General features: G+C 37.4%; 4 protein-coding genes across 4 annotated transcripts; 1 reads left to right on the forward strand and 3 right to left on the reverse strand.

Moving 5' to 3' along the window:
• Window positions 1-4935: 4935 nt before the first annotated feature.
• LOC122000557 (acidic endochitinase-like) lies at window positions 4936-6022 on the reverse strand. The gene has a single exon (XM_042554929.1). The coding sequence runs from the start codon at window positions 6003-6005 to the stop codon at window positions 5034-5036; it is 972 nt and encodes a 323-aa protein (XP_042410863.1). The 5' UTR covers window positions 6006-6022; the 3' UTR covers window positions 4936-5033.
• Window positions 6023-10057: 4035 nt separating this feature from the next.
• Window positions 10058-32489, forward strand: LOC121999772 (protein FAR1-RELATED SEQUENCE 6-like). Its single transcript, XM_042554410.1, has 3 exons — window positions 10058-11312; window positions 31137-31432; window positions 32385-32489. Exons 1-3 carry the CDS (start codon window positions 10058-10060, stop codon window positions 32487-32489), a joined length of 1656 nt encoding a protein of 551 aa, XP_042410344.1.
• Window positions 32490-50170: 17681 nt separating this feature from the next.
• On the reverse strand, window positions 50171-50614 carry LOC122000558 (bifunctional chitinase/lysozyme-like). The gene has a single exon (XM_042554930.1). It carries the CDS (start codon window positions 50599-50601, stop codon window positions 50362-50364), a length of 240 nt encoding a protein of 79 aa, XP_042410864.1. The 5' UTR covers window positions 50602-50614; the 3' UTR covers window positions 50171-50361.
• Window positions 50615-60856: 10242 nt separating this feature from the next.
• On the reverse strand, window positions 60857-61980 carry LOC122002832 (hevamine-A-like). Its single transcript, XM_042558180.1, has one exon. It carries the CDS (start codon window positions 61966-61968, stop codon window positions 61060-61062), a length of 909 nt encoding a protein of 302 aa, XP_042414114.1. The 5' UTR covers window positions 61969-61980; the 3' UTR covers window positions 60857-61059.
• Between the last annotated feature and the right edge of the window lie 3796 nt (window positions 61981-65776).

The following is a 65776-nucleotide window of genomic DNA, read 5'->3' on the forward strand; positions in this document are numbered from 1 at the left end:
ATTTTTAAAATTTAATAATAATCAAACAATTAAAATTTTGAATCTTGACTATGATTAATTAAGTATGTTTTGAAATTTAATTAAAAAAATTAATTAAGTATGGTTTTTAAAAGGTTTTTTTAAATGATTTTTAAAAGGATTTTAAAAGATTTTTAAAATGTTTTTTCAAAAGGATTTTGAAAGGTTTTTAAAATAATTTTTTAAAAGGTTTTTTAAATGATTTTAAAAGTTTTTTTTAAATGCTTTTTTAAAAAGGATTTTTAAAAGGTTTTTTAAAATTATTTTTAAAGTGGATTTTTAAAAGGTTTTTAAAATGATTTTGAAATTAATTTTTAAAAGGTTTTTTTAATAATTTTTAAAAGGATTTTAAAAGGTTTTTTTAAATGATTTGTTAAAAGGATTTTGAAAGGTTTTTAAAATGATTTTTTAAAAGGATTTTGAAAGGTTTTTAAAATGATTTTTTAAAAGGATTTTAAAATGATTTTTAAAATTATTTTTAAAGGATTTTAAAAGGTTTTTAAAATGATTTTAAAAGGTTTTTTAAAAGGAATTTAAAAGGTTTTTTTAAAAAAAAATTAAAAGGTTTTTAAAATGATTTTGAAATTAATTTTTAAAAGGTTTTTAAAATAATTTTTAAAAGGTTTTTAAAATGATTTTTAAAAGGTTTTTAAAATGATTTTAAAAGGTTTTTTTTTAAATGATTTTTAAAATGATTTTAAAAGTTTTTTTAAAATTATTTTTTAAAAGGATTTTTAAGATGTTTTTTTAAATAATTTTTTAAATGATTTTGAAATTAATTTTTAAAAAGCTTTTAAAATAATTTTTAAAAGTTTTTTTAAATAATTTTTAAAATGATTTTGAAATTAATTTTTAAAAGGTTTTAAAAATAATTTTTAAAATGATTGATTAAGTTGATTAATTAAGTTAAGATGATTAATTTGGTTAATTATTAAATTAAATATCTGATTAGTTTAATTTAAGTTTAGTAATTAAGTTTATTACTTTGATTAAGTTAATATGATTGATTTAAGTTGATTAATTTAATTATTTTAGTCTAAGTTCAACCTAGATCCATCTCACTCGATTCTAAGTTATCAATCAGGAAATCTTAAGTAGTTTTGTGAGATGGTTATATTTTAATTTAGATTATTTCTAAGTATTAATTTACATTTGAGTTAAACTTAGGTTTTCAATTAATCAATTAAATACACATTTCAAAAATTGGCTCCTAGACAATGGCGAGGCACTAGGCCTTCTTGGGTATGAGATCATCCACCACTTTCTAGACAGAGTCGCTCAAAGAAATTATATATTTAATTTTCTTTTTGAAACCCCTAGGTTTAACTGGATAAGTGTAAATTACACCTAGGTCCTTAACTAGCATAGTCTAATCATGTATAATAAAAAGTAGAAAAAATCAAGCATCAAACAATTCTATCTATTGATAAAGATGATCTTTCTATTGGCTCCCCCTGGATCATAGTCTCGATATGGTCTATCAAGGTAGTAGATCTGATCCTTGGGAACCCAATATAGTCCAAGTCCAACTTGATTAACCAAATTCGACTTGGGGACCTATGCTTGGACTATATTCCTATTATTTCTATTAACTAGGGATAAATATGATTTGTATTTTCTTTTGATTTTAAATCCAAGTCCGGATTTGTTGTAAATGGCTCGCTGTTTTCCAAGAATCAGATCAAGATTCTTGGAACCCAGGGTGAGTCGTTCCAACGTGTCCTTGAGTTCTTTAATTTGAGTTTTCAAATTAGAATTTTCTTCCTCAAGTTGTTGGACTTGAGTTGAGCTTCCAATTTGAACTGGCTCAATTAAAGAACTCGAGTCAGTCGCTTCCTTAAGGGTTATTACCTCCTTTAGGAGTGACTTGACCCGGACATTGGATTTAGCTAACTTCTTTAATAAATAAGGAACTAAGTTCTTTAAATCATCTAATTTGAGTTTGCAGAGTCATTTTTCAATTTTTCTAGTTGATTTTTTAATTTTTCATTTTCACTATCAAGTTTTTCAAATTTTTCTACAAGACATTCATATTGTTTCTTTGAATCTAAATACTTTGTCCTAGTTTTACAAAGTGATTTACTTAGCATTTTAATACATTCATATAATTGAACGGAATGAGGGTTACGTACCTCACTTACCGTGTCAAACTTGTAGATAGACGCTCTCCCTTCATTGATGTTATATTTCGAAACACTTTCATCACCTTCAGGTAGATATTTGGCTATTAGTGATGTTCCAGCAATCTTCTCGATTTTGGACTGTTCTGAAGATGAATCAATATCCATCAAAGAGGCAGATTCATCTTCTTTTGGTTCTTCGTGGATTTTCAAAACCTTATCCAAGAGAGCTTTGGTGGATTTATATGTGTCGATTCTGTCAAGTTCCTTAGCTTGTAGCACGCTGAGAATGTGAAACTCAGTCTTGCCATTTGTCATAAAGTCGTTGTGCTGTTTTTTGGTCAAGGTGTTCTTTGAGTTCTTCTCCGTTCTTATCCTTTGGTGTTTCAAAATCATATTTCATTATTAATATGATATTGAAATCTATTTTAAAGAATACCTCTATACAACGCTTCCAAAATGTGAACTTCCCATAAAACATTGATGAGTAGATGCTAGACCCGTCCATCATTCTTTTGATTTAGCAGGTGGTTAGTCCTTGTAAAGCAGTCTGACTCTGATACCAATTGTAAGTCCGCGTTAGACCAACTAGAGGGGGGTGAATATCCCTAAAAATAAATTAGATAAATTTCTCTTGCTTTTGCTTTAACAAGGATACAATATTTAAACAGAAATAATAGCATAAAAATAGAAAGTAAGAATACTAGAGTTTACTTCTTACAACTTAGATAGTTGTTAATCCAAGGTAATTTAAAACTCACTAAAAACTCCTTCATTGAAAATGGAGAAGTCTCTTACACACTTTGAAAACTCAGGAATTAATTATATAAAAATGACTATAATGATTGACGAATAATTCCTACCTCCCGGGGGTATTTTATAATTTTCTGAAAAAAGTCATCGTTGCTTGGAAGCGTCTCCAAAGCCATCCACGGGTCTCTAAAGTGGATAAAATTTTATCCACGTTCCAATGGTCAGCCAACGACTCTAACTGATTGGAGGCGCCTTCAATGTCATTGGAGGTGCCTCTGCTCAAGGCGCCTTCAAGCTTGCTCAAGGCACCTTCGTAGCCTTTGCTCCAAGGCGCCTCAGGTCTTCGAGATCAACCTTTAAGTTAAAATTATTCGATCCCGCTAGCTTGGGTGATGCTCCGGTCGTCCGAAATTGAGCTCACCCGATACAACTCCCGTCTTCTCCTCGAGTAGGATTCCTCCACGGCTTCTCGTCCTTCAGATGCGTCGCGCGCTTCCTTCTCATCCGCCTATGTACTCTTCCGCAGCACCTCGTCCCTCGGATGCACCGAACCCATCGACTCACTTCATGTGTCATCCTTCCCCCTAGCTGCGTCTTCCGCTCGACTTCTTGTGTTTCTATGTTCCTACACACTTAGACATAAGACATCGAACCCTCAGAACCTAACTTAACCCTGTTGACCACATCAAAACTAACATGAGATACTTACAGACCCATGATATCGCCGCGAGGTCGTAGGAGGTCGAGTCGCGACCTCACTGCGAGGCTGTAGGCGAACGGGGCATGACCTCGCAGCAAGACTTAGAAGGTCGAGGGCACGACCTCGCCTGCGTGTCGGACGACCCCTTTCTACGAAGAAAGGGGAGAGGAAAGATGGGACTTGGGAGAGGAGGCCGGAGAGGAGATAGTAAGCGGAAGAAATTTGAAAAAGTAAGAGAGGGAATTAATGGTCGAATATTAATTCGGTATCTAATTTAGCGATCGAATTAAAATTTGGTCGCTAATTTAGCGACCAAATAAATTAAAATGCAGTCACAATTTTAGCGATGGAAAAAATATTTCATTATTATTTTAGTTATGGAAAAAAATATTACATCGCTAAATTAGTGACAGAATTAATATTTGGTTGCTAAATTAGCAACGAAAATTAATTTTGATAGTTAATTTGGTTGCTATTTACTAGCTTTCTTGTAGTAATCATAAAGTTTTGTCAAGCTAATTGAATGATCCATATCTTATCCTTGATATTATCTTCATAGTAAACTATTATTGCTAGTTCATCTATGGCAAAAATGTGATAACGTTCACCTTAGCCGACCTAGTTTTGCAGACAGGTAAATCATCGGACGCTTTACCCAGTAATAGCAGCACATGCAGGGGGTGAGGTAACCCGTGGAGCTTCCGCACACGCTGGGAATTGACCCTCGGCTTATTTATGGCAACACCTTTACATGAACCATCTGCGCTAGCCTGGAGTAACATTTTAAAAAGTATTAAGATAATTATTCATTAACTTAATGATATCATTTTACTTTACATTGTCTTTTTTTGGAATACAAGTAGGACGATTAAAATGAATAAGAGCTAACGTTGGATGTTCTATATGATATTATTGTATCTTTAAAACTTAAAAGAAAGTTATACAGAACGGCGGTTAGCTCAACTATGTTATATGAAATTGAACATTGGTCATGACTCAAGCAATTGGACAGAAGATGAGCATTGTAAAGATGAAGATATTAAAATAGATGTATACGTATATGAAGATGGATTAGATAATAAATTAAAATATTAGAGAGATCGATCGGAGTTCGATCGGCGATATGAACTATAACAAATTAATATACACATCAAACTAAAAAAATACTTAGTCAAAAAAAAAAATATATATATATATATATATATATATATATAATTATTTAAATATAGAAATAGAGTAGACCAGCATAAAACCCAATAATATTATAGAAGGATTCATATAATCCATCTTATACAGGGGATAAAACTTAATCGTTGTTGTTGTAGCTAGGGTTTTCTCTTACGCTATCGATCACCCATTGAAAACTATTTAAACATATATATTTTAATACCAGTCACTAGCTTTATTTATTCTTCTCTCACATTCAGTGAGTTTGGTTTGGTTTATCCATCTGTGGCAAAAGGCGAAACCGCTCGCATTGGTTTATCCATATGTGGCAATGAGTTTGGTTTATCGATCTGATAGACGCTGCCCTTGACGGCGATGCTGTATCCACTGAAACTGTCAAAGTACCTACTCCACAACATGATGCCGCCGTAGTTGGACGACAGCGGCTTGATCGCCGGCAGCACCTTCGATATGAGGTCTTCTGGAGGGATGTAGCCGCTCGCGGCAGCATCCGGCCACGCGGGCAGCCCCAGGAACACCGTCGATGACGGCAAGTTGGAAGTCCACGTGCTCCACGCCTGGACGATGGCGCTGACCCCCGAGCTGTAGTCGCAGCCCCGGTTGTTGTAGAATTGCACCCACACGTAGTCGAACGTCACGGCCCGCAGCGCCGGCCCCAGATGCTGGTCCGGGAACGGGCACTGCGGCGCCGCCGACAGGTACACTTTGGTGCCCGCCTGCTTGCCCAGGTCGAGGAGCGACTGCGCCAGCTCCCCGTAGTGGTCCGGCGAGCCATGTTCGATGGCGAAGTCGATGCCGTCGAGCACCGCGTCGCCCAGCGGCCGGGAGCTCGACGACCCGCCGAGGTAGTTGTCCCACAGGTACCTCGACACGTTCGTCGCGTCGTCTGAGGAGGAGAGCGAGTAGCTTCCGATGGCTCCGCCGAGCGACAGCAGCACCGTGATGTTTTTGGACTGGCACTGGCGGATCTCGGCGCTGAGATATCTGCAGGTGCCTGAAGGAGGGTCGCAGTGGCCGGCGAGGTTGAGGACAGGGATTTGGTCGTTGCCGAAGGTGATCAGGAAGGCGAGAATGACGTATTCGTAGAGATTGGTGTTGCACGCCTCCGCCAAGCTGCCCTCGTTGCCATTCTGTCCCCAGTAGACGGCGATCTTGCCGGCGTTGGAGATGGCGGCGAGAGCAGAAAGAAGGAGGGCAATGAGAAGGAGACGAGAGGAAGAAGCCATGGAGGATTTGGACGGTGATGATGATGATGATGGAGGATGGGAGTAAGGGTCCTCTATATATAAGGGAGGGAAAGGAAAAGGGAAAGGGCAAGGCGAGGGAGTTGTTCAAAACTTTTATTTAATTTTATCTCTTTGGCCAACTCCACTACCATACTTGTTTTTTTTTTTTCCTATTATCATACGCACGTTTAAGATGATTTACTTGTAAGATTAGTTTCTTTCGATAGTTTTTTTTCCTAATATCATACGCACGTTTAAGATGATTTACTTGTAAGATTAGTTTAATTTCTTACTATCATATTCTTATGCTATTGCTCCAATAGTTAAAGTTCTGAGTTTTTTTATAGTTTTAGTTTAAGTTCAGAAAGATGTTGCAGCTTGAGGACATCCTCCTTAGCTAGAAACATACTGAAAAGACATCACCGTCGACCCACTCAGGTGAAGGAGTTGGGTCGACCCGCTTAAGTGTCTTCGCTCAGGTGAAGGAGTTAAGCCCGGTCGGCCTTTTGTCCGGCCAGGTATGTAAACCCGTCCGATTCTATGATACACAAACATAATGTCATAACAACCCGCAAGGGCGACCAGTAATAGGGTCGGTCGGACGTGTGTAGAGACTCGTACAAAATAAGGAACATAATCTTTCCCCCGACCAGACGTTGGTCAATCGTGAGGTGGGTCAAACATTCCGACCGGCCTTTAAGGCCAACCGTCCTCAAACTTGGTTGGTTATAGAACAACTGGACATGCTGTCTTTTTAATTCAAGAGGAAGATACTAAAACTCCTTTTGTTCGATCAGCTTAAGAATCGGTTGGTCTTCTTCCACAGTTTATAATCTAATCAGGTGAGGTCTCAGTGATGGGCAAACAATCAGAACCAGATGAAGGATGTTTTACCATCATCTTTTGGATCCATTTATATATTATAATTTGTATCAGTGTGCATACACCAACTCCAGTCGGGAGAGATAATCATGGCGACCCCTTCTAAGAATTAGGAGGAGGATATCATCTTCCTCCGAGGAAATTTTGTAGGTGGTGCTATCTCGGACAGATGAAGTTTTGAGGCGACTTTATCCCGAGGAAGTTGATGAAGGCGTCTCTATCCGAGATGAAAAATTTGAGACTACTTTGTCCAAAATATAGGAAATTTTGAGGAGATTCGGTCCGGACAAAGGAAATTTTGAAGCCGCTAAATCCCAAATAGAGGAAGTTGTTGGAGGTCAATGTTAATATTATGATTTATTTATTTATTTATGTAGATGATATTTTAATAATTAAAAATAATCAACCCAACATCGATATCAATACCTGACCTTTCTACGTGAGATTTGTGCAAACTTTAAAATCTTTCTTAGTATCAATATCAATACCCGCTCAGATGAAGGAGTTGGGTCGACCAGCTTTTAAAAATCATGGGTTGAATTTCAAAAATCAATAAAATCATCACCATGAATCTTCTGAGAAATAAGTATACCTTTTAAGAAATTTAAAAATTAGATCTGTTTTTATTTTAGAAATTTTGTAATAAAATGCGTATTTGATTATTTATATGAATATGTCTTTTTAAAAATTATTAAAACAACACCCTATCAATATTTTAATATTCAAAATAATAAAAACATTTGGTGAGGGTAATCAACCTTATAATATAATCTTGATTACATTATAAAATTAATTACTTTATTTAGTATAATTTTAAACTATAATGTAATATGGATAAGAATAAATTTTTATAATCTGAATTACAAAACCAATAACATGTAATTTGGATTATATTCCAACCTCATATTTAATATGTCAAATATACCCCTAGTTCATTTCTTGGAATGAATCGATTACTGTCGCAGCCGACTGTCGTCGGTAGAAGTTACAGAATATTGTTATCATTTTATAATAATATGAATTAATTTCATGTAAAACATAATGAATACCAAATAAAAAAATACAATAATATTAATTATATTATTATACATTACATTATAAATTTTATTATATTAGAAACTTAATTACATTGCACCTAATCATGCACAAAGCCAAATTTGATTTAAATTACTCTCTATTTTATAATAAACTTAATTGAAGTTAGGTAAAAAATGCTATAAGGTAAACAACTTTAACTATAATTATACGGTGACAAGCAACTTTGATCAAAACTAAATTACTTCGAAACAATTTTAATTAAAATCAGACTATCGTAGAAACATAGAGTAACTTTTAGAGCGCTAAACAAGCCAAACTAAATCAAACTTTATGTTATTAAAACTCGTTTGATAAGCTAATCTAGGTATACCAAACTAAGTCTAAAATGAATCAAAATTATTGAAATGGTTGTTTAAATTTGATTTGATTTTTTTTTCTTATACAAGCTTGAGTTTAGTTTAAATTTGGCTTAAACTAGATTTATTTATATGTTATTTACAAGGACAGAGTCATGTATAAGTGTACCTAGGTTTTAACCCTAGGTCCATCTAAAGGTCATTTAATTTTATTTTTATATGCAATTGTTCATCACATCCATCTTAAATTTCCAAATTAAATTCTGCTATTGGTTCGAGAGTTTTTTTAATTGTTTTTTTTAAAAAAAAATAGCTCGGATAAATTATAATTCATGGCTCCACCATTTGTCATCAGCTCCAAATTGGAGTATGTTTAAAATGTTTTATTTTAAAACTTATTTAATAGATTAGTGAGCTTGAATTACAAATTTATGTATCAATTTTAAAGTTTTTTTTATTTATTTATTTAATATATTAATAAAAAAAATTATTGATAAATTAATTCATAGTTTTTTTGTGAATATTACTCATAAAAAATTTATAATCTATATTGAACGATTTACTAAAGAACCAAGGTGAATATGTGCTTTCCCTAATCACATATGCGATTTTGGAAATGTTCAAATAACTACTCTCTATCACCCTTTTACTATTTATCTAATAAAAATGAGTAATGATATATGTATTGAATCCTCATCTCGAATTCCTATCTCAACCCATGTGGCTTCCTGCGTGGACATTTCCACATCAGCACATTTCTCATCAAATTTTCTCTTCGCCAACATTTCTGTCCGCCTCTTCTCCATCTCGAACTCCCATTTCTCTCCGCCTCCCTAAACCCTAAGAGCTCTCTCCGCTCTCCGCTCTCCGCCCCATCGTGTCTCTCCGCTCTCCGCCCCCATCCAACGCCCTCTCGTCGCTCTTCGCGCTTCGATCTCCGCTCTCCCCATCTCGAACGCTCGGCCCCAAGGCAACCTAGATTCTTCCCCTCGCCCCCGCCCTGCCCTAAATCTGTCCTGAGTCCAGGTATGAGGTATTACTTAGCCAATTTTATGATTTTTGTGATTTCTTTTTGTCTAAATCAACTTTCTTCGATTTTGATCTTCATTTTCCTCGATGTTCTTCTATTTAGTTGCTCGGCTCACCCCAGGATAACTGCTGGGTTCGACTCTCCTTGCAAACAAGACTAGACTGTGGCACAATACGCTGCACCTTCCAAAGCAGGTAACTCTAATTGACTTGTGCCTGTGCTATCCACCTGTTTGTTTTCAGTTTCCATATCTTTACGTGGGATATGGTCGTGGTCAGTGGTTTGATTCTATCGCGGTCAGTGGTTCTTTTTTAGAATCGGTCAGTGGGATCACCAGGCACTTAGCAAACTTTTTAGATTTTTTTTTGAGTATTGTGAGATTAGTTACTTCAATCTGCTCATTTGCTCACGGATGAGATTTAGTGATTCATGTTCAATTAATTACATCAGGGGGCTGCTGTATCGTATGTGCCTAACACGATAAAGGGGAAGACTTTCATTTTACAAACACTGTCACTTTACAGATAAACTAGAAGATCTAGGATTGAGTTGTCGGGGTTCTCCTATGAATAAGACTCTTTTCCTTATTTGATTTCAACTCCCTCCTTTATTTTATGGAAGAAAATTCCTTGCTAATTTCACTGGATACTTCACTTTTTGAATATGTTTTCTATTTTTTTTATACAAAAATGTAGGTGAATACTTACCTGCCTTCTATTTTGAATAAATGTAGGTGAAAAATAATCATGGAACAAGGAAAAAGTGATTCAAATGAGGTAAATGATAACAACGAGAATGTGCATCAAGACCTATCTCCGTCTAGTTTAAATGAAGTCATGATTCCTAAGATTGGAATGACTTTTTTATCTGAAGATGAAGTTCGTAATTTTTATAAATCCTATGCTCAGAATGTTGGTTTTGGTATTTTCAAATTAGGTGGAAAGAAGGGAGATGATGAAAAGCAAAAATATTTTTGTTTTGGATGTGCCAAAAGTGGTAAAACAGTATCTCAAGCAAAAAATGTTATGTACCCTAGACCTTCTACTAAGACGAATTGCAAAGCTAAGATTAATGTTGTTATTCGGAATGATGATAACTTTGTGATAAGTAGTGTATCTCTTGAACATAATCATGTCTTGAGCCCGGGAAAGTCACGACATTTTAGATGTAATAAATTATTGGATTCAACTACAAAGAGGAAACTTGAATTAAATGATCAAGCAGGAATAACTTTAAGTAAAAGTTTTCATTCATTGGTAGTTGAGGCTGGAGGCTATGAGAATTTGTCATTTGATGAGAGAAAGTGTAGGAATTTTATTTCAGAAGCTAGAAGGTTGAGGTTAGGGGATGGAGATGTTGAAGCCTTGAGTAATTATTTTTGTCGCATGCAAAGTCGGAACTCAAACTTCTTTTATGTGCTTGATTTAGATGAAGAATCTCGAATAAGAAATATTTTTTGGGCAGATGCAAGATGTAGGGCTGCATATGATTACTTTTCTGATGTCGTGACTTTTGATACAACTTATTTAACTAATAGTTATGACATGCCATTTGCTCCTTTTGATGGGGTGAATCATCATGGTCAATCCATTTTGCTTGGATGTGGATTATTATCAAGCGAAGATTCAGAAACATTCATATGGTTGTTCAAATCTTGGCTGACATGTATGCTTGGACGTGCTCCAAAGGCCATAATCACAGACCAATGTCGCGCCATGGCAATTGCTATTGAAGAGATATTTCCGAATTCTCATCATCGTTTGTGTCTTTGGCATATAATGAAAAAACTACCAGCAAAGTTAGGTGGTCATGCTCAATATAAAATGATAAAGAAACAATTGAAGAATATTGTTTACAACTCGCTTACTGTTGATGAATGTGATGAGAGATGGATGACAATGATTGAGGATTTTAATTTGGAGAACAATGACTGGTTGAAATTTTTGTATGAACAACGGAATGAATGGATATCTGTGTACGTCAAAGATAAGTTTTGGGCAGGTATGCCCACATCTCAAAGGAGTGAAAGTATGAATGTTTTTTTTGATGAATATGTTCATTCCAAAACTTCTTTGAAGCAATTTGTTGAACAGTATGATAATGCTTTGAAAAAGAAGATTGAAAAAAAAAACATTTGGATTTTGGTTCATTTAATTCAATGATACCAGTAATTACTAGTTATCCTATTGAAAGACAATTTCAAAGTTTCTACACTAACAACTTATTTAAGTTGTTCCAAGATGAGATAAGAGGGTTGATGTTTTGCAATACCTCACTAGTGAGGCAAGAAGGGGTTGCTTTTATATTTGAAGTAGTAGAAACTTTGTTGGGAAAAAATGGAGACCCTATAAGAGATGCTTCCTTCAGGGTACACTATACTGAGTTAGATTGTCAAGTTAAGTGTCTATGCCATCTTTTTGAGTTTCGTGGAATTTTATGTAGGCATGTGATCTCTGTATTGATACGAATGAAGGTGATTGAGGTTCCTATGAATTATATTATGGATCGATGGCGCAAAGATATTAAGCGTGGTTATCAAAGTATCACTTGTCACGCCCCGGAGGAGTCCCTGTCCGAAGAAATTTCGGCAGCATCTCCCCTGTACGGCGGACAATCTGAAACTTTCTACAATCACTATATACCTCAGCCACATGCAGCTGGAATAATAACAATAATAAAACAATCATCACGCAGTTAATACTAAACAAATAGAACAGTAATACGATGACTCGAAAACAACCCTACTCAACTACACTCGTAAAGCTCAAATCCGATTTTTCCTACTCCACTACACTCATAAAATACAAATCCGACAAACTCACCTCTTCTGCCGTCCAGGCAGGCATGGAGTAAAACATATCCAAATCGTACCAAAATCCATCAACGATAAGAATCTATACAAGATCCATAAGTAAAACATTACAAGACCAAAACATAGTCTGATAGAGAAAACTAAAATAACGACTGGTGATCAGCGGGGGTGAGTCCAACGCTCAGCAGGTAACAACTGATATGCATAATAAAGTAAATAACAGACAACACTAATCATGCGTACAGTCTCCTGAATACGAGAAGGATAAATGCAACTGAAACAAAAATAGGAGAAAACTGTACTAACTAGGATCAAGGTAAAAGGTAACAGGGTCATCAGACCGAGAGTGTCATAATCCTGTATGCATGTCAATCATATGCATCCATATAAATGCAGCAAGTAAATGCAACAAACACAAGCAATAAATGCATCATGCGTATGATGCCAATGTCATGGTCACCCCTGACGCCAGTCAGCCATCTCACACACAATGGTGAGTCCGAGTGGGTAGGACTGTGACAACCGTGCACTCTGACATCACTGCTCCTGATGAGTGACCGAGTGAACGGGATGCTGTCGGAGTACACACATACTCCTACCCCGAAATAATAAATGGGGGAGCGCAATGCTCTCATCTCCCGGTACACGATGACGGGGAGGACTCTCTGCCGGCTACTACGCTGAGTCACACTACCCATGAGCGGACCAACGGAGCCAAACAAAGTCCAATTGTCTGCCGGCTACAACGCTGCTACACTAAACCAATGGAGCCAAACAGAGCGGAACTGTCTTCCGGCTACCACGCTGAGTCACCAGACCAACGGAGCCAAATAGCAGAACTGCCACACACCTGTCTGATATACCACTAATCCATGAGTGGTGGTGTGTACAGATACATGTAACTGATGAGGTGCTCAACAATAATGGAGCAGACAACCGCACAGCATGCAATCATGCAAGATGATGCATGACACTAAACATGGCAATATCACGAATAGCATAGCATGCTCTATACATAAGTATAAAATGTGTACTACAAGATAATGGATCAAATGGAAGGTACACAAACAGATAGGGTATCAAATAAACCCTAGGTCCTGAACATAATGTATCATATGGTTGGGTCACTACCTAAAAGCATGTATGATCAGGTAAATAATAACATGCAGTGCATAATAAGTAAACAAGCAAACATGTAACAGATCATGTAGTGACCAACCGAAATAAATGGATAACACAATTATTGCTATATGTTAAACACATTATTATGCATATCAAAAGACATAAGTCAAAGTACCCGCCTCCGATAAAATGGTCGAAATCTGACTCCGAGATACTCGTCTCGTGTCAAAGTCCTGTGTCACGAATAAAAATATATTTCATTTAGCTACAATCATATAAATAGCTAAATAAAATCTCTTACACTAATTTAGAGCAAAACCCTAATCCATAAACCTCAACCAACTAGGGTTAGCTTCTTAAACCCTAATTCGTTCTACTATACAATTTGATCAAGGTCTATATATATATATATATATATATATATATATATATATATATATATCCGGCCTAACATAATAAATTCGAATCCAATTCCATTTCCTAACCTTTCCTTCAATTCGATGCATGCTACAACAAAAGAAACAACTGCACTACAGCTTACCTCAATTTCCACAGTCGTTCTTGCTGTTGGAAATCAAAGAATTTTGCTGGAAGCAGTGTCTGCCGGATCCAAGAAAAACCCCACAGCAAATTTTATCCTCTTCTGGAATTCTAGTACCCTGTTCGGATCAAAAGTGAGGTCAATAGTGGAGATCACAAATCAGATTCGGGATTCAACCACAGTACAGATTTAAATCGCTATTAACCTAATACCAACCATACTTACCTCCAAGATCCGGCTAAAGCACAGCTCGGTATTGTCTTCGGCACTATCAAGCAGAGACACAAGAAGAACTCGGCACTGCTTGCTCCTGTCCGATACTAAACCCAAACAAATACGCACCGGCGAGAGACCCAAAACTAGCTCACGACACAAGAGTAAGGATGGCACCGACTTGTTCCGGTGGTCGGCAGTGTCGCTAGGGGAAGAAGGGAGATCGGCGATCGGTAGAGGGCTCAAGGGTGGCCAGCGCTAGGGCTCGGCTATCAACTGTAGTGGCGTCGTCGCTCGGTGAAAAGGCGGAGCAAGAGTGGCGCTGGGTCAGAAAAGAAAGCTTGGCGATATACTGGGGGGTGGCGCCGTCGGGTGGAGAAAGCTCAGCCGAGACGATGGCTAGGGCAGAAATGAGAAGAAGAAGCCGAGGAGTTTTGTCGCGAGAGGGGGAAGGAAAAATCGCTCGGCGTCAATTAGGGCAAGGGGAGAGGGCTTCGGCACGGGTTCGGCGTGAGGAGAAAAGAACAAATAAAAACAAGGAAAAGAAAATAGAAAAAGGAATTAAGAAAAATCAATTTTTCCTCATTTAAATGGGGTAGCCAAAACAAGCTTTCCCGGGGCCCCGTTTTTATCCCCGTGAACTCGTCCATACGGTCTCCGAAAAATTTCGAAAAATTCCCTTATTAATACTCGCCTATTTCCGGTATTTTACATTCTCCCCCACTAATAAAAATTTGGTCCCCAAATTTCGTTATCTACCATCAGCAAGTACTAATAACAGGTAAAGAGTATAAATGCTGAACGGTAAACTAAATCACATACCTCAAGTGAAAAGATGAGGATAACGAGCTCGGATCGTATCCTCGAGCTCCCAAGTAGCCTCCTCGTCTGAATGATGCTGCCATCTGACTTTAACCAGCCGGATAGTCTTGTTCCGCAACTGACGCTTTTTCCGGTCGAGAATCCTTACCGGAACCTCCTCATATGTAATATCAGACTGAACTGGAATTGGAATATCTGCCAGCACATGCGTCGGGTCGGGCACGTATCTCCGCAGCATAGATACGTGAAATACATCGTGGACGCTTGCCAGGGACGGTGGTAGTGCTAACCGGTAAGTTACCGCTCCGATCCTCTCCAAGATCTCGAAAGGGCCAATATACCGCGGAGCCAGCTTACCTCTGAGGCCAAATCTCTTTACCACTTTCGTGGGTGAAACTCGCAGAAATACATGGTCGCCAACAGAGAACTCTAGTGGTCTGCGTCTCCGATCAGCATAACTCTTCTAGCAGTCTTGTACCTCCGACATACTCCGTCTGATAGTACGGACCAACTCTGCATCCTGCTGAACTCTATGAGGTCCCAACAACTGGGCCTCTCCAACCTCATCCCAGAGGACGGGTGTCCGACAAGGTCTACCATACAACGCCTCAAACGGTGTCATCTGGATAGCCGAACGAAAGCTGTTGTTGTAAGCAAACTCTACCAACGGCAGATGGTCCTCCCAACTGCCTCCGAAATCCATAACACATGACCTCAGCAGATCCTCTAAAGTCTGAATGGTCCGCTCTGACTGTCCATCTGTCTGTAGATGGAAAGTTGTACTGAAACAGAGTTGTGTGCCCAAGGCCTGCTGCAGACTCTGCCAGAAACGTGACGTAAACCGTGGATCTCTATCCGAAATGATACTCAACGGAACACCAAGTAATCTGATGATCTCTCGACAATACAGATCTGCCAATCGATCCAGGGAATCAGTCCTCCGGATCGCTAAGAAGTGCGCGGATTTGGTTAATCGATCAACGATTACCCAAATCGCGTCATGACCTCGTCGTGTCCTAGGCAAACCCACCACAAAGTCCATAGTGATATGTTCCCATTTCCACTCAGGAATAGGAATCCGCTGAAGTAACCCGGCAGGTCTCTAATGCTCAGCCTTCACCTGCTGACAGACAAGACATCTAGCTACAAAATCCGCGATGTCTTTCTTCATGCCGTTCCACCAATAGGAACGCCTCAAGTCTCGATACATGCGGGTCCCGCTTGGATGGATCACAAATCGAGAGCGATGAGCCTCCTGAAGTAGCTCCTGTAAGACCGGATGAGACTGAGATACGCATAATCTGCCTCGGAAGTACATAATACCCTCCTCGTCTCGTGTAAACTCGGTTTGCTGCCCGGAAGCTATCTGACTGCTAATGAACTGCAAATGCTGATCACCAGCCTGGGCCTCTCGAATCCTCATCCTGATCGACGACTGAGCAACCATGGTAACAAGAATACCCTGCTCTGTCTGTCCCTGCTCCTCAAGGTCTAACTCAGAGAACCCCTGAACCAAGTCTGTAACTGAAACTCGGTGGCAAGCCAAAGTCCCTCTGGACTTCCTGCTGAGTGCATCGGCAACCACATTAGCTTTCCCCGGGTGGTAGCTAATGGTACAATTGTAATCCTTCAGGAACTCCATCCATCTCCTCTGTCGGAGATTAAGCTCCTTCTGAGTAAAAATGTATTTGAGACTCTTATGATCAGTGAGAATCTCAAATGTAATGTCGTACAGGTGATGACGCCAAATCTTCAAAGCATATATGATGGCGGCTAACTCCAGGTCATAAACTGGGTAGTTCTGGAGCCGACACTAATCTCCGCTTCAGCTCCTGAAAGTTGGTCTCACAATCCTCTGTCCACGTAAACTTCACGCCCTTCCTGGTAAGGCGTGTCAGCGGCATAGCAATACGCGAGAAACCCTCGACAAAACGTCGGTAATATCCGGCCAATCCCAGAAAACTGCGGATCTCCTGAACTGATTTCGACTGCTCCCAACCGGTGACAGCCTCGATCTTCTGAGGATCTACTGAAATACCTCTGCTAGAGATCACGTGTCCCAGAAAACTGACTGAGGATAGCCAGAACGCACACTTGCTGAACTTCGCGTACAGCTGATGTCGTCGAAGAATCTCCAAAACTGTGCGAAGATGCTGTGCGTGCTCCTCCTCGGAACGAGAGTAGACCAATATGTCATCAATGAAGATAATAACAAACTGATCCAAATATTCCAAAAAGATGTGGTTCATCAAGTCCATAAACACCGCTGGAGCATTGATAAACCCAAATGGCATTACCAAAAACTCATAATGACCGTATCTGGTACGGAAAGCGATCTTCTGAATATCTGAGTCTCTGACTCGCAGCTGATGATATTCGGATCGTAGATCAATCTTAGAATACACGGAGGTACCTCTGAGCTGATCAAACAAATTCTCGATCTGTGGTAATGGATATTTATTTCTGACGGTCACTGCATTCAGCTATCTGTAGTCAATACATAATCTCATGGTGCCATCCTTTTTCTTGACAAATAATACCGGAGAACCCCATGGAGAAACACTAGGGCGAATAAATCCCCTATCCAAAAGCTCCTGGAGTTGAACCTTCAGCTCGTTCAACTCTTTTGGTGACATACGATAAGGAGCTTTCGATGTCGGTGCGGTTCCCGCGATCAGCTCAATAGCGAACTCGATTTGCCTTCTGGGAGGCAAACCTCGCAGCTCTTCTGGAAATACATCTGGGTACTCCCGGACTACAGGAACCTCGGAGAGCTGCGAACTACTGCTGTCCTCAATACTAATCAAAGATAACAGAAAACTCTGGCATCCATGTGACAGCAGCTTCTGAGCCTGAATCGCCGAAATGATCGATATGCTGTCATCTCTGATGCCAGTGAAATCCCACGAGGGTTGGTTCGGAGGTCGGAAGGTGATCACCCTCGTCTGGTAATCAACGGTAACATGATATACTGACAGCCAATCCATGCCAAGAATGATATCAAACTCGACCATCTCCAATACTAGAAGATCTACCGTAAGTATCATGTTGCCAAAGTCTAACGGGCAACCTCTGACCTCCTGGGTGACGTCTAAAGTATCACCGGACGGTACGGAGACGGTCAATCGTTGTAGTCTAAAAGTAGGTAATCTACTAATCTCCCGCATAAAGGTACAGGATATAAAAGAATGCGAGCTACCAGTATCAATCAATATATCAGCGGAAAATGCATAAATGGAAATCGTACCGCGGAAAACGGATCCGTCGGCTCGTTGCGCATCCTCTTTGGTGACCGTATAAATACGGAAATCATAACTAGTAAGATCTGACAATATAGATGTATTGAGATCTGAGTAAGCATTCTATACATCTTTATCATATAGGTTTACTAGTTTTAAATCACTTTTCCTCTATTAAGAAATAAATTACAGTAGAGTTAATTAGTTAACCAACTAACATGTTAGCAAGAGTTTAATTCTATAGCTATTATTTATCAATTATATTAATAAATATGTCATTATTTTATTATCTGTTTATTATATTTTTTTTTCCTACAGGAATTGCTTTTAATCATGATCTGAGTAGAAATATCAATACATACTTCAATAGGTGTTTATCTTGCACCACGATCAGTAGGAAAGAACAGGCTGTTCACTTATTTCAAATATTTTGGCAATATGTGGTAGCGAACATCTCATATTCTACTTGTAAGCTTAATTCATAACTAAACATTCAACTCAAGTATAACTATGGCATTAAATACTATTTGTATGGTTATTAACTAAAATCAATATGATCGATAATATGGTCGGCCAGCAACACTACAGGTAAGAATTTGTCAATGACAACTCTTACAAATTATTCTCAAGTGGCATTAGAGTGCATCACGGCACCTCTCGTTTTATCATTCTCTATATGGTTATTGTTCAATTCAGTATAACTAAAAGCAGTCTAAGTAAAGGTCCTAGGACCATATCCACCAACCATGTAGCACACATGGCAACAGATAGGAAGATTTAAAAAATCCAATACTTGTTATACCACAATGAATGACATAGTTATTTCCAGATGGTCATAATAGTGATTATATAGTTGTTTCTGTTGGATATTGGGGTCTAAATGGACCAATACGATTTTGAGGAGGAAAAATCGGAAGCCATCAATTGTTGAAAGTCGTAATTGACTTCAAAATTGAAATCTACGTTTCGCGTAGATAGATTTAGACTATTAATTTGCTCAAAACCGATTAAGGGTGAATGAGAAATTAATGTTCAAAGTCGGCCCAAAATAACGTTGGTTATTCATTAAGGAAATACAAGGGAGAATAGTCCCACATCGGAAATTTCCGATGTGCATTCCTTACTTATTAATGATGTTGAGTTATTGGAGTTAACTCAGAAAAGTACCAGGTACTCTCTGCTCAGGGGCGAGCAGGTGCTCGCACCTGTGAGCCCGCCACGTGCGCAATGGGCGCTTTGTAGGCGCACTTTGCACTTGTCTGATATGAGATTATCTGCTCAGATCATTTCTATAAATAAATTAAATTTAAATTTGATAAAGTTTTAAATATCTCCAACAGATTATTATTTTTATCCAATAATAAGTATTGTCGATGTCAAAATTGAAATGATTTTAAAGAAAATGAAGAGTCATTCAAGCTATTTTTAGAAGAGAAATGGTAGAGATCAAATAGAGAGTGGACAAAGAAATAGAAGAAACTAGAGCTTAGCCATAAGTTGAGCAACAATGATACAAGATACCTAATACTAGTTTAACCATTTTTCAAAGATGGGGAGAAGCCTTCAAAAATGACAGCTACATTCCAACCAAATTCACTAGCTAAAGATGGCACCCTTGAAGGAGATTTATTTAACATTTCGTGAGACAACATTCATCATCTTCAAACCGCCATGGTACAAAAAATTGTGGGAAATTGACTAGAGAAAAAGCAATCCTACAAGCTAATGAAATATAAATCTTTTAATGGGTAATTTATGTTTATCATTTACTTTTTAATTTTTTATAATTTTCAACAAATATGCTTTTAAAAGTGATGAATATACGACATTTATATGAGACAAAATAAAATTTTATTAATTGATAATATTCAAATATAAAAGGATAGTTAGTTATTTGAACTTCACTAGATAGCCTAAAATACATGATTTAAAAATATAATTTTTCAAAAATTTTGCTAGCTATGGGGTTCGAACCCATGCGCACTTATGTGCAGAAGATCTTAAGTCTTCCCCTTAACCACACGGGCAAACTAGCCATAATAAAGAAACATTCATTTTTTATTTTATTTATCTAATTATTCTTTTTTACACTAATACATTCATTAGACATATTCAAAATACGGTATCTTAGTTTTGTTGGTTTTGAATGATATTATTTTAATAAATTAGACCGTAAATGTTAAAAAAAGAAAAATTTAAAGTTTGGTTGTTATGATTTCAATCCGATAGGAACTACACAATTTTGAAATTTTATAGTTATTTATGTAGACATGAACCATTGTAAACAATGAAGTAAAAAAGTTGATTTAACTCGTCTTAAGTGCTCTTCTAGATGAGCGAATATTTAATCCTTAGGACAATGAACTTTGTGAAACTCTTGCCTAATGAAATATCTTTGTCATCCGTGTACTAACTCAGCTATATTCGTAAGGTGACATGAACCATATAAATAAATTATTAGATTGTGGTGGATGAATCAGATAGTTATTTTTTAAAACCTTTGAGGTGAATCTCTCCTAATTCTGTGAAATTTGAAAAATTTTAAAGTTCAACACATTCCGAAAAGATCAAACCCATTGTTATAAACTTCTTTATTGAGTCATTGACCGATAAAGACTAAAGGATTACTCTCTTATGTGATGGTTACTTTGATTTTTTTTTATGTACTCCCTCCTGAGATAGTTGTTGGGAGGGGGACGGTAAGGATAATGAATTTCACTTTTTACATAATTGTTGGATATTGGGGTCTAAATGGACCAATACGATTTTGAGGAGGAAAAATCGGAAGCCATCAATTGTTGAAAGTCGTAATTGACTTCAAAATTGAAATCTACGTTTCGCGTAGATAGATTTAGACTATTAATTTGCTCAAAACCGATTAAGGGTGAATGGGAAATTAATGTTCAAAGTCGGCCCAAAATAACGTTGGTTATTCATTAAGGAAATGCAAGGGAGAATAGTCCCACATCGGAAATTTCCGATGTGCATTCCTTACTTATTAATGATGTTGAGTTATTGGAGTTAACTCAGAAAAGTACCAGGTACTCTCTGCTCAGGGGCGAGCAGGTGCTCGCACCTGTGAGCCCGCCACCCGCCACGTGCGCAATGGGCGCTTTGTAGGCATTGAGGAGCTTAAATTTATGCTCCTTTGAAGTATGGTGGATCGCTTGTGATGCGATCTGACGGCTTGGGATGAGACATGATCTGAAGCATCGGATCAATGGATCCAGATCCGATGGCTGATAGATCTGAGGGTCACAACTCTTAGATCTGATGGATGAGATTAAAGGGGCTATGTGAAGGGTTATAACTCTTCAGTCCGGACGGCCCAGATTAATCCACCCAAAGGTCACACCCCTCCCTAAAGCCTCTTCCTTCTGTATAAATAGAACCCTCCAGATTGGAATCAAATCACTCAACTTAATCTTCTCTTCCTCAAGTATTCACTCACTCATCTTGTGCATTCAAGAGTCCAAGAAGCCTACGAGAAGGTTCGCTGGTCTCGGAAGTCGGAGTGCTACGATTCCGAGACGATTGTCGTCGTTGTATCTTGGGAACGAATTGCAACAATCCGTTAAGCACCGTAGCGGAGCAATATCGTTTACGGAGATAGTGTCGAACACTAGCCTCGACAGTTTGCATACTCCGGAATTTACCGGAATCAACAGTCGTAAACGATATTCCGTACAAACTGATATGGCTACCAACGACGTTCCAACCGCCATTCCGACCGCTGTTCCGACGGCCGTTCCGACCGCCGTTCCGACATCCATTCCGCACGGAGAAAAGCCGGAGAAATTCACCGGAGCCGACTTCAAAAGATGGCAGCAGAAGATGCTGTTCTACTTAACAACGCTAAACCTTGTACGGTTTTTGCGTGAAGACCCGCCAGTCGCTACGGACGGTAGCAAGGCTGCTTGCGATACGTGGACGCACGGAGATTTTCTGTGTCGCAACTACATTCTCAACGCCTTGGACAACACGTTGTATAACGTGTATTGTTCATTGGAGACAGCGAAATCTTTGTGGGAATCGCTTGAGAAGAAATACAAGACCGAAAATGCCGGACTGAAGAAATTCATCGTCGGCCGGTTTCTGGATTTCAAGATGGTGGACTCAAAGAGCGTCTCATCTCAAGTCCAAGATATGCAATTAATACTGCATGATCTGGACGCCGAAGGAATGAAGCTGAACGAGTCATTCGCAGTTGCTGCGGTAATTGAGAAGCTCCCTCCGTCATGGAAGGATTTCAAGAATTACCTAAAGCACAAGCAAAAGGAGATAGGGCTGCAAGACCTGATCCTGAGGCTACGAATAGAGGAGGATAATCGAAAGTTATCCGATGCAGAGGAACCAAGCGGACTATAGACGATATGTCCAACCTGGTCGAGCCGAACGCCAAAAAGCCAAAGCAGTTCAAGAAGAAGGCTCAAGTAAAGAAGTTCAAGGGCTCTTGCTACAACTGTGGAAAGTCAGGACACATGTCCAAGGACTGCAGACACCCGAAGAAGCCGACCAAGGGGCCAAAAGATGCTGCAAACCACGTCAGAACCTCTCTTGACGACTTGGATCTCACTGCGGTCGTGTTTGAATCCAATACAGTGGAGGATAACCCGAAGCAGTGGTGGATCGATACTGGAGCAACTCGTCATATCTGTTCAGATAAGGCGATGTTCTCCAAGTATACTCCGATAAATGGAAGGAAGCTCTATATGGGCAATTCCACGACATCTCCGATAGTCGGACTCGGAAAAGTTGTTCTGAAGATGACATCTGGAAAGGAGCTAACTCTGATTGATGTGCTTCATGTTCCCGACATCAGAAAGAACCTAGTTTCTAGATCGGCACTTGTTAAGGCCGGGTTTAGACTAGTGTTCCAGTCCAACAACTTTGTCCTTACGAAGAATGGTGTCTTCGTAGAAAAGGGTTACTTAGAACAAAGTCTATTTAAAATGGTTGTAATGACTGTACTCCGAAAATTTGATGGTAATAAAATAATTGCTTCCAGCTATGAGGTTGAGTGTTTTAATTTGTGGTATGATCGACTCGGACATGTGCATAATAATACTCTGAAACGTCTCGTCAAACTAAATTTATTACCGAACGTCAATCTTGACGAAACACACAAATGTGAAGTGTGTGTGGAAGTTAAAATAACGAAACTACCTTTCCATTCGGTGGAAAGGTCAACGACTCCTCTAGAATTAATACATAGTGATCTATGTGATTTGAAATTTGTACAAACTAGAGGAGGTAAAAAGTATTTCATTACTTTTATCGATGACTGCACAAAGTTCTGTTATGTCTTTCTTTTAAGAAGTAAAGACGAAGCCCTAGAGGCATTTAGAACTTATAAAACAGAAGTTGAAAATCAACTTGACAAACGAATTAAAATAATTCGTAGCGATAGAGGTGGAGAATATGGTGCACCGTTTAATGAATTTTGTTCAGAATCTGACATTATTCATCAAACAACGGCACCTTACTCACCTCAATCGAACGGTGTTGCCGAACGTAAAAATCGGACACTAAAAGAGATGATGAATGCCTTGTTGATAAATTCAGGCTTACCTCAAAACTTGTGGGGGGAAGCAATATTATCGGCAAATCACATTCTCAACAAAATCCCTCATAAGAAAAGTGATAAAACTCCTTATGAACTATGGAAAGGCCGTGAGCCATCGTACAAATACCTGAAAGTGTGGGGGTGCTTGGCAAAGGTCGAAGTACCTAAACCAAAGCAAGTAAAGATCGGACCTAAAACGTTCGATGCGGTATTTGTCGGATATGCCCATAATAGTAGTGCATATCGTTTCCTAGTTCACAAATCAGACATTCCTGATATTCATGTGGGAACAACCATAGAATCTCGGAATGCAATATTCTTTGAAAACGTATTCCCAAATAAGAAAGGAAATGTTGAAAATGATAACAACGGAAGTTCAAACGAGAATGTCGTTACCGAACTTAGCTGTTATAAAAGAACTATTGACGATCAAAACAAAGAGCCACGTCGTAGCAAACGGGCTAGAGTTGAGAAATCGTTCGGGCCAGATTTCATGACTTTCATGTCAGAAATGGAACCAAGAACATTAAGTGAGGCTCTCTCTAGTCCCGATGCTCCAATGTGGAAAGAAGCTGTCAATAGTGAGATTGAGTCTATCATGAATAATCATACTTGGGAATTAGTAGACCTTCCTTCTGGTAATAAACCATTAGGTTGTAAGTGGATACTAAAACGCAAGTATAAAGCTGATGGATCAATTGACAAGTATAAGGCCAGACTTGTAGCCAAAGGGTACAAGCAAGAGGAAGGCCTTAATTACTTCGACACCTACTCACCGGTGATAAGGATTACGTCCATACGAGTGCTAATAGCCATTGCAGCACTGTATGACCTTGAAATACATCAAATGGATGTTAAGACTGCATTCTTAAATGGTGAGTTGGAAGAAGAAATTTATATGGAGCAACCCGAAGGGTTCATAGCTCCAAGAAATGAGAAAAAGGTGTGTCGACTTGTTAAGTCGTTATACGGACTTAAGCAAGCGCCTAAACAATGGCACGAAAAATTTGACAAAGTAATGCTGTCAAACGAATTCAGAATAAATGAATGTGACAAATGCATTTATGTCAAAAACACACCTGAAGGCTATGTAATTGTCTGTCTATACGTAGACGACATGCTAATAATGGGCAGTAATCATGATGTAATCATGACTACAAAGAAAATGTTGACAAAAAATTTCGATATGAAAGATATGGGTCAAGCAGATGTTATATTGGGAATTAAAATTTTCAGGACATTAGAAGGGATAGTTTTAACACAATCCCATTATGTAGAATCTGTATTGAAAAAATTCAATGCGTACGATCTCTCTACAGTGAAAACACCTATGGATCTAAGTCAACACTTAGCGAAAAACCATGGTGAGACCATATCGCAGTTGGAATATTCTCGGATAATAGGCAGTTTGATGTATCTCACAAACTGCACACGTCCGGATATTGCCTGTGCAGTCAACAAGCTGAGTCGTTTTACGAGTAATCCAAACGACACTCATTGGAAAGCATTGATGCGAGTTCTTAGATATTTGAAATATACTATGAACTATGGATTACATTATGGAAAATATCTTACTGTGCTGGAGGGATATTGTGATGCTAATTGGATATCAGATACAAAAGACTCCAAATTCACTAGTGGATATGTTTTCACGATCGGTGGGGGAGTAGTATCTTGGAAATCCACTAAGCAGACGTGCATTGCTCGGTCAACTATGGAATCCGAGTTTATAGCACTAGATAAAGCAGCTGAGAAAGCTGAATGGCTGAGAAATTTCTTGGAAGATATTCCGAGCTGGATGAAACCTGTGCCTGCCTACTGATCCACTGTGATAGTCAATCGGCGATTGGAAGGGCACAGAGTAATATGTACAATGGGAAGTCACGACATATACGTCGTAGACATAATACCATTAGGCAGTTGATCTCGAATGGAGTGATTGCAATCGACTATGTTAAGTCCAAAGATAATTTGGCGGATCCTCTTACGAAAGGGTTGAGTCGAGATCAAGTATACTGCTCATCAAGAGGAATGAGATTAAAAATCTACAACTGAAAACGACTGTAGCGGTAACCCAACCTTGTTGACTGGAGATCCCAAGATCTTGGTTCAAAGGGACAACGAAGTTACAGAAGTTGTGTTACAGCACATGAGATATTTTATCTCTATCCCAATCCTAGGATGAATTTGTGCTGTCCTATCTCATGTAGTGAGGTTAAGCTTATGCTTTTAGTGACTTCTATACCTTATAAGGTGGAGTATGGTAGGATACTCTTGATAGAAGTGTCACCTATGTGAGTGTGAAGACAGGCCGCTTCAATGAAACACTCATGAATCCAAGATGGTGTCCATGGCCAAAACGGAACCAACCATGAGAACCTAAAGTAGGTGAGATAGGTCTCTGTGTGGGTGTTATTGTCTTAGTATACACAAACAGCTGAGCAGTTCAAGACATCACGTTCACTGCGCAGCCTAGTATACTCGATAGCATTCCACTACGGAAGGTTCAAAGCCACAAGCTACCTCTCCCGATGCAGTGACTTATCGATTGGACTCTTGTAAAGTGTCAGCATGCATACACGCATTACGTTAATTTCCATTCATGTGGGGGATTGTTGGATATTGGGGCCTAAATGGACCAATACGATTTTGAGGAGGAAAAATCGGAAGCCATCAATTGTTGAAAGTCGTAATTGACTTCAAAATTGAAATCTACGTTTCGCGTAGATAGATTTAGACTATTAATTTGCTCAAAACCGATTAAGGGTGAATGAGAAATTAATGTTCAAAGTCGGCCCAAAATAACGTTGGTTATTCATTAAGGAAATGCAAGGGAGAATAGTCCCACATCGGAAATTTCCGATGTGCATTCCTTATTAATGATGTTGAGTTATTGGAGTTAACTCAGAAAAGTACCAGGTACTCTCTGCTCAGGGGCGAGCAGGTGCTCGCACCTGTGAGCCCGCCACCCGCCACGTGCGCACGTGCGCAATGGGCGCTTTGGGCGCTTTGTAGGCGCACTTTGCACTTTGCACTTTGCACTTTGCACTTCGCGAAGAGCATTGAGGAGCTTAAATTTATGCTCCAGATGACATTGCAGTGCCTACATGGCACTCGGGTGACGTGTCAGGCTAGTACCTGACATGGCAGTGCCTATGTGGCATCCTCGTGGGCAAAGGGAGATGACTGGACAGTTGGTTGGGCGAACGGATGGCAGCCGTTGATCAACGTTGATCAAAGAAGTATGGTGGATCGCTTGTGATGCGATCTAGAGCGTTGGATCACAATGAGTCACGATCTGACGGCTTGGGATGAGACATGATCTGAAGCATCGGATCAATGGATCCAGATCCGATGGCTGATAGATCTGAGGGTCACAACTCTTAGATCTGATGGATGAGATTAAAGGGGCTATGTGAAGGGTTATAACTCTTCAGTCCGGACGGCCCAGATTAATCCACCCAAAGGTCACACCCCTCCCTAAAGCCTCTTCCTTCTGTATAAATAGAACCCTCCAGATTGGAATCAAATCACTCAACTTAATCTTCTCTTCCTCAAGTATTCACTCACTCATCTTGTGCATTCAAGAGTCCAAGAAGCCTACGAGAAGGTTCGCTGGTCTCGGAAGTCGGAGTGCTACGATTCCGAGACGATTGTCGTCGTTGTATCTTGGGAACGAATTGCAACAATCCGTTAAGCACCGTAGCGGAGCAATATCGTTTACGGAGATAGTGTCGAACACTAGCCTCGACGATCAGTTTGCATACTCCGGAATTTACCGGAACAAACAGTTTCCTATATTTCCATCAACCTATTTCAGTATCTAAATTTATCTTCAATACCAAGTCTGTTATTGATGTCCAATCCCTATTGTCCTTGTGCATGAAACAACCTATAGGTCAATTGAAACAAATCGTTTCACAATGAAGGATTATCACAGTTCTATGAGCTTGAAAGCTTCTAGAATTACCTTTTAAATAAGCAAATATATGGGTATTCCATAGAGGTTTCACATTACTAAACAAGTCAAGGAAGTGTAAGAGGTCTAAATATATAGCAACCTTTTTACCTATTTGCCGTCTGGAGATATTCCGTCGCTGTCCAGTCCCCAAATTGACCTCGGAATTCCATACAAGAAAATCACCGGAAATCCATATTAATCCGAAATGAAAGTCCAAAACATATACGTAATGGAAAATCCGTGCAACCAAAATAATTACCCAGTTTGACTCGCAAACTTGGGCTAGCACAATGTATCCAGAATACTAAAAGCAGGTATCACACCCTACTCTGATACCAATAAATTGGTATCAGATAAATCTCGAAAATCCAACACACGGAAATCAACCAAGTATCGCCAACTTTGGCGCTCTGATACCAAATAAATTGGTATCAGGTTATCCCAAATATCCCAAAATACGAAAATAAAAATCGTAAAACATAAGCTCTGATACCAAATAAATTGTCACGCCCCGGAGGAGTCCCTGTCCGAAGAAATTTCGGCAGCATCTCCCCTGTACGGCGGACAATCTGAAACTTTCTACAATCACTATATACCTCAGCCACATGCGGCTGGAATAATAACAATAATAAAACAATCACCACGTAGTTAATAGTAAACAAATAGAACAGTAATACGATGACTCGAAAACAACCCTACTCAACTACACTCGTAAAGCTCAAATCCGATTTTTCCTACTCCACTACACTCATAAAACACAAATCCGACAAACTCACATCTTCTGCCGTCCAGGCAGGCATGGAGTAAAACATATCCAAATCGTACCAAAATCCATGAACGATAAGAATCCATACAAGATCCATAAGTAAAACATTACAAGACCAAAACATAGTTTGATAGAGAAAACTAAAATAACGACTCGTGATCAGCAGAGGACTAGCACTACGTGCAATGGGGACTAGCGACTGGAACGACCTCCTGACAACATCAACCTGAAAATAACAACGGAGGCGGGGGTAAGTTCAATGCTCAGCAGGTAACAACTGATATGCATAATAAAGTAAATAACAGACAACACTAATCATGCGTACAGTCTCCTGAATACGAGAAGGATAAATGCAACTGAAACAAAAACAGGAGAAAACTGTACTAACTAGGATCAAGGTAAAAGGTAACAGGGTCATCAGACCGAGAGTGTCATAATCCTGTATGCATGTCAATCATATGCATCCATATAAATGCAGCAAGTAAATGCAACAAACACAAGCAATAAATGCATCATGCGTATGATGCCAATGACATGGTCACCCCTGACGCCAGTCAGCCATCTCACACACAATGGTGAGTCCGAGTGGGTAGGACTGTGACAACCGTGCACTCTGACATCACTGCTCCTAATGAGTGACCGAGTGAACGGGATGCTGTCGGAGTACACACATACTCCTACCCCGAAATAATAAATGGGGGAGCGCAATGCTCTCATCTCCCGGTACACGATGACGGGGAGGACTCTCTGCCGGCTACTACGCTGAGTCACACTACCCATGAGCGGACCAACGGAGCCAAACAAAGTCCAACTGCCTACCGGCTACAACGCTGCTACACTAAACCAACGGAGCCAAACAGAGCGGAACTGTCTGCTGGCTACCACGCTGAGTCACCATACCAACGGAGCCAAACAACAGAACTGTCACACACCTGTCTGATATACCACTAACCCATGAGTGGTGGTGTGTACAGATACATGTAACTGGCGAGGTACTCAACAATAATGGAGCAGACAATCGCACAGCATGCAATCATGCAAGATGATGCATGACACTAAACATGGTAATATCACGAATAGCATAGCATGCTCTATACATAAGTATAAAATATGTACTACAAGATAATGGATCAAATGGAAGGTATACAAACAGATAGGGTATCAAATAAACCCTAGGTCCTGAACATAATGTATCATATGGTTGGGTCACTACCTAAAAGCATGTATGATCAGGTAAATAATAACATGCAGTGCATAATAAGTAAACAAGCAAACATGTAACAGATCATGTAGTGACCAACCGAAATAAATGGATAACACAATTATTGCTATATGTTAAACACATTATTATGCATATCAAAAGACATAAGTCAAAGTACCCGCCTCCGATAAAATGGTCCAAATCTGACTCCGAAATACTCGTCTCGCGTCAAAGTCCTGTGTCACCAATAAAAATATATTTCATTTAGCTACAATCATATAAATAGCTAAATAAAATCTCTTACACTAATTTAGAGCAAAACCCTAATCCATAAACCTCAACTAACTAGGGTTAGCTTCTTAAACCCTAATTCGTTCCACTATACAATTTGATCAAGGTCTATATATATATATATATATATATATATATATATATATATATATATATATATATATATATATATATATATATCCGGCCTAACATAATAAATTCGAATCCAATTCCATTTCCTAACCTTTCCTTCAATTCGATGCATGCTACAACAAAAGAAACAACTGCACTACAACTTACCTCAATTTCCACAACCGTTCTTGTTGTTGGAAATCAAAGAATTTTGCTGGAAGCAGTGTCTGCCGGATCCAAGAAAAACCCCACAGCAAATTTTATCCTCTTCTGGAATTCTAGTACCCTGTTCGGATCAAAAGTGAGGTCAATAGTGGAGATCACAAATCAGATTCGGGATTCAACCACAGTACAGATTTAAATCACTATTAACCTAATACCAACCATACTTACCTCCAAGATCCGGCTAAAGCACAGCTCGGTATTGTCTTCAGCACTATCAAGCAGAGACACAAGAAGAACTCGGCATTGCTTGCTCCTGTCCGATACTAAACCCAAACAAATACGCACCGGCGAGAGACCCAAAACTAGCTCACGACACAAGAGTAAGGATGGCACCGACTTGTTCCGGTGGTCGGCAGTGTCGCTAGGGGAAGAAGGGAGATCGATGATCGGTAGAGAGTTCAAGGGTGGCCAGCGCTAGGGCTCGGCTATCGACTGTAGTGGCGCCGTCGCTCGGCGAAAAGGCGGAGCAAGAGTGGAGCTGGGTCAGAAAAGAAAGCTTGGCGATATACTGGGGGGTGGCGTCGTCGAGTGGAGAAAGCTCATCCAAGACGATGGCTAGGGCAAAAATGAGAAGAAGAAGCCGAGGAGTTTTGTCGCGAGAGGGGGAAGGAAAAACCGCTCGGCGTCAGTTAGGGCAAGGGGAGAGGGCTTCGGCACGCGCGGGGAAGGAGTCGGGAGGAAAGGCACGGGTTCGGCGTGAGGAGAAGAGAACAAATAAAAGCAAGAAAAAGAAAATAGAAAAAGGAATTAAGAAAAATCAACTTTTCCTCATTTAAATGGGGTAGCCAAAACAGGCTTTCCCGGGACCCCGTTTTTATCCCCGTGAACTCGTCCATACGGTCTCCGAAAAATTCCCAAAAATTCCAAAAAATTCCAAAAAATTTCCTTATTAATACTCGTCTATTTCCGGTATTTTACATCACTAATATTTATGATGAATATGTTTGTGATGAAGAAAGACATCGGTATAATATTCTCACTCCATTGATACAAGAGGTTCCACAACTTGGAGCAAATAATGATGACAGTTGTTCTATTTTGGTTAAAATCTTAAAAGATGCGAAGGAAAAATTGATTGCTATTCAGACAGATCATTCAAGGGCGGACCAACTGAAAGAAGCATCTACATCGAGTTCAAAAACAATACACTCTCGATTAAAAGTACGATCTCGAGGTCGTCCACCCACAAAGAGGAAACAATCTAAGATTGAACAAATTGTGAAGAAATCAGTTGCAAAGGCCAGAAAAAAGGTATGTTTTATTATGTTTTAAGCGATATAGCATTATTGTTCGGTACCTATGAGATAACTTTTGCTTGATATACTTTGTTGTAGTCAAATATCTCTATTTACTATTTATAGGGTTCTTTGTTGGATACAATTTCAGGTGATTAATTCTGTGACAACCACCCAATGAACATCATAATATGCTTTTCTTAAAATATGATGTCAAAGCAAAGGTTAGTCCCTATAATTTGTCCAAATTGTTAATAGCGTTTGTACAATATTAAGTAGTATGATTCACTTCATCTGTCATCAGTAAATTAGGTTATTTTCTTGAGATGTTGCCAGTACACTGCTATGTTGTCACAGATATTATTGAAAGTTAATAGGAGGATTCTCTGGATCATTTTTTGTGCTATTCCTTTTTGCCATTTTGGTTTACATGAATGGCATTCCATCCCTAGTGAGTTTCTGATAGAATCTATTTTCAATGTTTGGCACCAAAAATAAACTCAAAATATCACATGGATGGATATTAATATCATGGATCTTCTTCATATCAATTACTTCTGTTATCATGAATCTTATTCACTAAGACTAAATTTCACTAGAATGCAGACAAAGGTTGTTTCCCATGTTGGCACACAGACTTTTCCAGCCATCTTCTATTGCATGTTGGCACACAGAATTTTCAGCTACGAAGAATGGTTGTTTCTCTTTTAGCTTGGGCATTCCTCTCAATTGGATATCTTCTAACTAGTAACAAAATTCTCCGGATAACAAATTAACTGGATCAATTGAAACTGATGAAGAAATGATAAAGTCTTTGGTCACGCTTGGACATTGCAAAGATAAAACTACAACTAAAACAGTCAAAACTATCAAGTTGGTGGTTCCCACCTTTTCTTAGTTAATTTCCCTATAATTATTTGATGGTCCATCATGCTAAGCTGATTTGGTTTTCACTGATTTGCTTACAGGTCATCGAGGGCCCAACGGTGAGTGTAGAAGAGCTCAACAACATGGAAAATGGCAAGCATGATTCCCTTGTACATTCTGATGCTGAAAAAAGATTTGAAGACTGATCTGGAGACTAAGCAGAAGCTCTGAGAGACTATACTTTCTGCTTACATTCTCTCTTAGTTTGTTTCTGATGGGCCCACCTTTTTTTGCTGGTTACTGGAGACGAAGTTTTTTTGAGAAATATGATTTGAACTTTTATTTTGATTGAGCATATTTGTTGTGATAATTGATGCTTATTCTCTAAAGTTTATAAGGCCATGTAATGCGAGTTCAATACTTTGTATTCTTCCTATTTCCATATAGTGCTCAAAGCATTGGTCTATGATTATGGAACTACTCCTAGAGGGCCAAAATGTGAAGCGTCGACGATAGAAATTCCAAAAGCAGCAAGCTCTGCTTTCAAAGATTACACGCCAGCTAAGCGCTCATGATAATCGACCATCAGCAGCTAGCTGGTCTAATGGTGACACTGAAATAGGTATACTATTTGTTGGTGATCATACTCTAGTTCTGTCAATTTAATGTGTGAAATTCCCCTCACTTATACTTTCGGCCTTACCTTAAAGAGGGGCTTTGATAATTCTTTTTTGCACGACATTGATTGCTTAGACCTGTGAAGATCTTATATTTTGAAGACATTGATTACATTAAACCAAGATTTATTTATTTATTTATTTATTTATTACAAACAGGACAACCTGATTAATATTTTGCTATTTGAAATTTACTTAAATCACGAAAACTTCATGACCTTTGATATGAGGGGTCAAATGATCTGCAATGCATTTCGTACACAAATCGATCTCATGACCTATTAAAACGATACACATACAAATACCAACAGTCAACCCTGGGGCCTTTCAGCCAACATTATTATACCTTTGATTAATAATTCATTGATGCAATGCCAATTTATAAATAATTGAACGCTTACGTGACATCCAATATATGAGGAATTCTTCGTTCTCGCTGATCGTTATGACAAAATTAATACCCTCAACCTACACTACTCCCTTTCTCATCACCTTGGCCCCTTCTCATCACCTTGGCCTAATCCACAAATAATCTCAAGGAACCGATTTAATCCTTCCAAAGATCATCCTCTGTCCTCACTTCTGATGGTTCGACCACCTCTGCCTCTGCTGTCTCAAAGCTGCCCTCAGAGCTTGTTGCCTCGCCATCAGCTTCTTCTGCTGCTCCCAGTGAGTCTGTTCTTCCCCACCTTCCACCAAGTGCAATGGCCATCATCTCATAGATTTTGTTTCCCACTTCAGCAAGATTGTCAGGCTGAGGAATAAACAAAACTTGGTTATTGACGAAATTGGAGATTTTCTTTCTTAAACAAAAATTATTATATTTGATTAACCTAAAAGTCTGGATAGAGAATATCAGTATATCCACAGAAAAAAAATACAGGTGATATGACTTGATGAACAGATGTGAATGAAAGAGGTCGAGCTGTGACTCACAGTATAACCACTGGATATTAGTGTTGTGTCATATAGTAAATCCACGGCCCTCTTTGCTTCTGCACTGCTTGGATCATTCTTGTAGTCATGTTCTAGAACAAGCAATTTCTATCTGCCATATAGAAATAACTATTTTTGCTTCTTGCAGGCATGTTTTGGAGGGAGATATAACTATTTTTGCTTGGATTTAACATAACACGTAATACTGCCATATAATTTCACATTCTTGCTTGGCTAAACAAGTATCAGAGATGAGAACTAAGTCCCGAAAGACAAACAACTCTAAATAAATCATTACAAAATGTTCAAACCATTATATAACATGTTCCACATCATCCATCTTAACTAAAAACTAATTATCCTATCACATTACAACACCAACATTAGTCAACACTAATTAACCACCTAAACTAATAAACCAATTAGCCTTCAGCTGGTTCTTACAAACATTTAATCTGTCATATTACAACAACAACATTACTCAAAACTAATTAACAAGACCGAACAAACAGAGTAATAAGGTATACGACCAAAAGAGTCAAATTCACTATAACTAATATCCAGACCACTGATGGTACATTCCAATTTCCTAGAATATGTCCACGAGAAGCAATGTGTTCACTTCCTAACCTTGACTCTATTCTTCCTAACCTTCCACGACATCTTTCACTGCTATCTTCATCAGACAAAGTATCGGCTACCACCCATTTTTGCCAACCATGTTGGCCACATCCATAATACCTCCTTCCGGGATTTTTTATCGATCTAGAAACACATACCAATGTTCTTCGTCCACAGACTCTGCATGGTACATGTTCAAACTTCGTATTATCGATGGAGCTGTAACTTGATGATGACATGAAATACCACCCTATTAAGCAAACGAGAATTACTTAGATTCAAATATTTTTTAATGGTCATAGATTGTATGCTAAATCAATTCAAAAATAAAAAATAAGCAATTTTTGCATTACTGTATAAATAAGAGGAAGAACATCTCTTGAAATATTTTTGCATCTCTTGAAATACAAGAATGAGGGTTCACTTCATGGAAAGAAAAAAACTGATAGAGAAAGAACATAGAAAAAATATATCAAAAAGACATAGACTTAGAAAAGAAGGTCACTAATAGTTATGAGTAGACCATAGTTTAATTAAGGGAAGCAAAAGGGAATAGAGTTGCTAAGAGATGCCTATTAGTGCAGTACTGTCCTCTATCAAAATGACTTTTGTTTCGGTTGACTCTGCTCCAAATAAATTCTATTGATCTGATTCATAAACTTTTTATATTACGTCTCAGTTTATTAAGCTTAAATATAATCAAACTTTGCTCTTAACTCATTTTAATTAAATCATTTTTGAGGTTAAATGTCCTGTGGTTTTTAAAATGAAAGTCTTCCACTTTATCGTGTTAGGCACATGCGATACAGCAGCCCCCTGATGTAATTAATTGAACATGAATCACTAAATCTCATCCGTGAGCAAATGAGCAGATTGAAGTAACTAATCTCACAATACTCAAAAAAAAATCTAAAAAATTTGCTAAGTGCCTGGTGATCCCACTGACCGATTCTAAAAAAGAACCACTGACCACGATAGAATCAAACCACTGACCGCGACCATATCCCACGTAAAGATGTGGAAACTGAAAACAAACAGGTGGATAGCACAGGCACAAGTCAATTAGAATTACCTGCTTTGGAAGGTGCAGCGTATTGTGCCACAGTCTAGTCTTGTTTGCAAGGAGAGTCGAACCCAGCAGTTATCCTGGGGTGAGCCGAGCAACTAAACAGAAGAACATCGAGGAAAATGAAGATCAAAATCGAAGAAAGTTGATTTGGACAAAAAGAAATCACAAAAATCATAAAATTGGCTAAGTAATACCTCATACTTGGACTCAGGACAGATTTAGGGCAGGGCGGGGGCGAGGGGAAGAATCTAGGTTGCCTTGGGGCCGAGCGTTCGAGATGGGGAGAGCAGAGATCGAAGCGCGAAGAGCGATGAGATCGCGTTGGATGGGGCGAAGCGCGAAGAGCGACGAGAGGGCGTTGGATGGGGGCGGAGAGCGGAGAGACACGATGGGGCGGAGAGCGGAGAGAGCTCTTAGGGTTTAGGGAGGCGGAGAGAAATGGGAGTTCGAGATGGAGAAGAGGCGGACAGAAATGTTGGCGGAGAGAAAATTTGACGAGAAATGTGCTGATGTGGAAATGTCCACGCAGGAAGCCACATGGGTCGAGATAGGAATTCGAGATGAGGATTCGAGACATATATCATTACTCCGTAATAAAAAAGTTTCCTCTTACTCTCTAGACAATCATTAACACTATATAATTGATTTTCAAAATTCAAAAGTGTTACTGATTTTTAAAAATCAATACGTTGTCGAAAATCAACAACATAATACTGTTGATTTTCAAAAATAAGCATCACTGTGTAGCTGATTTAAAAAATCAACAACACAATTAAGGATGACAATTTCCTCCGAATATGATGAGAAATCCGACATCCAACCCGAATCGAGAAGGATATAGAAAGAATTTTTAGACCCGATTATAGTAATCGGGTATGGGTATGTAATCGGATGTAATAAAATTCTACTCATACCCTACCTAATATCCTATATATATAGGGAAATGATACTTTAAAGATCTTACGCCTCACACCCATGCACACCTGAAAAAATATTTGATTTGAATTTTTTTTTTTTTTTACTTAATACTATATCTCAACTCTTAAACCCTAAAGACAAAATATTGTTAACACAACCAAAGCTTTAAAAAAATTTAAAAATAAAAAATGAATTGAAATAGCGTGCTTGTATGTGTATATATATATATATATATATATAAGCCCCATTTTTTATTGGGAAAGAAAAAACTTTAGCTTGTTTCCCACCTCAGAAAAAACATAGTTTGTCTCTTTATCCAGTCACTAACTCGTATCTCATTTTCTTTTCCGTGAGAAATTCTCACCCGACCGAAGGATCGTAAGACAGGGAAGAGTAGACAAGTACATTAACACATTGTAACTAAGATTTCGTAGCTGATACAACATGTTGCTAATATTTCAAAGATTATTAACACATATAGCCGCAACAAAGTCGTAGCTGCTATACTATAAGATATAATTTTTAGAGATCATAAGTTTTTATTCGGATTGAACTATAGTACATGATACGGTGCGTGAGAAGGGGGTCCGTAGGATGACGCGGTCAAAGGTCAAGCCCATGGGATGGTCAGAAGTCTAGCCCCTGTGGAGGTCAGAAGTCAAGCTTGCGTGGCCACGGTCAAAGTCTCAGCTGACGGGGCAATCAAAAGATAAGATTACAAGTTAGACAAGATTCAGCCTCGATGGCAATTGAGGGCAGGGCCCATAGGCCAAGTAGTGGCGCGGAAGGAAAGGCCTCTAGCATAATACAGACCTGGCGTACAGGTCGGAACGTACAAGCCATGGATTACAGAGGACAGAAGTAGGTCAGAATATAGACCTGGCGTACAGGTCGGAACGTACAAGCCATGGATTACAAAGGACAGAAGCAGGCCGGAATACAGACCTGGCGTACAGGTCGGAACGTATAAGCCATGGATAATAGCAGACCAAAGCAGGTTGGAATACAGACCTGGCGTACAGGTCGGAACGCACAAGCCATGGATAACAGCAGACAGAAGCAGGTCGGAATACAGACCTGGCGTACAGGTCGGAACGTACAAGCCATGGATAACAGCAGACCAAAGCAGGTCGGAATACAGACCTGGCGTACAGGTCGGAACGCACAAGTCATGGATAACAGCAGACAGAAGCAGGTCGGAATATAGACCTGGCGTACAGATCGAAACGTACAAGCCATGGATAACAGCAGACCAAAGCAGGTCGGAATACAGACCTGGCGTACAGGTCGGAACGTACAAATCATGGATTACAGAGGACAGAAGCAGGTCGGAATACAGACCTAGCGTATAGGTCGGAATGTACAAGCCATGGATAACAGCAGACAGAAGCAGGTCGGTATGCAGACCGAGCGTATAGGTCGGGAGTGTGCTTACCTAGGATACAGGTCGGGACTTATATCCTCACGATATTGGATAAAGGGATCAAAGAGTACAGGGCGAAGCTCAAGATAAGCGGAAACAGACCGATGCATACAAGTCAGGGCGCAAGATACATTAACAAACGTATAGGTCGGGATATGTTAGCCGAAGGATCAGGATTTATAGCCTTATGGCTCAGGATACTTGGAGCGATGAAACGTGCAAGTCAGGATGTACTAGCTAAAGATACAGGTCAGGATTCATAGCCTCATAGTCCAAGATAAGCAGAAGTGGATGCAGGTATACAGGTCGGGTTGGATAATTCAGACGTACAACTTTGGAGTCGGGATAAACAGAACCGAACTAGGGTCAGGAGGCGATACCAGATCGGGGTTAGCAAGATATCAGATCGGGTTTAGCAAGTGCAAAGACCCAGTTTAGCAATCACGAGCGGAGGATATCAGGCACTACATGACAAGCAAACAAGGGAATCGTAACTGTCTGTTAGAGAATAATCAAAGTATCAGGGAATATGCCAACAGTCGGGGCTCATTGCCCCTGTGGTCCTGCCGCTGGCCTATAGAAGATGTCGTGTGTCATTCACCGTCAGACAAAGCCTGACAGCCGACATTCCCTGACACCCGCCAGACCCCAGAAACATCCGATGTAGTATAAAAAGGAATGCTTTGTCCCTTACGCAGGTACGCTCACTCATCATTTCTTACTCATCTTTACTTTTCGTCCTTTCTCTGTACTTCTGGGGAAAAAGTACCTGACTTGAGCGTCGGAGGGCCTGACCCGGGGACTTTTCCCCTAGTTTTTGGTCTCTAACGACTCGTGGGCTCGTCTGAGTGTGCGCAGAGCCCTAGCGTCATCATCCTGGTCATCACCCTTCGTCATCCGCCCGTGTGAACCCTTCCGGCGAGTGCCAGATAAGATCGGACGCCGCAGCGACTTTCCGTCAACCTCCAGTACATCGAGGCCCGTCTTCATCCGACTCAGCTTTCGGACTGGATCAGTACACATAATATATCAAATCGAAACTCATTCAAAGATCTTCAATTTGATATATTGTGTGTCTCATGATTCAATATAAAACAAAAGTTATGACCTCTTAAAGTTGAACTTAAATTTGTAGCAACTACGGTTTCGTAGCTACTACAACATGTATACTGGGTAAACTTTTAGAGATGATAACTTTTTATTCAGATTAAACCATGAAATACATAATATATCAAATCGAAAATCTCTCATTTTCAGTCAAAAGTTATGATCTCTCAAAAATTCAGCAACAACGTTGTTACTGATTTTCTAAAAATCAACACCATTGTGTTGCTGAATTTTAAAAATTAACAACACAGTTGTGGTGATCTCAATATAATGGTGTTGATTTCAACACAATGGTGCTAATTTCGACAATCAAATATAAAAGAGACTTACGGCGCATCAAATAAATATATCAGTATCTCGAATAATCGTCTATAAAATAGACAAAGTATTCGAAACCACCTCTTGCCTAGATAAACATAGGACCACACAAATCAGAATGAACCAGTTCTAACACATATTTGGCTCTATACCCCTTGGCCTTAAAAGGTCTCTTGGTCATTTTACATTCCAAGCAAGATTCACAGGTTGGAAAATTTTCCAACTCTAATGTGCCCAAGAGTCCATCAGCTATAAGCCTTTGAATCCTACTTAAGTTAATATGACCAAGCCTTAGATGCCAAAGATAGGTTTGGTTCATCTCCGAAGGTTCTTTCTCTTATTAGAGTTAGAAGATGTGTTATTAATTTTCATTTGTCGCTTTATGGGAGAAATTGGATTTAATGTATATAAATTGTCAACTAATGCACCAGAATAGATAATAACTCTATTTCTCTTTATAACTACATTGTTACTGAAAGAAATAGAATATCCATCCAAATACAGTTTAGAAACTGAAATTAAATTCTTTCTAAAACTGGGTACATAAAGACAATTTCTTAAAATCAAACTTCTATTCCTATCAAAAGATAAGTAGACGTCTCCCACTGCAACAGCTGCCACCTTAGTAGCATTGCCCATGTAGACGGTTATCTCTCCTTCAAATAGTCGTCGAGTTTCCTGGAACCCCTGCAAAGAATTGCAGACATGATCAGTGGCTCCCGTATCTACACACCAGGTGCTGGTAGTTAACACCGCTAAACATGTTTCAACTACTAGAGCATGAGATATACCTTTATTGTTATGATTCTTACGAGGACAGTCTGCCTTCCAATATCTTGACTGCTTGCAGATGAAGCACTTGCCCTTCGGCTTCTTAATTCCATCTTTTGGTCCTGTACCTTGAGGTTTATTCACCTTCTTTGCTGAGGCAACCTGTTTCTTCTTCTTCTTTCCTTTCGGTTTAGAAGTAGAACTATTTTCAGCATAGTGAATATGAGAATTATGACGAAATAGCCCTTCTGCTGCCTGAAGTTCTGTCAGTAGTTCTGCCAATGAATACATCCTTTTATTCATATTATAGTTCAGGCGGAATTGCTCAAAACTTCTGGGTAGCGTTTGGAGAATCATATCGATCTGGGTTTCTCCATCAATTTCTCCTCCAAGGATTTGTATTTCGTTCAGATAAGTCATCATCTTTAGGATATGGTCCCTCACGGGAGTACCTTCTGTCATGGTGGTTGTTATTAATTTCCTCATAGCTTCTTGCCTAGAGGCCCGATACTGGTGACCAAAGAGATCCTTGAGATTGTTCATTATATCATAAGTTGTTGGTAAATCTTGATGCTGATGTTGCAATACATTTGACATTGAAGTCAAAATGTAACACCGTGCCATCTCACATGCTTTTAGCCATTTCCTATGATACTCAATCTCCTGTTGGATAAATTCACCATTAGGCGCATTAGGGCAAGCCTCAGTCAGTACAAACTTATAGCTCTCAGCAGTTAGAACAATGTCCAGATTTCTTTTCCAATCTATATAGTTAGGACCAGTAAGTTTGTTCTCTTTTAGTATGATGGCCAGTGGGTTGAAAGTCATCCTAAGAATTACAAAAGTAACTTTGGTCAGGACTCTAAATTTAAAATAATATTGATTCCTCAAACAATACTATTTAAATTAACCAACACCTCAAATCACCGTGAATTTTGCATGCCACGATAGTATGGACGTATACAAAATCAAAACATTTGAAAGAGGAGGTTTTACCCATTAATTTTATACTTGTCAACCTAACTTTATGACAAATAAAATTAATAGTTAGTTTTCCTTCGGTCACACAAATAATAGCAGTGACTCCGATGGGGAGGATACTATTAAATGTGCCTAAGTGTACACCATTACTTGATACTTAGTCCATTAAATAAGATTGTGCCCCTTCCGATGGGGAAGATCACACGCTCTTAGTTAATTTCCTATAACCATCCAAATGGAAGTTTGATCTAGTGATCCGCAAACAAACTCATCCAATATGGAGGAAGACACTCAAAGCCAACGCGCAAGTTTGTTTGCATCACTTACAAACCAGTAATGGAGACCGTGGAATTTATTTAAAAATCCCTCTCTCACTTAGTTATTTAAGATGAGGAATTTTAACCTATGCTAGCATACATCACATGCACACACACACATCACAGTAAATAAAAACAATAATATGGAAATTAATTTTCCAACTATTATGGCATTTTTCGTCACTGTTCTCCGTGTGCTCCAACCCTATCTGCTGCCATCTTTAGCCACCGCCATCGGGTCCAGTTGTCACATTTATCTTGCTTCTTATTCCACTACGCCTCTGGTGCTCCAAAAATACCACGTCTCGCAAGCATACGATCCGCGACAAAAATAGAATTTTACATATATCGATCCTATATTCCATAAAGGAATGTACATGTATTCTAGATCGAAAATAAAATTCTAAAATCCTAGGGCTAATACAGCTCCTGTTGTATTAGTTACATACAATCATGCACACATAAAATAATGCCCTTGACATGTCCAAAGGTCCAATCACACATAACATCTATAAGCCATAATAGTTGGAGCCTGCAACCAAAGAGTTAGCATATCTTACCATTATCCTGCCTAAATTATGTATGACATGTGCATAATTAATTTGAATTATAAACACACAGAGGCAAACCCTACCTCTGATACCAATTGTTGGTTGGTCCTAGGAAGATCGTACCGGTTCCACTGTACAAAAACTTTATACAAGTGTCGAACATTTCCTAAACAACTTATTGTGTTCTTTAGAAGTTAAATTAGGAATCGCAAACGAAACTTAACCTTATTGATTCCAAATTTAACTTATCTGTTCTTAATGGTTTAGATTTGGATCGCAAGCGGAACTTAACACGATTGATCCAAATCAACCTATGTTATAAATTCAATTAAATATTAATTTCCAAAATTGGCTTCCAGGTTAAATATGGCGAGGCACTAGGCCTTCTTGGATATGGGAGCAACCACCACTTCCTAGACAAAGCCTTTTAAGGAAAGCTAATATTTAATTTCCTTATATAACTTTAGGTTTAACCAAAAAGAACAATCGAATCACAAATTCGAAAAACAAAAAAAACACAAACTCGAATTACAATTCGAAAAACTAGAATCTAATGCCTCTTGTGTTTGAAATTCATACAAAGAAAATACTAGCATGATGCAGAAGAAAATTACTAGTTATACCTTTTCTTTGTATACTAATAACCTCGAGATCTTCTGCCGTATTCCTCGCCTCGCCTTGGACGTCGTGTGGGCGACGATCTTCCAAGATGAACACCACCCAAAACCTTCTTCCTCCTTCTCTAAAATCCGGCCACCACCACCACCAAGGAAAAGAGAGCAAGGGGAAAGGAGAGGGAGAGAGGGCCGACCACAATGAGAAGCTCCACCGCGAGAATAAGAATTGATGTCTCATGAGGCCTCCCTTCCCCTTCTTTTATATTACTTTCCCAAAGCAAATAAGGAAAGATTTTTTACAAAATTAAAATCTTTCTCTTGTTTTTCCTTTTCCCCTTTTATTTTTTCCTTTTCTTTCCTCTTGATTGAATCAATCATCAAATCATTGATTGGATGATTTGATTTGGCCGGCCCCTTGCTTGGGCACCAAGCAAGGGTGGCCGGCCCCTTAAAATGAAAGAAATACTCTTGTAAAAAATTTTATAAGCAAAGAAGGAAAGCTCTTATAAAATTTTACAAGCTCTCTTTTTAATTTCCTAATGTGGATGTTAAAAAAGGAAAGTTTTAAAATTAAAACTAAGTTTTAAAATTTAAAACTTCTCTTCTAAAATTTCCTTTTTTAACATGGTTACAAAAATAGAAAATTTCAATTTTAAAACTTCTCTTCCTTTTTTCTAAAAACCATGAGGATGGTTAAAAAAGGAAAGTTTTAAAACTTTTAAATTTTCTTTTAAACCATGTAGCCTAATTCAAATAAGGAAAGTTTTATATTTTAAAATCTCTCTTTTAAAACTTGTAGATATCTACAAAGAGAAGATTTTAAAAATTCAAAACACCCCTCCTTATTTGAAATATGTGGCTGGCACCCTTCAAAGTTCTTGTGGTCGGCCACCTTAAGGAGATTATGATCGGCCCCTATGACTTGGTCACCAAGTCATGGGTCGGCCCCTTCTTAGACACCAAGATGGGCTTTTCAAAAAAATAACAAATAACAAAGTAGTGAGATATCATTAGAATTAAGATTAACGTATTGAATTTAATAATATGAACATGTTAGATACAAAATTATTTTACACACCTGAATACTAATTTGAATATTGTTAATGGTGATATATAGAATATATCTACTATATTCTTGAAAAGATATAATACAATTAGAGATGCATCTAATATGAAAATTATTAAATTTATTTTGCATGTTTAATAAGTGATAAACACACACACAACAAGTAAAAGTAAAAGGTCAATACACCTATGAGTCAGCTACTGATTAGTATTGTCCTAAGGGTCCAAAGTCTTTAAAGAGTCAAAATTATCCGCCATTTGACTCATTCGAGCCATGAATTTCCATATTTCCCATCCAATTTCCTCAAGATGAATTCAGGATTGCCACTCCTCTTGAAAATCTCTCTCCGATGTCGAGAGTCGATTCTTCAAATCTTGGTTTTCTTGCTCTAAGGTACTCCTCTAGTAAATGATCCAGATCCGGTAGATGATCTGCTAGGACAAACCCTGGCCCTAAGAGTCATCATATACGACCCTCACCTGGAACCCAATATCGTAGAAGGTGGAGATCTTTTTTTTCCATTGACCATATCATAATAAATCTCAATTATCTGGTCGGTGGATAGAGTCTACCTCTTACCTCCCTCTGTACTAAGCTAAGATGCATGTGCAACCCTAGCAGCCATTTTTTTCTATTTACATTAAAAAATATTCTTACCCGATATTTATTAAAAACTACTACCCGATGACCATCTGGGGTAAAACTGCATCAAAATAATATAAATATTAAAAATATGTTACAGAAAAAATAAATACAATAAAAATTACTAATAACACCAATACTTACCAACCCCCAACAATCCGCAACACAATATGCCCCCGAAGTACAGCTACCAAATCTTATATGTCTATATCTACATAATTACATTATAACACATACATATTCATAATAATAATCAAATTAGAACAATAATGACTTATATGATATAACTAGTAAGATTTAGATCTAAATAAAAATTTACCTTAACATTAATAATTTATAAAGTATAACTAATGAGATTTAAGAATCTGAATCATTAGCACCAATACTTTGTAGGTCCTTCTCGCTAGACTCTATTAGTTCAACTAGGGGTGCAAACGAATCGAGTCAGCTCGCGAATTTTTCTAGCCAGTTCAAATAATATTTGATCCGCATTCGAAATTATCGAGCTCGAGCCAAACTCGAGCATGTTCGATAATGTTTATGAGCCGAATTCGAATCCACAATAATTTGTTCGAGTGTTCGCAAGCTACTCGCAAGCTTTTATTTAATTATTATATATTTATTTTTTATAGATAACTTAGTAATGATCAATGGGTTATATTCTAATCAGTTATTGGGTTAAAGGGTTCAGTCATTACCCATTCATTACTATTTTTACCTTTTACTAACTGTATAAGACTATAAGTGTATAATATAATAACCCTAATCTTTACAAACCCTAGCCCTGCTTTGAGCCTTCTCCCTTCAACGTCGTTGCTACAAACATCAACAAGTGGAAGGAGATGGCCCTGCTTTAAGCCTTCAATGTCGCCGCTGCAAATATCAACGAGTGGAAGGAGGTTGAAGGCGACAAGCTGGCCATTGAAAGCTGAGAGTAGAATCACATTAAGGACTCGAGATCGTGTGATCGTGCTTCTAGTGGTCAGTGTGGAAACTAATAAATGAAGAAAAGAAATAGAATAGAAAATAATTCTTTGATCTGCATTTACTAAAGTCAATAGGCTTATTTATGCAAGTTATCCAAACAATAATAGAAAGATTAAATATAACATACAATTTATAAGCAAAGTAATAAATATAATAAATTTGAAAGTATTATTTTTACTATTTGATTCATGTTGATCTTGATTATGATGTCGATCTTGATTGTGATGCTAAATAATAAATCTCAATTGATTGAAATCAATATGAGATTATTTTCTATTATCGTCATTACCCTCCGACGAATTCAACGGGAGTGTCTGAACGTTGAATTTGGGTGCTAACTTGGTAAAACGTTGTCTGAATAATGGTTTGATAAATATATTAATAATTTGTTTTTCAGTAGAGATGTAAGAAACTGAAAGTTATTGAGTTGTCACATGCTCAAGAACAAAATAAAAATCAATTTCTATATGCTTGATACAAGCATGAACAACAAGATTTACTGTAAGATAAGTTGCTCTAATATTGTCACACTAAATTTTAGGCGTAGCAATTGGGGAATAATGTAGTTCCGAAAGAAGAGATTGTAGCCAAATAATCTCTGACGTCACATTAGCTATAGCTTTATATTCAGCTTCAGTACTTGAGTGAGAGACTATAGGTTGCTTCTTTGAATGTCAGAAAATAAGATTTCGCCTAAGAAATATGGCATATCCACTAGTAGAACGTCTATCTTCGGGAGATCTAGCCCAATCTGCATCACTGTAGGTAATTAACTCTTATGAGGACTGACGATATAAAAGAAGACTATGTAGAATAGTGCCTTTGAAATATCGAAGAAATCTCTTAACATCTTCCCAATAGTATTCAGTAGGAGCATGCATAAATTGGCAGACATGATTCACAACGAAAGTAATATCGGGTCGTGCAATGGTGACATATTATAGAGAACCAACAATGTTTCGGTAAATCTGGGGGTCAGACATTGAAGAGGAGGATGAAGGTGCAGTGAAACTACCTTCAATGATTGGTGTAAAAATAGGACATGCATCATCCATTTTAGCTTGTTGTAGAAGTCCAGTAATATATTTGCTCTGAGAGAAAAGACAACCTTCAGAATGTGAGAGAAACTCTATGCCAAGAAAAAAATCAGCATTGTCAAGATCTTGAATAGGAAACTCTTGACGAAGAAGATTGAGTAAAGTAGGAATGTTGTTTTGATCACTACCAATTATTAATATATCATCCACATAAATCAGAACAAATATTAAAAATTTCTCATTACATTTATAGAATAGGGAAGGGTCAGTTTTTGAGCAAAAAAATCCCTGAGCATGAAACCAGGTAGATAGACGATGAAACCATACATGAAATGTTTGCTAAAGACCATATATAGATTCTAAAGTTGACACACATGTGTTGGAAGTTGCGGGTGGATGAATCCAAGTGGTTGCTCCATATAAACAGTTTCTTCAAAGTGTCCATGAAGGAAAGCATTACAAACATCTAATTGTCGTATCGGTCAATTAGAGCTAATAGTTATAGATATTAGCAATTTGATAGTTGTAATTTTGATGACTAAATTAAAAGTATCATTGAAATCAATACCTGGTTGTTGATTAAACCCTTTAGCAATAAGGCGAGCTTTGTAACATTCAATAGATCCATTTGCATGATACTTAATTCGGTAAACTCATTTAGAGCCCACAATATTCATAGATGGAGTACGAGGAACTAAGCTCCAGGTTGCATTGCGAAGAAGAGCATCAAATTCTGTAATCATGGTAGCATGCCATTTTGAATCTTTGACCGCCTGTTTAAAGGTAGAAGGTTTAACAAAATTTGAAGAAGTAATAAAAGCACGTGGAAGAGGATAACGAGTCGAAATTAGTTGACATCATGCATAAATATCGCTTAGAGGAAGCATTCGTCGAGGAGTATCATCATCAGAGCTACTCGAAGATGAGTGGTTAGATAGATGAAAATCAGAACTAGAGAGTGGATCACCACTAGCCGTTGAGTCTACAGGAACATGTGGAGATGGAGCAATACCATCCCCCCTTGTACTTTCAATATGTCCTGATGAATCAATATGCGGAGATTCTAGTATATTACTCGGTGATATTAGATAGCTTCCTTGATCATCTAAAGGAAGATCTAAGATAATAACTATAAATGGAAAAAGAGATTAAACAAAAGTAACATGTCGAGAAATATATATCCGCTCGGTCGAAATATTGAGGCAACGGTACCCATGATGTAAATTACTATAACCAAGGAAGATACATTGTAGAAAGTGAGTCTTTAAAGTTTGAATTAGCTTGTTATTTCACTATGAAAGACTTGGGTTTACTGCACTATTTTTTGGGGATTGAGATCGCCTCTTCAGCTAAAGGTTAGCTCTTGTCTCAGTCAAAGTACATAGCTGATCTATTTAAGCGTGCACGTCTCACTAACAACAGGGTAGTTGATACTCTCCTTGAGACTAATGCTAGGTACTCTTTATCGGATGGTTCTCCTTTGCCAGATCCTAACCTCTACCGTACTGTTGTGGGAAGCTTGGTTTATCTCACTGTGACTCATTCTGATATTGCATATGTTGTACATGTGATTAGTCAGTTTGTCACTGCACCGACCACAATTCATTGGGCTGCTATTCTTCAGTATCTTCGAGGAACTCAGTTTCAGAGTCTCTTGTTCCCTTATACTTTCTCATTAGAGCTCTGTGCATACTCCGATGTTGATTGGGCGCATGACCTTACGGATCGTAAGTCGACCACTGGCTTCTGTATTTTTCTTGAAGATTCTCTTTTCTTTTGGAAAAGTAAGAAGTAAGATGTTATTTTGAGATCCTCCACAGAAGCTGAGTATCGTGCATGATAACCACTACTTGCGAGATTGTTTGGCAACGTTGATTGCTTGCAGATATGAGAATTTTTCTTCAGAAACCTACAACTCTTCATTGTGATAATCAGAGTACTATTCATATTGCGCACAACACAGTTTTTCATGAGAGAACGAAGCATATTGAGATAGATTGTCATTTCACTTGTCATCATCTACAGCTTGGCATTATCACATTACCTTTTGTTTCTTCCTCACTGCAGATAGTTGATATGTTTACCAAGGCTCATTCTGCTTCGCGCTTTCAATTTTTATCAGACAAACTCTCAATGCTTTAAAGTTGTAGCATCGTGAGTTTGAGGGGGGATGTTAGCTTATATAATTAGAATTATTTGTTTATAATCTTTAGGACAATTTAGTCTTTTACCTTTTCAATTTAGGGGTTAGGTTTTCTGATAATTAACTATATAAGACTTTGTACTTTTTATTTCATATAACCTTTTATTTTTGATTCATCAATAAAGACGACTACTTCTGTTTGAAGTCAATTTCTACAAAGCCAACCCAATCGAGATTGGTTAACTTGGTCAGCACCAACACATTACTCTAATTAATTATAAATTTTCTATATGAGATTGACAACATTCATTTCTTTCTTAGAGGGTAGTTGGCTAAACTTATAAGCTCTCTAAAACAGCTTATAAGTTGTTTTGAAACTTATAAGCTTTTCAAATTTGTTTAGTAAAATTTTTTTCAAACAACTTATAAGCTGTCAAAATAAGCTATTTTGGAGCTTATAAGCTGTTTTTAAAAAAGTATGGAAGACCCTGTTTTTTTAAAAAATCTAATTTTAATATTTTTTTCTCTAACATATCCTTATATAATTTCATAAATCCTCATCTTATCCTCCATAAATTTTTATAAGTCTAATATCTTTTTATCTCCGCCGACTTCTCTTCCAGCGTTGTGTCATCTTCTCCGCCAACGCCTCTTTCTAATTTTCTCTCTCCCGGTACAGAAATTTGCCCAAAACCCTCTATTAATAAAAAGCTCAAACCCCTCTATTAAAAGTATTATACCCTTTTTGATAATTTTTTTAATAAAAAGATCTTATAATATCAAACACATCAATACTTTTAAGTTAATTGTAATAAGTTCACTCAAACACTTTAACAACTTATTTTTAAAATAAGACCTAACAACTTATAAGCTCCTAAAATAATTTATAAACTGTTTTTAATAAGTTTAGCCAAATAGCCTCTTAGCATTAACGCACGTCAAGCTTACTCCTCTCTTAAAGCAAATTCATGATTAAATTTTTTTAACAAGTTAAAATGAAAAAAGGACGGCTTCTCTCTTAAAGTAAATACATTATTGAGTTTTTTCAACCAGCTTAAATGAACTAAGCACGTCTTGTCTTTACTTGATATTACCTTCACCAGACCCATCGAATAACATTAGAAAAGCCTTAAGAGAATTCTTCCTTACCTTAATGATATTATTTTGTATGATCTTCTTTGTGCAAAAATTAAAAGAGCGGACCGCTTTTTCAAATTGTCAAAGGAGGCAAGGTTTGATTGATTCTCCATCGTTTTTCAAATTTTCAAATTGTTAGTTTATGTACATCTATGGAGTAACATTTTAAAAATCTTAAGATAATTCTTCATTACCTTAATGATATTATTTTATTTTACACAGTCTTCTCTTAGAGCATGTGAAGTATCAGAAATTTTATAATAGATTTGTTATCTTATATGAAATTGAATATTCATTGTGATTCAAACACATGAATAGAAGATGAGTGTTGTAAAAATAAAAATCTTAAGATGAATGTATGAACATATAAGAATGAACAGAATGATTAGAAATAAAAATATCAGAAAGAAAGTTGATTGAAATTACATATATTGAAGAAAAACTCCAAGAAACATATTTAAAATGATACAAATATATATTTAAATGATTGATTAATACTCCAGTTAAATAATGATGAACTTACGAGTAAATATGCAAAGAATTGAAGAGCCGAATAAAAAAACACTTAATTAATAATAATAACATAAGATCTGATTTATTTGAATATAATTGATAATTTACCAGGGTCAGATCCAATGACATAAAGATCTATATAATAGATCTTATATAACGGAATATAGCTTAATTGTTGTTTTAGTCGTGGGATCTTCTCTTACGCTATCGATCACCCATTGAAAATTATCTCGGCGCTGAGATATCTTTAGGTGCCTGAAGGAGGGTCGCAGTGGCCGGCGAGGTTGAGGACGGGGGTTTGGCCGTTGCCGAAGGTGGTCAGGAAGGCGAGAATGACGTATCCGTAGAGATCGGTGTTGCATGCCTCCGCCAAGGTGCCCTCGTAGCCATTCTGGCCCCAGTAGACGGCGATCTTGCCGGCGTTGGAGAAGGCGGGGAGAGCAGGAAGAAGGAGGGCAATGAGAAGGAGATGAGAGGAAGAAGCCATGGAGGATTTGGACGGTGATGATGATGTCAGTAAGGGTCTGCCCCTATATATAGGGAGGGAAATGGGAGGGAGTTGTTCGAAACTTTAATTAAATCTTATCACTTTGACCAACAACTACCGCATTTGTTTTACCTAGTGTCATGCGCACGTTTAAGATGAATTAATTTCGTTGTACATGTAATCCTATTGGCAAACACAACTTTACATATATTCTTCATTTGAAAAAATCTTTGTTTTTACTTCCTAGTCTAATATAAATCCTCTTAAATTCAGTACATTAAACTAGAATCTAGTATATTTTCTATCAAATTGAGTACGATTCTTTTTCCACCTCAATTGGATGGAAAATATACTAGATTTTCTTTAAATGATACCCAATTGGATGAAAAATATACTAGATTTTCTTTAAATGATACTCAATTGGATGAAAAATATATTAGATTTTTTTTTCAAATGGTACTGAATTTAGGAGAAATTATATTAAATAGGAAAAATGTCGTACTCAATTTAATAGAAAATATACTCGATTCTAGTTTAAAATACTGAATTTAATAAGAATTATACTCATTTTTAGACTATTTATACCTAAAAAAAATATGAAGGGTAATTTTAATAGAAAATATACTCGAATATACTATATTTTCTTTAAATGATACTCAATTGGATAGAAAATATATTAGATTTTCTTTAAATGATACTTAATTGGATATAAAATATATATATTAGATTTTCTTTTTACATGGTGCTGAATTTAGGAGAAATTATATTAAAATAGAAAAAAAATTACTCAATTTAATAGAAAATATACTCGATTCTAATGTAAAGTACTAAATTTAAGAGTAATTATACTCATTTTTTGACCTTTTGTACTTAAAAAATTTGAGGGACAATTAGATCACAATATTTGCATGAGGGAGTTAAAGCAAATAAAACTTTATATGCAGGAAGTGGAAACAAAATTTTTTATGAATGGGAATTACAAGCAAAATTCAAATTATGATTGAAGATTACCATTCTTTTTTAAATCATACTATCATTTACCTCTTAGTTCCTGTCCTGAGATAGTTGTTCAAAGACTTTAATTAAATCTTATCACTTTCACCAAATCAATGATTACATTTTCTTTCCTAATGTCCTACGCACGTTGAAGATGTTTTAGTTGTAAGATTAGGTTTCAATCCAATCTAGTAGTTCTTATCTTGAACAGATAGTCTAGATGTACTTGTACGAAACCGAGGACATAACTAGAGAATATAGTCATGACAAAGTGGACGGCTACGGTTTTGGAATATTTACTTAGGAAGGATCCTTTGAGAATATTCCCTTTTAAAAAATCCTCAGAAATATGTTATGGTCTGAAAATATCTCCTTAGACATCTGAAAAAATATTACAACATAAAAAACATCTCTGTAGAAACTTCCCCCATAAATAAATATTGTGGCTTTGGAATATCCACTCAGAATATCCTGGGAAGATGTTGTGGCTTGAGAACATACCGAAAAAAATATTACATCTTCGGAACATTTCCCCCGGGAACATTTTGGAAAGGTATTGTAATTTAGAAAGATCCTCTCAGGTATTTATGTGAACTTTTGATACTGTAACGACATACTAATTCTAATAATTGTCTATTTTCAAAAGGATCGCAACTAGTGATTGTAACCTAAAGGATACCCTGTCACAAGATTCTACGACCTCTAATTAACCACTTTTCCTACTGCGTGATAACTATATGATCAAAAGCGTGATAGAGAGAGGGTAAATAGCGCTCGTGACTTTTTCATATTTTTTTGTAAGAAATTGAAGAGAATAACGCAAAGTAATAAATGTAGCAGAATAAAATAAAACTTGACACAGGTTGATTTTACTTAGGTCGGAGTATGTGACAACTCCTACTCCAAGGCCCATGATCGCTGATCACATTCATTGAGAAATTCACTATAAGCTCGATGAATTACACCGAATATAGAATTAACTTGTATGAAAATAAAACAATATACTAACAACTTAATGAAGAAACTTGAGTGAAGTCGTCAGAGAAGCGTTTCGGTGTCGTAGAACAGTTTCTGGAGCAGCTCGCAAGTATAAAGGTCGTATGGAAGTGTTATCGCTTTGTTGATTTGAAGTACTGTTCGGCACTATGCTTATGTAGATGAACTAAGGCACCTTTAAGCAAGTTGGAGACACCTCCAACTTAATCTGGATCAGTGTCAAAAAGCCCAATTCTTATCTGACTAGAGGTGCCTCCATCCAAACGGAGGCACCAGGAGTCCTCTATATGAGGCAGGCGTTGAAGCAGAGTATATCCTCAAATCTAGTCCACATGGAGGCACCTCCTCGAACTGAGACGCCTCCGCGCCTTCTACATCGAAGCACCTCCATCACACAGGAGGCGCCTCTGTGCCTCAAACACAGAGGGCTTTGGCTAACTCAACTGAAGCTAACCTCTTAAATTTTGCTGTTGCAACTAATGTTAGTCTAATACAAATAATATTTCCTACACCAAAGAGTTAACACATTTAAAATAAAAATAATTTGACAGTTTAGGGACTATCCGGTTATGAGTTTTGAATTTCTCGTGAAACCCTAGGTCGAATCGACGCCTACTATTCCCTCAACGCGGAACACACCCTCACCTATTCCTCTCAGGAGAGTTTACCTGATGTTAAACCAGACCTCCAAACCATTAAGACTTTTGCTTAGCATTCAAAACTTCAGGACTTTCTGCTAGACGTCTGATCCCTGACTTGTCCAGTCTTCCGCCTGGTGTCCACGACGCCCAGGATTTTTCCCTATTGTCCTCGACCAGTAGGATTTTCTGTCCGATATCCTCGACATGCTAAAACTTTTGCTCAACCCCTCAAACCAGGACTTCCTTGCTTAGACACAACTAGGGCTTTCCACCTACCGAGTATTTACTAAGACTTTTACCTTACTTAAGTTCACTTAGGACTTTCTTGGACACTTAGTTAGATTTATTAGAACCATAATAACTCTTAACTTTAAACTCTTTGCCATTATCAAAACTTAGGTTCGATCATCTGGTGCTTCCTGCACCAACAATAGAATTAGGTTTGATCCTTTAAACTCTATGACGGCCTAGGGTTCCTCGTGACATACCGAGTTGCACTTTCGTATCCGACTCTCCGTGTCTTGGTTGTCTACGGATCAGAGGGTTGGGTTCTCCTTTCGATTGTATAAGAAGTACTTGGTCAATTAACCAATTAATAAATAATAGAATTATTTTAATAATCTTAATCCTAATACTAATTTGATTTGATTTGGTGATTTGATCCAATCAATCCTATTATATTGAATGATTCTCTTTTACTCCCGACAAACTTAACGGGAGATCTTTAACATTTAGTTTGCTTGCTAGCTTGTTGAAACATTTTCTGGATAATGGCTTAGTAAAGATATCAGTGATTTAATCTTCTGCAAAAATATAAGAGACGGCTAACTATTGAGTTGTCACACATTTACGAATAAAATGAAAATCAATTTTCATATGTTTGGTATTAGCATAAAAGATTGTATTATCTGTAAGATATGTTACTCCAATATTGTCGCACTAAATTTTTAGTGTAATATTTTGTAAGTATCTCGTGGAGGTTTTAACGTGATCAACCAAGTTAAGTTAGGTCTTGTTATGTTTTGATATCCTTGTGTCTGAGTGTGCAGGAACTTAGGAGCACATGACGTCAAGCGAAAGACGCGGCTAGCAAGAATGACGGCACGGGATAGAGTCGACAGGCTCGATGCATTCGAGGAATGAGGCACTGCGAAAGAGTATGCAGGCGGATGAGAAGGAGACACACAATGTTTATGAGAGACGAGAAGTCGGAGCGGAAGACTGCTCGAGAAAGCTGAAAAATGAGTTCGAGTGAGGCCTATTTAGGATGACCAAAATCACCCAAGCAAGCAGAGCCAGAGTGGAAGATCCAGACAGAAGAGCCAACACGAAGTTGACTAGAGTCCGGGCGCCTAGACGGTCCGGGCGCCTCCAGACGCCCTCTCGATGGCCTTGTGTGAAGCTGGATCAACACGGCCCGGGGGCCCAGACCTGGTCCAGGTTTCGGACCGTAAAACTCATCTTGACTGAGTTGTTTTATAGTCGTTGCGATGTGGATAAAACTTTATCTACACTTAGGCACCCGGACCCCTTCCAAGCGCCTGAACCGTGTCACATCAGCAATGGTCAGATTCGACCAGCAGACTATAAATAGAGTTGTGGTTTCAGTATAACAGAACAACACTTGTAAACATCTTTTGTGCTTTCATCTTCTAGTTCTGTCCTTCATTTTTTTAGCGTTCCACATTGTAAGAGGTTTCTGTTGGGATATGCCCGATGCAGTGTGTGCTAAAGCACGTTTCGTAAACATGCATAGCGAAAAATAAAATAATAATAATTCTTAAATTATTACATCACATGCACTACACGCATACAAGAATGTAACATGTCAAACATGATCGCATAATTAAATTTTTACGGAAAGTAAATTTAAGCTAGATGTACCTTACGGATGACTTGTAATAAGAAGAACATTATCCGTAGTGATGTTGTCGAACCTCGCCTCTATTTATATCCACGCCGAACTCCTTGAGTACAAGCCTCTTCTTCGGATGTTACTAGCCACGAGCGAAGAAGAGTGATCAAGAGGAAGAGGAAGAGAAGCACACAAGGAAGAGATTTCTTCCTTGTGGTGGTCACGACAATAAGGGGAAGGGCTTCCCCTTGTTGGCGGCAGCAAAGAGAGAGGGGAGACGGAGAGGACTCAGAGGAGACGAGAAATTGGGTTAAAGTTTTTCAAAAACCTTACAAGCCAATTAATGATCTCATGTATATAATTTTCTCTCAACCATATTAATATATAGCCCTCATTAATGAGTTGGATTAGAAAGTCCAAATCCAACCATTATCCCTTAACAAAAAATTAACCCATTAACCCCTTGGGTTGGTTCACGACTAAACCTAGTTGGTTCATAACTAATTCATGATTAAACCAAATATGATCCAACTCTTCCATAAGAGATGTGACACATCCGCGCTTCCATTGCGACAAATATTTTCATATTTGTCTTATATATGGTCCAACTAAAGATTTATCTCTTGAACTAAGAATCCTATTCTTAAATTTGTTTTATTTCTTTTAGAGACTTGTTAGTGCGTGTGGCCCAATAGGTTCCCAGTTTATCTTGGTCGTCCATAATTAACTACTTAATTATAGAACGATCATGAGTGGCACCTACTATTACATCATAATCCCCAATTAGTCGGAAAATCATAGTTGATCTTAGAATTAATCCAAAACCCTTCGCCAGCTACATTGAGTCATGCCTCGTTCCTTTCACTCGTCTTATATCCACTTGGGTCAGGACATAGTCTATGTGTCTTATCCCCACTAGGCTGACTACGTCACACCCAGCCCAAGTAATACTTCTTTGTTCTACAAATTCAAATTACTCATACATGTGTACAAGAGTCTCGCACTCTTAACATGCAATATTTTGACCAAAGACTTTGAGTAATAATCCTAATGAGTAGCCATAAGGTATACGTCTCCTCGCAAGGAGCAGTGAATCCTCTATGAGCTATCTAAACACTTTCAGGCACTCAACTTATACCCAATAATCCCGGGTCGACACCTCAATGAGATGATTGCTTAAGATGCCAAAGTATAAGTTTTCATGATCAAGATGACTTGTATACCTCAAGTCGAAGGAAACTTGCACTCGTACTATAGTAAAAACTTCACTGACATATATCTATATATATGTAGAGAATCATATGAAGTTTTATAGCGAGTCACTCCAATGAACTAGTTACCATAACCAGCATCCACGTTTAACTTTCAACATCCTAATGTCTCCAACCAATGAGAAAATAGCTGCTTACCCAAACTAAGGAGTATAACCCATGCTAGTCTTACAGAATTGATGGTGTCTGAATACATCAATTCGAGGACTAGGAAAATTTTAATATATTCATAATTGCACATGTAGAGATAATCACTAGTTGTGATCCAATCACAAATTCTCTTATGCTATAAATTATATTATGGACATTTAGTAAATGAGTTTAAGACAATCAAATATATAATATGTACTCAAATAGTGAATTTATACTTATCAAATAAATAGAAAAAAAAATCGTACGGCGATTATCTTAGGACATCCCTTAAATTTTAACACTCCCACTTGGCCTAAAGCTAATCGCCACGGTGTCCTAAACTGTAAGCACAAATGTGACTCTCAAACTTGCTTTGTGGTAGAGCCTTTGTCAAAAGATCCGCTAGATTCCTTTAAGTGAGAATTTTCTTGAGTTGTATTTCTTTCCTACTAACGATCTTCTTGATCAGATGATAATGGCGAAGCACATGTTTTGATCATTGACGAGACCTCAGTTCCTTTACTTACGTAATTGTTCCAGTGTTGTCGCAGTAAACAGGTAATGCTTCAACAATGGATGGGACCACTCCAAGTTTAGTAACGAACTTCTTGATCCAAACCGCTTCCTTTGCTGCTTCTGTAGCTACAATGTATTCAGCCTCACAGGTAGAATCTGTAATAGTATCTTGCTTGAAACTTTTCCAAATAACTGCGCCTCCATTTAATATGAATATGAATCCAGACTAGGACTTGGAGTCATCCTTATCCGTCTGGAAACTAGCATCTGTATATCCGCGTATGGTCATATCACCATCTCTATAAAAAAATATCCTTAGTTATTCTTAAGTACTTAAGGATCGTCTTGAAAGCCACCCAAAGATTCATTCCTAGATCATACTGGTATCTGCTCATAACACTCAGAGCATATGATACATCGGATCTTGTACATAACATAGCAAACTTGATAGATCCTATTGTGGATGCATAAGGTATCTTATCCATGCAAATTCTCTCGTCTTCTGTGCGTAGGCACATAGACTTTGAAAGTTGAATTCCATGCCTCATAGGTATGAAAGCTGTCTTGGATTCAGACATGCTAAACTGTTTTAGCACTCTATCTATATATGTCAACTGTGAAAGACCAAGCAACCTTTTCGGTCTATCTCTATAGATTTTCATCCCGAGGATGTAAATTGCTTCTCCCGTGTCTTTCATGGAGAATGTATTGGGTAACCAAACTTTAACTGACTGTAAAATTATCACATCATTTTCTATAAGCAATATGTCATCAACATATAATATTAGGAATATGACTACACTCCCACTAATCTTTTGATACACACAAGGTTCATCTAGATTTTGTGATAAATCAAATTGTTTGATCGCCTCATCAAAATGAATATTCCAACTCATAGATGCTTGCTTTAGTCCATAAACGGATCGTTGAAGTTTTGCATACTTTATTCTTGTCAACAAATGTGAAGCCTTCAGGCTGTGTCATATACATATCCTCGAACAGATTTCCATTAAAGAAAGCTGTTTTCACATCCATCTGTCATATCTCATAATCATGATGAGCTGATATGGCCAGGAGTATTCGAATGAATTTAAGCATAACCATAACCACAGGTGAGAAAGTTTCGTCATAGTCAATGTCTTGCCTTTGACAATAGTCTTTCTCCACCAACCTTGCCTCGTAAGTAATAATATTACCATCCATGTTGGTTTTCTTCTTGAAAACTCATTTGCACCCTATAAGCGTAATGCCTTCAAGTGGGTCCATCAAATTCCAAACTTGGTTTTCATACATGCAATCTATTTCCGACTTCATGGCTATAAGCTACTTGTCATTTTCTGAACTATTTAGAGCCTTTTCGTAATCAATAGGTTCCTCATCCTCAATGAGTAACACATCATTCGATTATCTTACAAGAGATCTGTATCTCTCAGGAATATTGCGTGTCCTATTTGATCTACGAGGAGGTTGTATCATAATCATACAGAAAAAAATCGTTTGCGCCTCAATTGTCACCGTTCGTTGGCTAGCACTTCAAGGGTGTGCAACGATGAATCTCTATCTTCATCTAATTGTAGGAATTTTCTTGAATTAGTAAAGGCTTTTGCAAAAATGAGTACAAAAATTGATGAAGTTGTACTTGAGAATGCTCCAAAAAATGCTCAATATATCGCTCCAGAAATTCAGAAAGAGATTTTACATATTATGGCTAATAGAGTACGAAAGATGGTTCGTGAAGAAGTTAGTGATAAATGTTTCTGTATTCTTGTTGATGAAGCACGAGATATATCTAAATGAGAGCAAATGGTCATTATCTTGAGGTTTGTGAATAATTAGGGGGGTTTGACAGAAAGATTTTTTTCCATCAAAAGTGTTAGTGATACTACCTCATTGAACCTAAAAAAAGAAATATCAAATATTTTTGTTCATCATGACCTACAAGTTAAGAAAATCATAGGCCAAGGATATGATGGTGCTAGCAATATGCGTGGCACATGGAATGAACTTCAGACATTATTTCTCAAAGATTGTCCCTATGCATACTATGTCCATTGCTTTGCCCATCGATCACAACTCACATTAGTTTCTGCAGCCAAGGATGTCAGTGTTATTTGAGAATTCTTTTCTCATTTGGATAATATAGTAAATATTGTTACTTCTTCTACTAAATGCATTGCTAAGTTACATACTTCACATAGAATTGAAATCGAGCATATGTTGGCAATTGGAGAATGTGATTTTGGAAGTGGGGCTAATCAAATTGGTAATTTGCAGCAAGCGGGAGCTACTCGTTGGAGTTCTCACTATGACTCAGTAAAAAACTTGATAGTGTATGCTGCAACTTGCAAAGTTTTTGAAGTTCTTAGTGACCATTCTCCAAATGGAAGAGCTAAGGCTGAAGTTCGGGGGATTTATAAAAACATGGCAAGCTTTGAATTTGTGTTCATTTTGCATTTAATGCATAAAATTATGAGAACAATAGATACTCTTTGTCAAATTCTTCAAAGAAAATCTCAAGATATTTTGTCTGCTGTTACATTTGTCTCTACTACCAAAACTATCCTCCAAGAACTTAGAAAATGCGGGTGGGAAGAATTTCTTCATGAAGTGAAAGTTTTTTGTACAAGAAATGAAATTGATGTGTCTGACCTTGATTGTCTATATAAGATTGGTCGTTCCCGTCAGCAAACTACAATTGAACATTATTACCACTTTGATGTTTTTAATGCAGCAATAGATTTCATCTTGATGGAGTTAAATACTCAATTTAATTAGTCATCAGTGGAACTTCTTTCTCTTAGTACCGCTTTAGATCCTAAAAATTCGTATGAAATAATTAACACTGATGATATTTGCAAGTTTGCAATGAAGTTTGATCCTAAAGATTTCACAAATCAAGACATCACTGCTTTGAAGTATGAATTGGTACATTATAAACTTGATGTGATACAAAATTTGAAGGCTTCTACACTTGTTGAGTTATGTCAGTAATTGACTGAGAGTGGACGGTCAAAGGTTTATGTTATGTTAACTAGATTGATTCATCTAGTTTTGACGTTACCTGTTTCTACTGCCACTACTGAGCGAGCCTTTTCAGTAATGAAAAATGTGAAGACAGCACTTCGCAATAAAATTGAGGATGAATTTCTTGAAGATTGTTTGACACTTTATATTGAACGAGATTTAGCTAAGGATATAGATGTAGATTCTATTATAGATGAATTTTATGTTTCAAAATCTCGTAGAGCACAACTTTGTTGAATAAAACAATGTAATGATTTTTTTTTTGTTATACATCTATTTTTTATAATAATATATAATTTATTACATTAATTTCAAGCCCCCCACTCGAATTCCCGAATTCGTCCTTATTGATATGTACTTAGACGATCAATAAATGATTAAATTAGCTAGGCGATATGAAACTATAAAAAAAATATGCACATCAAGTGAGATTTTTTAAAACAAAAATACTTACTCAATAATAATATAAAAAATAGGATTTATTCAAATATAAAGATATAGTATAAAGGATCCATATAATTGATCTAGAATAGCGGGATAATAATTAATTGATATTGTAGCTAGGGACTTCTCTTACGCTATCATATATCGATAATTTATTGTCTCCACAAGATATTCAGTTAATTATAATGTGATAAATTTATTACAATAGAATAAGAGATCAATTTTTGATGGGCACATATTATTGGAAAAAAAATATTTAATTATAAATTAATTCGAAAAAAAAATCCTTATCTCCTTTAGTCAATTTAATATTTAATTATAAATTAATTCTGTGATTTATTGGTGAGGAACGTCGGAGTCTGTAATTGCCTTTATTTAAACATAATTTAATACCAGTCACTCGCTTTATTCATAAATTTAGAAATCATTCCCATAAATGAAACCCACTAGTTATATGGGTTTGGTTGATTCCCATAAATCTAGAAATCATTCCCAAATTATCATTCCCAAACCCACAATCCAAACACCATCTTTTACTATCATTCCATTCCCTCATTCCCAAACCCATCAACCAAACACCCCCTTATTCTTCTCTCACAATCAAGACGCTGCCGTTGACGGCGATGCTGTATCCATTGAGACGGTCCGAGAACCTATTCCACAGCATGATGCCGCCGTAGTTGGACGCTTGCTTGATCACCGGCAGCACATTCGACTTGAGGTCGTCCGGAGGGATGTAGCCGCTCCCGGCAGAATCCCTCGACGCGGGCAGCCCCAGGAACACCGTCGACGACTGCAAGCTGGAAGTCCACGTGCTCCACGCTCTGGCGACCCCGCTGACCCCCGAGCTGTAGTCGCAGCTCGGGTTGTTGTAGAATTGCACCCACACGTAGTCAAAGGTCACGGCCCGCAGCGCGGGCCCCAGCAGCTGGTCCGGGAACGGGCACTGCGGTGCCGCCGACAGGTACACTTTGGTGCCCGCCTGCTTGCCCAGGTCGACGAGCGACTGCGCCAGCTCCCCGTAGTGGTTCGGCGAGCCATGCTCGATGTCGAAGTCGATGCCGTCGAGCGCCGCGTCGCCCAGCGGCCGGGAGCTCGACGACCCGCCGAGGTAGTGGTCCCACAGGTACCTCGCTACGGTCTTCGCGTCGTCTGAGGAGGAGAGCGAGTAGCTTCCGATGGCTCCGCCGAGCGACAACAGCACCTTGATACCTTTGGACCGGCACTGGAGGATATCGGAGCTGAGACCTCTGCAAGTGCCGGAAGGAGGGTCGCAGTGGCCGGCGAGGTTGAGGACGGGGGTTTGGCCGTTGCCGAAGGTGGTCAGGAAGGCGAGAATGACGTATCCGTAGAGATCGGTGTTGCATGCCTCCGCCAAGGTGCCCTCGTTGCCATTCTGGCCCCAGTAGACGGCGATCTTGCCGGCGTTGGAGAAGGAGGCGAGAGGAGGAAGAAGGAGGGCAATGAGAAGGAGATGAGAGGAAGAAGCCATGGAGAATTTGGACCATACTAATGGTCTGTTTATTCTAAAGTATGGATAAGGAAAGAGAAAGAAAATAATCTGGTGGAAAATTATTTTATGTGGCAAAAGATGGAATTGCTTGTCCCTAATGCTCATGTCGTACCCGATCTAAGGTCATCATGGTGGAAAATTATTTTAGAAGGAAGGGATGACCTTTATTTATTTTGATAAAATTATATATATATATATATAGTTTTTTGATAATTTTATAAATTAAAAATGATACATACATCATTATATATTTTTTTTATATGATGTCATTTTATGAATAAAAAAATACATACGTCATTTTTTTTCCATGTATTATTTTCCATTTAATTTTGAGATAATCAATTTTAACTTAAAACATGGATTACTTTTCTCTTCTATCTAAAATTTTTTATTAAAATAAATAATAAAAAAAGTTACTATAACAATATTTTTTTTAATTTTACTTTTCACACTTCCATATAAACAGAGCATAAATTGACGGCTTACTTAAACGGTTGGACTATTTTCTACATCTGTTTTTTTCCACCTCGATTCTTTGAAAAGGAAATGCATTTATTTATTTTTATCCGTAAATCATTTGCTCGTTGGTAGGGCTATAAACAAGCCGAGCCGAGCCGAGCCGAGCTTTGGGGTGTTCAAACTTGTTTGATAAAATAACCGAGCCGAGCCGAGCCGAGCTTAAAATGAACCAAGCTTTTGAAATGAGTGTTCAAGCTTGGCTTGGTTTATTTTTTATGAGCTTGAGCTTGTTTAAAGCTTGGTTCGTTTAGATGTTATCAAGCTCTCAATTCAAGCTTGGCTTGAGCTTGACTCGAGCTTGGTTTGAGCTTGGTTTGAGCTTGGTTCGTTTAGATATTATCAAGTTCTCAATTCAAGTTTGGGTTGAACTTGGTTCGAGCTTGGTTTGAGCTTGGTTTGAGCTTGGTTCGTTTAGATGTTATCAAGCTCTCAATTCAAGCTTGTTTGATTATTTGAAACTTTAATTGTTTGATTGGTTATTAAGATTGGTAATTTAAATTTATTTATTTTATTTTATTTTATTGTTTATTTATCATATTGAAAAGAATTTTATTAATAAATATTGTTCGTGAACATTGTTCACGAACATTGTTCACGAACGTTGTTCACGAACATTGTTCACGAACGTTATTCACGAACGTTAACGAGCTGAACACATATGTGTTCAAGCTTGTTTGTTTAGCTTAACGAGCTGTTCAAGTTTGTTTGTTTAATTAATCTAATGCATATTGAACGAACATAGACAAACTCTTACCAAGCCGAACACCAAGCTTATTCACGAACGCTTGGTTCATTTACAGCCCTACTCGTTGGCAATAGTGCGTTTAATTTATTGCTCTTGATTATTTGATTACGATTTAACAACCACCGGTCCACCGCTATTAATCAATGCACTGTTATTCCCAAATTAATTAGTTTACTTTATATTTTTTCACAAAATAAAAAATCGAATATTATTAGTAATGGTCGATTTTTTATTTTATATGCCTAAGTAATTTGTTACTATTATTAATTTTATTATTTTGATCCTATTATTAATTATTATTTTTGAGATATTTTTGTAATATAAATGTTTATATATATATATATATAAAATCCATCCCCAAGTTACATAAAAAGAGATAACATCCCATTATTAGCTAAATATGTTCATCCTGAAATGACAAATAATAATTTTAATATAGTATACATACATACGAGAATGATATAGTACTTATCTCCCATGTCCAACATAGAGGGCCAGCCTATGTTGAGTGTTATGAAGTGATCCAAGTGCCTAAAAATACCAAGAGTACCACATGAATCGCACATGGGATGATGGGGAGGTGAACATTATGTCAAATTTACACTATATACCTTTAATTTTAAACATCTATTTATAACAATTGAGTTATGTCAATTTTACATAAAATAAAATTTGCGTATCCAATTATTTGTCCTTAAAAAAATATGTGATTTCTTTCTAAAAAATATTAAAATAATAGCCTACTAATAATTTGATATTGAAAATAATCTTCTGTGCTCCATCTTATGTAAATTTGATTAAAATTACAACATTTTTTTAGCAAATTTAATTAAAGTTAAGCCAAAACTATTCTAAGGTAATTAAAACAACTTTAACTATAATTCTAAGGGCATGAACAACATTGATCAAAACTAAATTACTATGAGTAATTTTGATTAAATTTGTACTATCTTAGATTAACTTTTACGAGCTGTAAATGAAACAAAGATGATCTAAGTTTTATATTTTCAAGATTATTTGATAAGGTAATCGAGTCAAATCAAACAAAGTTTAAAATGAATGAAAGTCGTTCAAATGATTGTTTAATTTTGACTTGATTTTTTTTTTTTACATACTTGAGTTGATTCAAGTTTGATTTGAATTTGATTTATTTAGATATTATTGGACTTTTAATTCAAATTTTTTTATTATTTATTTTTTAAAATATTTTTAAACTTGTTTAATTAGTTAGTAAACTTGAATTACAAAATTGTTTTTTCATTTTAAGTTTTATTTATTTATTTAACGTATTTATAAACATTTCATTTATGAATATAATTCACCTACTTTGTTCGTGAACATCTTACTATTTTATTAAAAATCTCCCCCTGTACTAATTAATTTTGGTGAAGCCTAAAATGTATTTACGTTAATGTCCTTTTTTCTATTTACACTAAAAATAATTCCAAGGTTTATTAGTAATTCCACAAGCGAACCAATCAGTGATCTAGAGTTCGAGACTCAGCTACAGCGTATTATTATGAATTTTTCTCATCATTAATTTTCTCTGGTTGTTTTATATAAAAAAAATATAGTTTTTTTTAGTCTTATATCTTATAATTGACAACACTATGATCAAAAAGCCTTATATAAATATTTTAAGCTGACGATGTTAAAAAATATACTTTTCTTAGTTTTTTTTTTAAGTAAGACAAGTATAATATAAAATTAAAATAATTTTTTTCATAGGGAAGCTCGTTGCAGTAGTCATTATTGCATGGGTCTGATGAATCATATCCAAATAATTAATTCTTGGTTTATAAGGGTGATACTAGAAAATCCAAATAATTCAGATTTTCAAAGACCCAAATAATTTATATATTATTATATTACACACGCAACGCATGTGCACGATGACACTAGTTACTAATGAAAAATTCACAATATTTATTCATAAATATTAACAAGCTGAATATGTACATGCTAAAACTTATTTATTTAATTTAACAAACTATTCAAATTTATTTATTTAATTGACTTTATATATATTGAATAAATATAAACAAATTCTTATAAGTTTAATACCAAATTTGCTCATGAATATTTTATTTATTTGCAACCCTAGTGGCTTTAGTTTAAATTTTTTTAATGTGATATAACTTCGGTCAAAACTACTTTAATGTAGAGCAATGATGATATTTTTAGGCCCTGAACAATAGTGCAGTGGTTAAGTCATTCGAATAGTTGACCAAACATCTCGACACATTACAAGGTTTTTCCTCTAATGAGATGTCAACTTTAAGAACATTGACTGTTTGGATGAACCTTGGCCAACACTCCCCAATTTACTTTAGTGGACAGTGAAAAACTTTCATGGGATCGACTAGTCATCTTTAGGATTGGTTGTTTCAAAGAACTGAATATTTAGATTAAAAAAATGATATTTTAGAGTCATGTTAAGAGTCTTCTTGAATTTACTTCTGGGCGGAATATGGGTGGGACTATCTATCCCAAATTAGTTAGGTTACAATATATGAATACCTA

This window comes from Zingiber officinale, chromosome 7A (assembly GCF_018446385.1).
Source record: "Zingiber officinale cultivar Zhangliang chromosome 7A, Zo_v1.1, whole genome shotgun sequence".
Classification (NCBI taxonomy): domain Eukaryota; kingdom Viridiplantae; phylum Streptophyta; class Magnoliopsida; order Zingiberales; family Zingiberaceae; genus Zingiber; species Zingiber officinale.

Coding starts and splice junctions, on each gene's coding strand:
- LOC122002832 (XM_042558180.1), bottom strand. CDS start 61,968: ATGGCTTCTTCCTCTCATCTCCTTCTCATTGCCCTCCTTCTTCCTCCT.
- LOC122000558 (XM_042554930.1), bottom strand. CDS start 50,601: ATGGCTTCTTCCTCTCATCTCCTTCTCATTGCCCTCCTTCTTCCTGCT.
- LOC121999772 (XM_042554410.1), top strand. CDS start 10,058: ATGGAACAAGGAAAAAGTGATTCAAATGAGGTAAATGATAACAACGAG. Junction 11,313..31,136: donor CAAAGATAAGTTTTGGGCAG/GTATGCCCACAT, acceptor TTTGTGATGAAG/AAAGACATCGGTATAATATT. Junction 31,433..32,384: donor TTGCAAAGGCCAGAAAAAAG/GTATGTTTTATT, acceptor ATTTGCTTACAG/GTCATCGAGGGCCCAACGGT.
- LOC122000557 (XM_042554929.1), bottom strand. CDS start 6,005: ATGGCTTCTTCCTCTCGTCTCCTTCTCATTGCCCTCCTTCTTTCTGCT.